At 45.5% G+C, this 70,763-nt stretch overlaps 6 protein-coding genes across 6 annotated transcripts; all 6 read right to left on the bottom strand.

Annotated features, from left to right (window-relative positions):
* Positions 1–6,231: 6,231 nt before the first annotated feature.
* On the bottom strand, positions 6,232–7,949 carry LOC133897953 (homeobox-leucine zipper protein HOX11-like). The gene is made up of 4 exons (XM_062338789.1): positions 7,549–7,949; positions 7,114–7,436; positions 6,942–7,021; positions 6,232–6,815 (listed from the first exon to the last, which is right to left on the bottom strand). Exons 1-4 carry the CDS (start codon positions 7,811–7,813, stop codon positions 6,452–6,454), a joined length of 1,032 nt encoding a protein of 343 aa, XP_062194773.1. The 5' UTR covers positions 7,814–7,949; the 3' UTR covers positions 6,232–6,451.
* Positions 7,950–38,280: 30,331 nt separating this feature from the next.
* LOC133897677 (cytochrome P450 76M5-like) lies at positions 38,281–40,703 on the bottom strand. Its single transcript, XM_062338475.1, has 2 exons — positions 39,619–40,703; positions 38,281–39,261 (listed from the first exon to the last, which is right to left on the bottom strand). Exons 1-2 carry the CDS (start codon positions 40,492–40,494, stop codon positions 38,635–38,637), a joined length of 1,503 nt encoding a protein of 500 aa, XP_062194459.1. The 5' UTR covers positions 40,495–40,703; the 3' UTR covers positions 38,281–38,634.
* Positions 40,704–43,304: 2,601 nt separating this feature from the next.
* LOC133897273 (formate--tetrahydrofolate ligase) lies at positions 43,305–47,743 on the bottom strand. The gene is made up of 5 exons (XM_062337936.1): positions 46,944–47,743; positions 46,699–46,848; positions 44,597–45,772; positions 44,012–44,158; positions 43,305–43,708 (listed from the first exon to the last, which is right to left on the bottom strand). The coding sequence occupies exons 1-5, from the start codon at positions 47,385–47,387 to the stop codon at positions 43,433–43,435; spliced, it is 2,193 nt and encodes a 730-aa protein (XP_062193920.1). The 5' UTR covers positions 47,388–47,743; the 3' UTR covers positions 43,305–43,432.
* Positions 47,744–55,861: 8,118 nt separating this feature from the next.
* LOC133897527 (uncharacterized) lies at positions 55,862–56,414 on the bottom strand. The gene has a single exon (XM_062338289.1). The coding sequence runs from the start codon at positions 56,248–56,250 to the stop codon at positions 55,999–56,001; it is 252 nt and encodes an 83-aa protein (XP_062194273.1). The 5' UTR covers positions 56,251–56,414; the 3' UTR covers positions 55,862–55,998.
* Positions 56,415–57,829: 1,415 nt separating this feature from the next.
* On the bottom strand, positions 57,830–60,929 carry LOC133897337 (gamma-tubulin complex component 3-like). The gene is made up of 2 exons (XM_062338037.1): positions 58,618–60,929; positions 57,830–58,516 (listed from the first exon to the last, which is right to left on the bottom strand). The coding sequence occupies exons 1-2, from the start codon at positions 60,873–60,875 to the stop codon at positions 58,261–58,263; spliced, it is 2,514 nt and encodes an 837-aa protein (XP_062194021.1). The 5' UTR covers positions 60,876–60,929; the 3' UTR covers positions 57,830–58,260.
* Positions 60,930–64,426: 3,497 nt separating this feature from the next.
* Positions 64,427–66,232, bottom strand: LOC133897644 (AAA-ATPase At5g57480-like). The gene has a single exon (XM_062338436.1). It carries the CDS (start codon positions 66,110–66,112, stop codon positions 64,559–64,561), a length of 1,554 nt encoding a protein of 517 aa, XP_062194420.1. The 5' UTR covers positions 66,113–66,232; the 3' UTR covers positions 64,427–64,558.
* Between the last annotated feature and the right edge of the window lie 4,531 nt (positions 66,233–70,763).

The raw sequence follows: 70,763 nt of genomic DNA, 5'->3' as shown, positions 1-70,763 counted from the left end.
AACTCAGGATCCAAACAAGTCAAGTTTCAGTAGAAGAAGGATGGGTAACTCACCTTCTTGGAGCTTGGACGTTTCTCTGTGAGCCACGGTCCTCGATGCTCAGTGCACTCATATGTGCCGCGTGCGCTCTTCATCGGGATCTTGCTACCATCGCTGATTTGGCCTAATCGCCCAAATCTTGCACTCAATGACTCAGGCAATGGAGCGGCGACGGTCCATGCACTCAGGTAATGGAGCGGCAGTACGACAGATGGGCATTGGAGGCGTTATCCGTCAACCACTCAGGTGTGGTCGTCGATCACATGGAGATGTGGAGTACTGGACTGGAGTCATGGACGTGGACCAGGTGCCCAGGTGGAGGTATGGAAGTTGGAGAGCTAGGGTTCCAACTGAATGGGCTGGCCCACTTGTCGCTAGGTTGACTGCTAAGGCTGAGACACTAAGCACTCAAATTTGGGCACCCTGATGGGCACCCGCGAGCGAAATCATGGACCCAACCCCAATCCGCACCCATTTTGGGCACCCAACCCGCTAGACCTGTTGGCGGGAATTTGCACCTAAATCTGCATCCGTCGGGCGAAGTGCTCGCAAGCACAATTACTATCCCTACCTCAAGGTTGACCTAATTTTTCTTCTTTCTCAAACATTTCCTATCCTAAAATTTCATGCAATGCAAACGATTGTACCATGTCCTTTTTTAAAGTACAAGGTCGGACGCATATAGGCACTTACGCACATACATCATACTCACGCCTAGATCCGTCCACATAGGTGTGTCATACATAGCACACGTCTAAATAAGATTGGAGGTATAACCTCACGTAACGTGAGCACGTTTTGACCACTAAACACACACATGTGTGCATGTAATATTCCTTCATAGGAATTAATCTCAAAGAAAATGCGAGCACACATACCGTGTTTAGGGCTTGAACTCAGATGGACAGGTTCCACCACAAGAACCCTAACTATAGGTGGATCAAAGGATAGTCTGAGTAGGCCCAGGTCAACCTATATTTTAGCCTAAAATTTTCTCAGCCCATTACAAACAAACAAAAAGTCCATGAATCACAGCTCATGCTCTGTACAGCATACAGTACTCTAATCGAGTACCTGACTAATACTAAGCGGCGGGGAGGCGGGTGAGCACACGGCAGGGAGGCGGCAACACAGCTGCCTTGGTCAAACGTGCCAAACCATGTTGGAGCTGCAGCCGCGAAGAATCGAGATGTGGCTCAACATGCTGCTTGGATGAGCCAGCGGAGAGGCTCGGAGTCGAGTAGCCAGTCATTCACCAAGCATTTGCAACAAGAGAATTTAGCTCTCGATCTCACCCGTCACCAAGACACCAAGGCCAACGCTGTCGAACACTCGAATGTACTAATTCTCTAAGGCCCTAAGAGCAGGTACCAAATATTTATATTGCACTTTTGATAAATTTATACTTGTATTTTGGATTTGAAAATTTATATTGTGCAATGGGAACCCGCAATAAAATCCTGGCTCCGCCACTCACCCTAACCAATTGTACCATGTCCTTGTCCTAGAGTTCTATGCATGGCAAGTTCCTCTAAAGAAAAGGACTCCAAAAATTAAAGGTCGGAAGAAAGTGCTAAACTTGAGCCTGGCGTCGTCATGACTGCATGAGAATATGATTACTACTATGCTAGTGGCTCGTGTTGTTTATTTGTGGAGACTTGATTGCATGGCTGCACGCCGTCTCTGGTCTTAAACTAGTCCTTGCCTCCCTAATTTTTTTTAGTCGCAGGCAGATGAGCCAAAGATCGGGATTTGCACGGCCGATTATAAAAAAACGGTCTCTGTTTAGTCTAAAAAATGGTCTCTGTTCCACCGCGAAGGCTGGAATCAAGTGGCTTCGAGCTACGTAAGCGATGAAATAAAATCAATTGGTGCACCCTACCCTCCCCATGCATGTTCTTCTTAAGTTCACGGGACGTGAGAGTGAGAGACGACAGAAAGTTAAGATACATTTCAGGAATACACCTGTTGACAAAACACTTAACTACCTAGCTAGAGAATTCTAAGCTACTCGTTGGAAACTTTGGTGCATCTCAGTCAACGTAGCAGCTTAAGATCTTCTAGAACGACAGAGGCCGGGAGATCTACCGTTCCTTCAATGTTCGCTGTTGAAGCATAGTATTATATTACCCACATTTCCTCGCCAGGTTCAGCTTTCCAGTGAACTGGATGGCACATGAAACTTGATACATGCGAACGTGTCGATACGGTGCACCTGGCACTCAAGATCCTACATCCGCCGGCCGCGAGTTTCGTTGCATGTGGCCTATCATGACTATTATATTCTCAGAATTGCTGTCAGTATATATAGGGTAGGGATAAAGAGAATTCATCGCCCAATGCAACAAACGGTCCGCTCGATCATACCACATGCATCAACGTCAGAAAGGGACGTCGCATGAGCCACTCGCACTTCCGTTAACCATGCGAACGAAACAGGCCAGCACCACCAGATGGGAGGCAGCGGCAAGTGGTCGGGTCGGGTCTGGTCTGCGCCCAGGACGGGGCAGAAGGTTGTGGCGAGCAGAGCAGAGCAGGGAACCATCTTCAGAGGGCAAGGAGACACGGCACAACTTCCCAATTAGCCTGCCCGCCTGCCACCCGAGGGAGGAGAAGGCCGGGCCCTCGTCGCCGTGCCCTGCCGCTTTCACTAGCTGCTCGTGGGCGTCCGGTGCGGTGAGTGATGGTTGGTTCCTGATCTGGCCACAGTGCCACTTGATGTCGTTTCTGCTCGGTGGGCTAACGATCTGCATGTTTCGGGGAGGGGGGTGGGGGCTAAATTATTGGCGCAGCTAGCCTTCCTTGGGTGGGAAAAGAAGGGTTTTCAAAGTACAAACTAGTGGGTCTGGAAAACCGAAGCATTGGTGTGTGTTTCAGATACTTGTGGCACACAAAAGCCGCTACATGTTATTGAAACCAAAAACGTATGCGGTAGACAGGTTTATCTGCATCTTGAGTTCTGAAATATGGTGAATACTCAGGTTCTAGTTCAGTTGTGATGAGAACCTGAACTCCGGCTTCAAAATTTATTAGGGCTAGGTACCTTTAACTTTATGTTTTCGTGTAGCTAAAGTTATAGTTACATTGAGAATACTTAGACGAATCATCCTGTTTACATTTTAAATTAAAAATAAATATTTAATCCACTATAATTTAGCCTACAAACTACATATCTAAAGTAAAACTAAGATCTAGAGCTTTGCCAAATTATAGATATGCTGGGTTGTGGTAGGAAAACAACATGGTGCATTTGCTCAAAACATCTTTGAGTTGAAATGTGCAACACTTGACTCAAATTTAATGTCTAATGATCTAGTACTTAGATGATGTAATATAGTAGCACTCTTTATAACTATTTTGACCGATTGTGTTTGGCCTCAAGTACTTAGATGATGTAATATATTGTCTCCGGTCACAAATAAGTGACATTTTGAATATCCTAAAATACAATTTTAACTATTACCTTTTGTTGTAATATCTTTTTAAAACATAACAAAAGTATATAATTATATAATATTTTTCAAGACAAATTCACCCGTATTATTTTTAAATATTTAAAATTATATAGAAAAATTAATTTATAACAAAAATTTAGAACGATTGCCTATCTGCAACCTAAAATAACAATTATTCATGACAAGAGGGAATAGTAGTGCTACTCTATAACTATTTTGACCGATTGTGTTTGACCAAAAATTAATAGCCTGTACTAATTACATGATGACTCATAGTGGTAACTGATTTAGCCGGTGAGTCGTTGGTTGTCTGCAAAGGTCAACTACATGCGAAGTGTGTGATCTTTGATTATTTGTGAATACTAAGGATTTGGAAAAATGTCCCTCATCTGACATCCACCTGCCCCACCAGTTACTCCTTGTAAGGCGGAAACACAATTAGATCATAGTTACTGTACTACCTCTATTCTCAAATAGACATTATCTTAAAATAAGTATAATAAAATTTTAAAAACTTTGACCATTAATATACACAAAACTATAAGAATTTGGCATATAAAAATAATAGTAGTGAATTTTTTATAAAAAATATTTTGATGTCATCTTATTTTTATTAATTTTTATCAAGAATTAGTTGTCAAAAGTAATAGTTAAACATGCTTGTTAGACATTATATCAATTTGCTAAATGATAAGTAAAAAGAATGGAGCTAGTAATACTCTAGCTAGTCCAACAAAAGGTGAGTATTATTCCTTTTGGTCAAGAACCAAAGGCGCGACGCGTAAACCGGTGCCAAGACAAGCCACGTGCCCATCAGGCACAGAACATCCACTGTTGGGCCAAGACCCCTATCTGCAGCATTGCCGAACCCTTGATCTAATGATCTCTTTCAAAGCAAAAGAGATCCATCTCGCCATCAAGAGCCCACGGAAGATTCAAACCTGAGTGTACTCGCCGTGGGGTCCCGATCGCATCGCATCGCTTCCCTCGGCCGTAAGCAACGCAATCAATTGGGTGCTCAACAAAGTCTCTGCCCCCCTCCCTGACCCGGGTCGTCACCTGCCGACGCCTACTCCTGGCTACCGGTGTGGTCAGCCTCAGCCCCCGTGGGGAGCGAGCGCGGCAATTGATGTGGCGCAGCCACGATCCGGCCGGCGAGCAAAAGATTTGCTGGGGAGGGGTCAGAGACTTGGATTCTTGGCACCGTGGACTCGGCATAAATGGCTCGGCTTGCCTGCACCGCATTCATCGCTCAATCGCTGGCTGCCCGGCCTTGCTATCCGTCATGACATGGACTCCAAGAAACGGTGGCGATCCAGCAGTCATCGCCTCCCTCTTAGTTTATGGCTATATTATTAGGCACGCACGACTTGGAAGGTCAATCTCCGGTTCACATCCTGCGACTGTGGACTCATCTGTTCACCAGGATCTTTTAAAAACTTTCGACGATTTTTCGTTTTCGCGTTAGGGAAGGGTCCGAGAAAAAAGAACGCTGCTAAGGCTCAGTGCGAAGCGTCGAGTATTCATGGCGTAATCATGTTACCGGTACGTGATTTGTCCAACATTGCAAGCAGGTGGAGGCTAGGTGAGAGAGAATGGATGGTATACGAGGAATTGAGGACCACCTGTGCTGTACAACGTTAGTAATAGTATCAATTCCCTGGTCGACAGGTCCACCATTTGTGTTCTGGAGTGTAGACAACTAACTGTCGCGGTCGGTGCTCTACTACTGTATTTCTCATTGATGCACATGACAATTAGGAGCATGCATTTTGCATGTTTGCCTATGCTTCTTATTTTGGAGAAACATCATCTGGTTTTCCATTTGCTTTTGTTTTTCTTCTGTTTTTGGGGTTTTCATATCGTATTTAGGTCATGTTTATTTGGACTTCTAGTAGCTTCTACTTCTTAGAAACCCAAAACTGAAATAAACAACATATTTTTACTGGTTTCTAGTTATGAACAGGTTTCAAGAGAAATCACAGCTTGTAAAAGGTCAAATAAATAAGATCTTAGTTCTAGTTAAATATCCATGTGTTACAACGAAAATATAAATATTAAACACGATAACATCAAGTACAAACTCAATGTACAGAGATGTGGATGTGCTATTAGAGTTCCACCGAGCGAATACTTCAGGGGCGATGTTGTAGTTTAATTTCAGATAGAATTCGAAAAAATAAGAGATTATTTAATAATTTTTCTTCTAATTCTTAATTTATTTTTATCAGTAAAATCAGTTATATATTTGTATCCGGTAACGAAACAATTATATATTTGTATCCGGTAACGAGGCTGTGAATAGTGAATGATAGGAAATAGTGAATGATAAAGTGAGTAAATTATTTAAAAAATTATTAGATAAAGTAAGAGTAGGAGAAAAGATTATATGAAAATCAACCCGTATTTTTTTATGCCGTAAATATTACCTGGTCCGCATTTCTACAGCAACTGGCTTTGGGTGCCGAAGTAATCGGCGCAAATACAGGGGTTACTCTGCCAATACTCGATGGGCGTCAAGATTTCGCAAATCTGCGGTGCAAACTCCAAAGAGCAAAGCTGTTCTGCCTCGGTGCCAACGACAGAGTTTTCAGCAGTAAAAAACGAGACAAGCCATTTCTGCATCTCACACAATCACCAAGCTAAAAACCAAGTAAAAACACTTCAGTTCTTTTGTTCTGCGGATAAGTCAGAAATTCAAGGCCTATCTTAACGCCAAATTGTAGTAACAAGATACGTAAAAAACATGACGCTAGTATTAAGATTAATAAACTATATTGCAATGTTTTCTTTCAGCATCCTGGCCGTCCACAGTCCAATCTGACGGCCCGATGCTCTACCCCATCGGATTCTCTCTGAATCCCCTTGGCAAGCGACAAAAAATCCCAACGAACCGAATGGGCGAAAAGGTAGTAAAAAAGTGAGCATATTCACTTCCTTCGCCGGAGGTGAAGGGATCACGAGCTCGCCGGAGCTTGTGGCTGAGGCTGGGTGGCCAACGGCCGGTTGAGGGGTGACGAGAACAGCGCCGCGAACGACGAGGGAGTCGGCTCCGGGGCGGCGGCCGCAATGCCCGGCGCAGGGGTGGGCGAACCGGAGGCCGCGCCGGCAGCGGCGGCCGGGGCGGAGTTGGAGGCGACGCGCTCGCAGGAGGGGCACATGGAGAGGGTGGTGGCCGGGAGGTGCATGTAGAAGGGGAGCACGGTCTTGAGCGCGCGCAGCTCGGCAAGCTCCTTCTGCAGCCGCCGGTTCTCCTCCGTGAGCGTCTCGCAGCAGCGCTTCAGGTACTCGCAGTCCACCTCCGTCTGCTTCAGCTTCGTCCTGCGCTCGTCACGGCCGGCAAAGACAGTGCTCTTTTCTTAGTCAATTCCTCAACCAAGATTCCTGTCGTGCGGGTGATAAGGAAACGAGTTCTTTTTCACTAGTATGTAGGCAGCGTGTGCGCACCTGGCTCTGCGGTTCTGGAACCACACCTCCACCTGGCGCGGCCGGAGGTTGAGCTGCTTCGCCAGCACCTGCTTCTGCTTCTGCTCGCCACGGAACGCACCAACGTCAGGATCTAGAAGAGGCGAGAAAAAAGTTTGTGTTTGATAAGAGTTTGGTTTGCGACGGTGATTACGGGGTTGAGCGTGGCGTGCTCCTTGAAGCTTTCCTCGAGGAACGCGGACTGCTCCTTGGAGAGGCGCAGCTTCTTGCGCGCCGATCCACCGTCGTCCTCGTCGCTGCCGCGGGAGCACGCGCGGTCGGCGCCTCCACGGGCGCCCGGGCCCGCCTGGCCCTGAGCGGAGAAATCCATCGGGAAGGAGCCCGCGCTGTTGTTGGGCGAGGACGACAAGGCCGCCGCGCCCGCGTCGTCCTGCTCCTCCTCCTCCGCAGCCGCGCCGGCTACGGACGACGGCGCCCGGTTCACGTCGAACCCCCGCGTCGACGGCTCCCAATGCCCTGCCGATCACACAACACCACAAACAAATCCCACCATTTCAGCGATCTCACCGCACGCGAAAAAAAAAAGCCAAGAAAACCAAAGCTCTTGATTCTTGAATGCATCACTCACTGTTCTCGGACGACGACGGCCACGGGAGGCCGAGGCTGGGCACCATGGGCAAGAGCGTGAGCCGCATCGTCGGCTCCGGCGACGAGCGACCGCACCTCCCCGGGCCAAACTCCAGCTCCCTCCTCAAGGCAGCGACCTCCTCCCGATCCCGCCTCTTCTTCTCCCCATCTTCCTCCCTCCTCAACCCCACCCCCATCCCAAGCCCGAGCACCAGGTCCCTCCCGGCGTCCGCCATGGTCTCCCCCAAGCTCAAACCCAACTCCATCCTGCCAAGAACCCGTAATGGAACCGTCGGAACGCGCAAGGCCCGCGAGTCTTTATACCAGCAGCTGGAGTCCGAGAAGGAGACGCCCCTAGTCGTCTCGTTTCTCCTTCCGGTGTGTATGTGGCTGTGGTAATGGCGGGTTTGACCAGCTGACGAGCCGCACGTGACCCGGAAAAGAGAGTTGGGAGATGCAAGCAATTCGCAGGCTCGACGGGGGTGTTCGTGACAAAAGTGTAGAATTGGATGGCAGGTGATAATAATGATGTTAATGATTACTGTATCGCTGGGGGCTACGTATCTTATCTTTCCCCTTTTATAAATGGCGCCCGCAATCTTTAGCAGGTAGCTGCTGCAGCGCCTGCTGCACCCCCCCCCCCCCGGCACATCCTCTTGGATATGCAGAGTGATTTCAATTTCCTTTTACAATCTTGTTTGATCACCGTCGATTTCAATTTCATTTTACAATCTTGTTCAATCACTGTCGAAAAGACTGAAAATTGTGAATATTTTTCATCCTCTACTTTGTAAATCTCATATGTCAGTAAAAGAAAAAAATTAAATTAAATATTTTATTTCTTAAAAATCTAGAAATTCGCTAAATTGTCGTGAAATTTAATAACTCGCGATTAGGTTTTTGCGTTTGTTGGTCGTAGGCGTGTGTACTCTATAATTTATGGCTCAGGGTCGTGCGTGTTGGAATTGCATTTTTGTTTGCACCAGTAGTGCTTCATACTGTATTTTGGGAGTGGGGACAAGCGTAAAATTCCAGCGCGTCACTGCAATGCCTTGCTATTAGTAGGTAGCAAAGGACTATGTATATCTGTCCTAAAAAATAGTAGTACTCCAGTTCAATATGCATGGTCTTAATCAACTTCGATGCGTTTCATGAACATTGGCTGCCGAACCAGTAAACTTTTCTGTACAGGTGGAAATGTGGAATCATGATCGGCTGTGCTATACCTGTACATATAGAAACTTTGTGTGTGTGTCATCTATACTACTAGTAGCAGGCTAGCAGCAGCAGCAGCAGCAGTTTTCTCTTGGCCTGCATGGAAGCAAATGATGCTAGCTAGATCCTATGATTGCATGGAATGGGCAAAGGAGAATGTCATGTGTGACAGTGTGAGCGCGGGGCTAGCTCGTCGCCGAGGGAGGGAAGGGAAGGGAATTCGCTCTGCATGCTGGCTCGCATGATTACGGCCATCAATTCCTCATCCACCGCCATCCGTCCGTCGTCATCATGTATGGTGTGCCTACCTGCGTGATATGAAGCAATCCTGTTGATGTGTGCAATGGGGGCAAGCCGGTGGGCCGTTCGCTCGCCGCAATCATGCCGCATCATGGCCGCTGCATGCATACGGCCGGCCGGGGGCGGCTTGTGGCCGAGCGAGCAGGCGGGGGGGGGGCCTGCCTGAGCCTGACTGCCTGCTTGCTTGCTCCTCCTGCTGCATGATGGTGCTGAGGATGGCCTGCGGTCGGGTTAGGTGATGTGTGATGGATGGATGGCTACAGGCGCATAAGGACGCAATCATCCCTGTTTGTACTCGGAGAGTACCCGAGGGCTCCTTTCTCCACAGAAAGTAACCCCTTTGGTCTTCTACAAGTGTGCAAACGAGAAATTAAGGAAAACATTGTTTTCAAGTGTGCAAACGAGGAATTAAGGACAACGAGTAGATCTTAAGAAAAAAATCGGTTTTGTAAGGACTGCATTTTTCGTTGCGACTGTGTACAATGATTAACAAGATATCCAAAACAAACCAAACGAATGATGGTATATAAAAGTGTATTTAGTCATGCTTATCATGAGACGCTAGGAATCCAAGGTGTAGACATGAATGTCAAGCAAGTTACTCCTTGCTCGGCCGAAATCTTCCATGATGTCCTTAGGGATTGAAAATTCTAGTACGTGAACGAACCTAGCAGCTAAATAGGTGGTGATTTAGTATTAGACTATGTGATTTATGATTTATATTGATGTGATCTTTTACAATTTTATTTTTTTAAAAAAATTTATCAATGAGCTGAGTTTAAAGCTGTCTAAATGGGTCGTATCTAATAGGGCAGCACGTGATGGCCCGGCAAGGCACAGTCAATATCGGCACGTGATGACTAGGCAACCGTGCATGTGCCGGCACGTTCCATTTTTTATTTTTTATAAAAAAATTAGTTATTATTTTTTATTTTTTTATTTTTGAATGTATTTTTCACGGACGGGTCGTGCGCCCATGCCCATCGTGCCACAATCGTACCTAGATTGATCTGGCAAAACACGGTCACTCACGGGTTATACCATGGGTCATGCCTCCGGCATGCGGGCTGATACGACACGACTTGTTTACTTAACCGAGCGGTGCCTAGCCTAGCCCATCAGGCCCAATTGGGCAGGTCCGGCTAAGATGATGTAATAATATATAGTGGTTATATGCATCGTACGATGTAAAAACTAGATTTTTTTTCTATTATCTAAAAAACCAAATACATATAGGTAGATCCAGAGCAGGGGCACACTTGACACCCCCTTGCCCCTATAATTTTTGAGCATGGAAAAATGAGAAGAAGAAGAGGAGGAGAAAGAATAAGAGAAAAAAAGAGAGGAAAAAAGAAGAAGAAGAAAACCATTACTTCTTGATTTTGGATCTATTACTGTAAATACGTAGAACAAAACGTAAATGGGATCAGGCTTAAGTTTGGTCGGCCTCCCAATACCAAGAACTTAGAAATTCCCGACGGCTACATATTGTTTAGGGGAAGTAGAAAAACCTCCGGAAGATGATGCAACAGATGATGCTATATTGTTCGTTGCAATATATTTCATTGACAACAACTACGGCATTTGAAATTAGCCTTATTTTTTTCTTCATTTCTGTTTGTTTGTGAGAAACTAAGTCGAGATATGCCTTGGTTTATTGTTTGTAATGAGTGATTGATAATATGTGTTTTTGGTTGAGTATCCATCTAATTACAAATACATAGTTATCTATGCAATGATTGATCTTGTCTAACTAAAGTAGCAAAGAATTGGAGATTATGTCATTGTCTCGGTATAGTAAGTTTATACTCACCGGATAGTCCGGTGTGAGGGTATTTGACCTCACCGGATAGTTCGGTGTGTGGCAGTTGTGTGCACCGGAGTGTTTTCAATGCAGAGGCATAGAAAAATTCATTCATTGGAAGATCCGGTGTGGGTGAGAGTGAGCACCGAACTAATTCTTGCAGAGAAGGATTTTTTGCTCTAAATTTAGAGAGAGCACCGGATGATCTGATATTGGCAATGGGTGTACACCAGACTAATTTTCCAGAAGGAAAATATATGCACCAGGAGCAGTTGTGCTCACCGTACACTAAACAATGTGGTACGCAGACTCTTGCTCACTTCACCCGCACTCTTATTGGGCCGAAGCACTTGCAATAGTGATGTACCTCGTCAATTGGCATCCATCATCCTCCATCCAAAATTCCATCCCCTTCGAGATGCTATATCGCACTCGTCCTACATATAATCATCTTTGGGTTTTCGGATGCCTTTGCGATCCAAGCCCCTCCTCCACCGCAGCACATAAACTAGCCCCTCGTTCGACCACATGTGTCTTCCTCGGTTACCCAACATCTCACAAAGGGTATCATTGTCTTGACCTCGCCACCAAACGCATCATTATTTCCATCATGTTGTTTTCAATGAAACTTCGTTTCCTTTTGTGCAACTTGACTCCCCATCGCATGCCTCGGATTTTATCCTCCCCAACCAAGGCTCACGTGTGACAACTCCATCAACTCTAATGTTGAGCGTTCATGCCCCGCTTCCACAGTCTCTCTGTTAGTCCCTGATGTCGAGCAGCTATGCCCCCTCCCAGTCGTGGTGGCAGTCGCAACGCCCACCACACAGTGCACGCCACATGTGGCTACGCCCACTATGCCCTAGTCGCCTCCGGTCATGCTCACATCACCTCTAGCTGTGCTGTCCGTGCCAACCCCAAGCATGCAAGTTCTGCATCAGGCCATGCCTGAGTCACCTCTGTTCAAGCCTACGTCGCCTTAGGTCGTGCTGCTAGCGCCACCCACAGGTGTGCACATTTTGCACTAGGACGCTCCCATACTACCCTGGGTTGCGCACGAGCTATCTCCGGCCACGTCTCCACTGGTTGTGCATGCCCCTAAACCAGCTTCACATCCTGCACCCGGTCCCCATCACATGCGGACCCGTGCAACCTCCATCATCGTGAAGCTCGTTCATTGTCTCAACTTATCAGCCATGCACTCCTTAGTTTCTCCAATTCCAGCGAACTACCACGGTGCATTGGCCGATCAAAACTAGCAGGTTGCAATGGCGAAAGAGTACCAATCTCTCGTCCACAACAAGACTTGGACACTCATTCCTCGTCCCGCAGGTGCAAACATTATGACAGGCAAATGGATCTTTAAACACACGTTCCATTTTGATGGCACTCTCACCCGCCACAAAGCCCGTTGGGTTGTCCGCGGCTACTCCTAATAGCATGACATCAACTATGATGAGACATTCAGTCCAGTGGTCAAGCCTTCCACCATTTAGACTATTCTCAGCATTGTGGCATCCCGTTCGTGGCCAATCCACCATTTTGACATCAAGAGTACATTCCTCCATGGCCATCTTGATGAGACTGCCTACTGCCAGCAACCATCAGGTTTCGTTGACCCCTTCACACATGTTCATGTTTGTCTCCTACAAAAGTTTTTCTATGGTCTCAAGCATGCGCCACATGCCTGGGATCAGCGTTTTTCCACCTACATTCTTCGCCTTGGCTTCATCCCCTCTACGTCGGACACATCACTCTTTGTCGACAAAGATGGAGAAAACATGGCCTACCTATTGCTCTACGTTGACAACATCATCCTCACCACCTCATCAGGCACCTTGCTTCAATGCCTCACTCACCAACTCTCCATTGAGTTCCCGATGATTGACCTCGACGACCTTCACTTCTTCCTTGGCATCTCCTAAAGTGCTCCACCGTTGGCATCTTCCTCTCATAGCGCAAATATGTTGCGGTCTTCTACAACATGCTGGCATGACTGAGTGTCACTCTACATCAACCCCCATGGACACTCATGCCAATCTCTCGACAACAGATGGTGCCCTTATCGCCGATCCAGCGGGGTACATGAGCTTGGCCAGCGCCCTTCAATACTTGACGCTCACTCAACCTGACCTGGCTTATGCAATATAACAAGTTTGTCTCTTTATGCATGATCCGCAGGAACCTCACCTTGTGTTGATCAAACACATTCTGAGATATGTGAAGGGTACTCTTGACGTCGGCCTTCACATTGGGACTACTCCTATCACCTATATCACAGCGTACTCAGATGCAGACTGATGAGGACATCCCTCCTACGGATGCAAACGAAACTCCTCAAGTTACTGTGCAAGGTCCAATTACTCGCGCTCGCGCTCGACTCTTAAATTTACAGGTGAACTCGTTCCTAAGCAATTCTTTTTGTGAGTTTGAGAATAAATTGCTACCTAATGATTTAATTGTACTTAGGAACACAGGAGAGGACCAGCAAGGGCGTGGAGAAGGCCTTCGAGGTGTGGAGGGCCAGCGCGGACGTCCGGTTCAAGATGGAGGCCCAAACCGATTCGATTTCGTTTCTGTTTCGGACTCCAGAAACAGCCCGCACTAAAACGGACGCCCAGGTTGCATACGGAGTCGGATTTGGGCGTACTATAGATGGATGGAAAGATAATTTCAAGACGCTTCCAATGGCACCAGTATCAGGCTCAAATTCATCTGGAGTTAACGGAAATCGTCCGAACAAGTTGACGTCCAGAATCTGTCTCGGCGATGCGACGTCGTATTTTGGTCTTTGGGCCTTGTATCGTGTTGGAGCCCAATAGGGGCGCGTCCAGAGGGTCTTGCGCGACCCTAGAGTCTCCATAAACAGCCGTCGTGCCGTCGTTTAGGGGGGTTTTGCTTAAGTTAATCTGTCAAGAACAGTTCGCCGCTAGATCGGTTTGTGAGATCCCAACTTGTGAGCTTAATCAATTCATCTGCAATTTTCCAGATTGTGTTCTTCTTGGTTCTTGCTTGTGTCTTCGATTCGCAAGCAAGGATTAGCCTTCGTGGCGAGGTCAATCGCGCAGCGCACGGTTGATAACCCGAGGAGAAGTGGTGCTGCGATTGCGGGGTTCGAATCTTATTGATTGGAAGCCGGATCGTTTGTGTCAAATCTCCACCAAATCGTTAGTTATCCCCACCTGACGGAAGATCGGGACCCCCTGTTCCCATCACAGACTAGGCGGGTTGCCCTAATTCACAGTGTTCCACTTTCGGCTATTATATTTACCTGGGCAACAATCTCGTGTCTTGGTCCTCCAAACACCAGATTACCATGCCCTGATCCAGCCTAGAAGCCGAATATCGCGCCGTTGCACATGCAGTCACGGAGTGTTGTTGGCTACGCCAACTTCTTCAAGAGTTGCACATCAACATTGCGTCTGCGACCATTGTCTATTGTGATAATATCAGAGTGCTGTCTACATGTCCACCAATCCGGTCCAGCATCGACACACAAAACACATTGAGATTGACATTCACTTCGTCCGCGAGAAGGTCTCCCTTGGGCATGTTCGTGCCCTTCATGTTCCCTCGTCTCATCAATTCGCGAACATCATGACTAAAGGTCTTCCTGTCCAGCTGTTCACTAAATTTCAGTCCAGTCTCAGTGTCCAAAATCCCCCCGATACAACACCTACCCCTATATAAACCTATACGCCAGCCATATTGGTTTGTGCGGTGCATCTCTCTCAACACCTAACCCTACCCAGAGAACACAAGCGCGCAAGGTGTGCGCCCCCCACCGCCGGCCCGGCCGCATCCAGCCCATCGACCCCACCATTGAACCATCCTGCGCACGGGTGAAGTGACAACAGAAGGCTAGGTGGGTTGGGTGCGCGCGTGAGTGGGTGGTCGAGCTATAGCAACCCGTGGCTAGCTCTGGCGAATCCTGACACTGTTGTTGCCGTGTGTGATGTGGCATGGTGCACTAGCGCTAGCAGGCAGCAGCCGCTGATACGTGCATACGGGACGGAGGCGCGCGGTGGCACACGGGCGGTCCCGTCACAGTTGCTTTTATTGGCACGATCTTTTGGCCACGATTCGCTCCCCGTTCCACCGGCTGACCTCCTCGGTTCTAGAGGCCAGTTTAGTGGTACTGCATGGGACGTCAATCGCAAAAGCAAAATCGGGTGGCAGTTGGCAACAAGCTTAGGGTCTCGATTCCAATAAGGCAAAAGGTTTTTGTAAATATTTCTGTACTTGTTGTGGTTGGGCATTTAGAAAGGATAGTGTGAATCGAGAAGCACGCTATAACATGCTATACTTTGCCGCACTTTGAGATACACAAGTTTACTAATGTAAGCACATTAGTTCTGGCCGCAGTACGTGTTGCCATTGTGGTAATATGTCATTTTCCGCTATAGGTTGGTACCATAGTCTCGCGCGTCAATGAGTCTATAAGTATGATAGGATTATATTTTTATTAGGTAGAATGTGAGCCAATTTTGATTGTCAAATGATAGACATGTTAGCAGTAAACTATAATAACCTTAACGTCTTTAGTACATGAACCAAACAAAAAGCCTTCGTCCTGGACTCAGGGACATTCTGATCGGCTACGATGCGTTTTGGAAAAGTGAAGATATTATGCCCTGGAGGCAAAGTACAAAGAGATACGCACGTCTAGTTTCCAGGAACAACAGTAACAGTCGTGCAAGTACTGACAACGATAGATGCCAGTATGCCAGCGCGTGATCACAGTAGGGAGGAGTCGATCGTGGACTTGTCCCGACGCCGAATACCATTTGATCGAGACAAGGCAATAATAGAAGCGGTTTCGGTCTCTTTTCTTTGTGAACAAGGAACAAATCGTCGTTCAAAAGGGTAGAATCTTAGAGTATTTCTGCTCCCTTTTCGAGGGTGTACAAATTTGTGATCCTTTTTTGTTGGCGAGGAATCGAGGATATGCTTTTGTTGCGCTGACAAACAGTGTCTCCCACTCACGTCATGCAATGCAAATTGCAAGACCATCCGCCTGGGAGTATCTACAGTGCAAACCCCACGAGACGTGGTGATGGACGGCACGATGCCAGCCTAGCTGTTCAAATTGGACGTACTGCTCGGTGACACAAACTGCAAGATATCCGGACGTCACAAATGGATCATCCTGTTGCGACCTTTTCTCCTTGGCTCAGCTCGCTATACCAGTAAAGCCAGACCAGCGTCCACAGAGCCTGCCGTTGCACTCAGCCTTTGCATGATTGATGTGCAACAGAAGAGAAGAGAGGCCGGGCATGGACATACAGTCTTTACATAGCAGGCCGGTGATCATGCAGGGAAGCCCCAGTTAGCATGGTGGACAATAGGAGTCGCCCTGGACCAGGAGGCAGCCTGCGTCGATACGAGCAGCGAGCTGCGATGCATTTAGGAGTTCGAGGTATGGCATCTCCAATGACAAAGAGTAGCTGCTATATCTTATTATTTTTAAAAGGATTTTATTTTTAATTATTCATATCTCATAATATTTAGAATTATTTCTTATTTCCTATTCTTCAAAAGTTATCTATATAAGATTATCTTCGTACAGCAAGATTTCTCTTTATCTTCACTTACCTACTTCTCTCTACTTTGCATACTATAATAATAATAGTTAGATGATATCTATAACTATTGAAGCTACTGGTAGTGGTACTATGCTGCCACAGATCTTGCATGCCTGATCTTATGGCCAAGTACAGGTCGTCGATAGCTAGCTCTATTCAGTACGTAGGGGAGTAGTAGTGGCAATTGGCGAATGGAGTGTGCAATGTGCGCTGCTATAACTGTCCATTGCTGGCGGCTTGATCCTGGCTCAGACGCTCAGTGGCGTTTGGTGAGGGGAAGTTATGGCGAAGGTCAAGGTCGCCGCGCGCACGGTGAAGATCTTCTGAATCCGTGGGGAACTTAAGAAGCTAGAGAGGTACCTACATCACTGTGGCTGGATCAGTGTAACATGCGTGTGCTTTGCTTAATCCAGTTAGCATGTATCAAAATCCTCCTGCGAAAGTACTTGCGAAACCACAACGCACCTGTCACAGTTCAATTTTTACGTTGAGGATTCATTCAAAATTAATAAATCAAATGAGAAATGATTCACTGTGAAGCAACTAAAAACTCACCATACGACTCAGGCCTGGAGAAAATTTTGGAAATTATTCCATTAGTTAAGATGAATATTAGCTAATTTTTCAGATTTTAGAGAATTAAATTGAGCTCCAAATAATTCAAACAAGATTCTAAAGCTATCAACTTTGAAGAATTTTAATTTAAATTTGGCTCTAGATTTTTTAGACAAATAAATTAAAATAGTTTCATTATGAATTATAGTATCACCAGAAAATCAGCACAATTTTGAGAGAGAAAGAAGAAGAAATACTCCGTCCGTTTCGTAATACTTGACATTTTTTACTAAAAGGATCTTTCAAAATATTTGACACTTCACATATCTTAATTTATTTTTTACCACTCTTTCTCATTTTACCGTTATCAATCATACTTCACCTAACCCTACAAGGACATTTTATTATAAAGTATTACCAAACTGAGGGAGTAATTTAACTTCGGCACTGTCCACGTGGGTCCCACCCGTCGGTCTCTCTTTTCCTTCTCTTTTTCTCCTCCCGACAACGTGGCCGCCGAGCCCTGCCGTGCCCTGACGGCCGTCTAATTCCGTCTCCCGAGTCCTGCCCCTGTCTGCACCCGAGCCACGGGCCCGCCTGAGGCCGGACGGGATAGGAGAGGGGAATCCGAACCCAAGCAGAACAATCTCCTCTCCTCTCTGGCCCCATGTGACCCGCCACGAACGCCGGGCCCCGATTGGCCATCACGGCCGGGCAAGGGGCAAGCAAAGCAAGCCGGGCGCTCACCCCTCAATCATCCCTGCGCGGGCCCGCATGTCGGCGTCGGGCCGACAGCGTCCCAGGCGCAATCATTAGTACGGTCGCGGCCCCCGCCCCCGCGTAGCCCGCAATTATTTCCCCGTGATTGCCCCCCTCCCCCCGGGGCCCTGGCTCCACCGCTCGGCCGCGTGCTTCGGCTTTCCTCCCGCGACGGACCCGATCGTGTGGGGAGTGCTTCTGCTTCCCTTCGCGACGGACTCGGGGCGCGCGCCGTGCTCTGCTGCGGGGAAGACGGTGAGTGCGGGTATCCGATGCCGCGCATGGCCCCCGCTGTGCTCATGCTGCGTTTGGCCAACACTTGGCACTGCTGTGCTGAATTATGATCACCAGTTCACCATCGTGAACAAAGAGGTTCTGATGCAGCAAGTTGATCGCGACAGGGGCATGCATGGCTTCGACTTGGCCCGATCACCGCAGCGCTCGGGGCCCCCGCCGGGCCGGTCACCGCAGTGCATGGGCGTGCGTGGCCCCCACCCACGGAGCGCGCCACCTCGTCCTCCCCGCGTGACGCGCCGGCCCGTCAGGGCCAGGCCAGCCATGGTGGCCCTCGTCATTCACTCTCGTCGGCTCGTCGCTTGCGTGGAGGCGGCATGGCCTGGTCGGGGCGAATTATTGGGCCCCGGGGTGGGGGGGGGGGGGGGGAGGACGTGCTGCATACGCCCCGGCGTCAGATCCGATCCATTCCTCGTCGCCTCCCTGTTGCTTCTCTGAGTCCCTGCCTCGCTGCTGCAACCTCGTGTGGGGTTTGAGAGCTGCGAGACACAACATACTGTGCGCCAGCTGCACGACTCGGACGAACGGTTTGCGCTGCGGTGACGCTCCCGCGATCGTTGTTTCTGTTCGTTTTGGCGGCAAGGTGACATTGGATGCATGCTTGGTGCCCCAATTAAAATCAACCGCACCACTGTTGGTTCGGCACGTACGGCTGTTTGACTGCACAGACCACACATACCCGCTGAAATTGACTTTGCTACCTCGATCGCTCCATCATCATGCAAGTAGCATCAAGCATGCACGCACGCATAGCATGTCTGGTGATTGCGCCAGGAACAGTTCCTGTGCAGCTAATTGGCAGGAGCAAGCGAGATGCAAGCAATGATCGAAGAACAGTGACGGCGCCGAGGTACGGGTGGTACGGGTGGTCGTTGCAGGGGAGGCGTCGCATTCCATAGAAAATCATGAGGAGGATACGTTTATTGGAGTATGTTTTATTGGAGTAAATGTGAAAGTGGTTCATATCGATTTTACTGTTGAAGGGGATTTTTATATAAAATTCTTTTTAAAGAATAAGCAGGATGGCTATACTTGGGCTTTATATGTGGTGTACGGGCGGTTCAAGATGAGTACAAATCTGAATTTCTGACGGAGCTTTAGCATTGAAATTAACCTAATATTGATCGGGGGAATTTCAATATAATGAGATGACCGGAGGACAAAAACAATGATAACTTCGATCCTCGATGGCCTCGTCTTTTCAATGTAGTTATAGATGTATTGGATCTACGGAAGATTGAGCCTCAAGGTTACCAATATACATGGGCAAACGACCTAGACCCTCTGACATACGAGAAACTTGATAGAGTCCTTATGAGTACAGAATAGGAAGCTAAATACCTGAGAGTCACGGTGGAAGCCTTAAATAGGGGGAGATCATATTATACCTTTTGTTACTCAATACATGAGCGGCTTTTCATTATGGTAAACAACCTTTGTTCAAATTTGAGCTTGGCTGGTTGATCCATGATGGATACTACGAAATGGTCACTGACATATGGCAAAAAGAACAGCGGGGCTTTAATGCTATTAAAAGATGGCAAAATAAAATTAAAACATTGTGACAATACCTGAGAGGATGGGCCAAACATACATCTAGAGTCCTTAAAAAGGAAAAGAAACAACTCAATATGAAAGTGGATGAGTTAGATAAAAAAAGCTAAATCATCTCCTTTGACGCCTCATGAGTGGCTCTTAAATAGTACCTCAATGAGAGGATTGCGCACTTGTTACGAGAAGAAGAGCTCAAATGGTACCAACAAGCTAAAGTTAAAAATCTTCTCAAGGGAGATATCAATACTAAATATTTCTAACTAGTGGCTAGTGGAAAACATTAAAAACAAAAGATATACAAATTAGAGCAGGAGGAAGAAACCTTTATTGGGGAGGCCGACCTTAAGTTGTATATCACAAAATATTACAAAGGTTTATTCGGCAAGCCTGATAATAATAATATTTCAATGGATGAAATCATCCCGGTGGATATTCCACAAGTTAGCGAAAGTGAAAATGAGATTTTAATCACACCTTTTGATGAAAAGAAGGTGAGGTATGCCATTTTTCAGATGGAGCATAATGAAGCTCCCGGTCAAGATGGCTTTCCAACTAAATTTTATCAAGTCTTTTGAGAAGTTATTAAATAGGACCTTGTCGGTGTATCAGGAACCGGGGGTCCCTGAGTCCCGAGGCCAGGCCGGTCATCCGCCACGTATCGCCATCCCACGAGGTCCCTCCGGCGGGATGAGGAAAGTTCAAGTCCCGGGAGAAGGTGCTCGGGGCCACAATCACTGGTTCCCGAGCATCCCAGTTCCCCGATGATTCGTAAAGTCTAAGTTCCGGGAAGAAAGTGCTCGGGGAGGTGCCCGGTCACCCCCGAGCACCCTAGTCCCCCGACGATCATAAGAGCTAAGTTCCGGGAGGGAGTGCTCGGGGACTGCGCGCGGCAGCCCCTGAGCGCTCAGTTCCCCGAGGGTCAGTGTGAAAGTGCTCAGGAGGGAGTGCTCGGGGCTGCACGTGGCAGCCCCCGGGCTCTCGGTTCCCCGAAAGATCTATGCAAAAGTGCTCGGGAGAGAGTGCTCGGGGTTGCACGTGGCAGCCCCCGAGCACTCGGTTCCCCGAAGGTTCGTGCAAGAGTGCTCGGGGAGGTGAACAGTACCCCCGAGCGCCCGGTACCCCGAGGGCGAAGATAGGCATTCTCGGGAGAGAGCGCTCGGGGAGGTGAACAGTACCCCCGAGCACTCGGTGCCCCGACGACTCAGAAAGACCCCTGAGACACCTGCCGATGGGGTGTCAATCCGTCAGAGGTCCGAGGCCGCATTCAATGAGCGTGCGTGGCCTGACATCCCCAACTGCTCCCACCGCAGTGTCAGTTCCTGCCATGTTTTGGCAGAGAGGCGTGGGGCTATTAATTGCACGGGTCCCGTCCCGTATCATCCGGTGTGTCTCGGGATAACATCGCCAGGATCAAGGCATTCCGTCCGCTGCCCTGCTGTGGCAGTGGAACAAGACAGGGCGGGCACGCCGGGTTGCTCTGCGGCTGCCCGATGGGCCCTCTCTACGGCGCCCGTTGCCAGGGCGTTTACGGTGACAGGTGACCGGGCGTGCGCCGCGTTTCCCACCCCCCGGTCACTTCGCTCAGAAGAAATGATGACGCCTTTCCCAGTCGTGACATCTTGGAACTTGTGCCCCCTCCTTCCTGTTCGGGGCATGTCACAGCCGGCGAGTGCATAAAAGAGTCGGCACACACAAGAAGGAGGAGACAGAGAAAAAACAACCCAACAAGCGAACAAGCAATCGAAAAAGAGACCGCAAGAATCGATCCATAGACCAACTCAAGGCATAATCCCTGCCCAAGAACAAGGAGCCTCAAGCTCTTAGTCAGACACAATATTCTTGTAACCGGCAACATCCTTGAGGGACTTCCTCAGGAAAGTTATTACATCCATATAGGAGTAGGGTATTACGCCCCCGTGCGGCCTGAACCTGTCTAAATTCTGTTGCATTTACTTCTCTTTGCGCTAGATCATCAATCCCACCACCGGCCGTTGCATTTACTCTCATACATTTCTCCGACGAACTTATTCAGGATCATCCTCCCGGCCGAATCTCTAAAAAGGGGTCTCTCGGGATCCCTGCGACAGGAGTTAATCCTCCGACAGACCTCATGGAACTCTTCAGTGATTTTCACCAGGGGAGGCTATCCATCTACAGTCTCAACTTTGGTGTCATTAAACTCATTCCTAAAAAGTGCAATGCACTTAAAATTTAGGAGTACCGCCCAATTTATTTACTTAATATCAGCTTTAAAATATTTACTAAGGTAGCAACAAACAGAATTGGATCTGTCGTTGATAAGGTAGTACGCGCGACTCAAACGACTTTCATGTCTGGTTGAAATATAATGGAAGGAGTCATTATTCTCCGCGAGACCATACATGAGTTACATAGGAAAAATCTAAATGGTATGATGAAAATTGATTTTGAGAAAGCATATGACAAAGTGAAATGGTCTTTCTTGCAACAAGCTTTAAGAATAAAAGGATTCTCGGCACGGTGGTGTCAGTGGATTCAAATTTTGTATCTGAGGGCCATGTTTGCATAAAAGTCAATGATGAGATCGGCCGTTATTTCCAGATACAAAAAGGCCTCAAACAAGGGGACCCTATCTCGTCCATATTATTCAATATCGTTGCGGATATGTTAGCGGTATTGATATCAAGGGCTAAGAACGATGGACAAACTTCAGGAGTTGTTGCATATCTGGTGAAGGATGGACTATCAATTCTACAATATGTAGATGATACCATAATCTTTTTAGATCATAATTTAGAGCAAGCAAATAATATGAAGCTCCTTTTATGTGTCTTTGAACAACTATCCAGATTGAAAATTAACTTTTATAAAAGTGAACTTTTCTGCTATGGTGATGCTAAACATGATGAAGACCAATATGCACGGTTATTTAGGTGTGATATTGGTTCTGAATCATTCAAATATCTAGGCATACCAATGATCCATCGTAAACTTCGTAATAGTGATTGAAGAAGGGTGGAAGAGCGTTTTGAGAAAAAACTACGTAGCTAGAAGGGTAAGCTTATGTCTGCAGTAGGCAGATTAGTGCTCATTAATTCTGTATTAAGTAGCCTTCTAGTTTTTATGATATCTTTCTTTGAATTACCCAGAAGTGTCTTAAAGAGACTCGAATATATAAGGTCGAGGTTCTTCTGGTAAGGGGATAATTATAAAAAGAAATGCAGACGTGCTAGATGGGATATCCTCTGCTAGCCCTGTGATCAAGGTGGATTAGGCATTACTAACCTAAAGATCAAAAACATTTGCCTCATTAGTAAGTGGTTTTTTAAACTACTAAATGAGGATGGGGTTTGGCAACGTTTACTTAAGGAATAAATACCTTGATACCAAAACTCTCACCTAAATAGAAGAAAAGCCACGAGATTCTCATTTCTGGTTTGGGTTGATGAAAGTTAAGGGTGAATTTTTTAATTTGGGTTCTTTCCAAATACAGGACGGAAAACAAGCAAGATTCTAGAAAGATATGTGGTTGGGCACAAAACCACTTAGTGAGCAATTCCCTTCTCTATATAATATAGTAAGGAGGAAGTAAGACACTGTTACAAATGTAATGAGATCAATACATCTAAATATTTCCTTTCAAAGACCTATTATTGGCGACAGATTAATCGTTTGGAATAGGTTAGTGTCTAAAATAATACAACAAATGAAGTTGATAGTTTCGATGGGGCCTGCATGTCAATGACCATTTTTCAGTATAGTCCATGAATAACAGGATGATCCATATACCCTTCTCCTCTCCGTCATGTTGGCTTTGGAAGCTTAAGCTACCACTCAAAATTAAGATTTTCTTGTGGTATTTATCAATAGGAGTCATTTTGACCAAAGATAATCTGCCTAAAAGAAAATAGAATGGGAACCTTAAATGCTGCTTTTGTAACCACGATAAGAGTATTTAAAACTTATTTTTCAAGTGTCACTTTGCTAAGTCGATTTGGTGAATTATTCATATTGTTCTTGGTATTACCACGCCAAGGAACATGAATCATATTATGGGTGGTTGGTTACTTGACATGGTTCCTATTAAAAAGAAATTGATCTTGGTTGGGATAACCGCTCTATTTTGAGCAATTTGGTTATGCCGAAATGATATAGTTTTTAACAAATTATCAATAACCTCTTTTTTTAGGTACTCTTAAGGGGCACATATTGGTTCAAATTTTGGAGTCTATTACAAAATGAGGAACAAAAGGAAGAGATCTGATTGGTCTGCCAGAATTTGAAGGTGGTGGCTATGAAGCTTTTTGCCAAGAATACAATCTATCTAAATTATCTATCTCTTTTCATTTTAATATCGGTAATAGACTATGATGATGTAATAAAGCAATAAGGATTGCATGTCTTAGGATAAAAAGGCTGGAACGTTATCTTTTTCTAAAAATTAGGAGGATACGCATGCAGTCTCACTCCACCCCTGCTGTGTCGTGACAAGGAGTAGTACTCGAGCAGCCTAGCGTAGATGTAGAGGACTACGGCATCTGAGCCGGCAACCGGAAGGAAAGCTTGCCGCGCGCGTTGCGTGCCAAAAACACGATCGAGTTCTGCTCTTCCATGCACAATTGTGGCTGCAATATAATGATGCCGGGAAGGACCGGAGGCAACGAATAAGGCTAGCTGGCGATGTCGATCGATGGCAGGGCGTACGGGCAACACGACGACCACGTCTGTCCAACGTGCCGTGATCATGCAATGATGACCAATATCGTTTGATGATAGAATATACTAGTGACGTACGTAGAGGGAGACGTACACCCGGCTGATCGATACATACATGTATAGGAAAATAATCTTTACTCCAGAAGTAGCATACTCCCGGCTGGATCATAGTTAATCACGCTCTACTCACGACTTCACCAGTTACTACTCACTAGGTTAAACATTTCACATGAAACGAACTGTGAGTTTATCTCTGTAGGCCTCATGGGTTACGTTAACAGATAGTAGCATGGAGCACGCACAGGTGGTTTGTGCCAAGTGGTGGGTGTATAGAATTTCATGTGTGGTGCGTTGCATGACAGCCAACTACTAGCACCTGCAGTATGCAACTATACATTATCTGGTGCCGTGGGGACGGAAATGAATTGTGTGCATGAATTCCACTGTAGGGACATCGTTTACGTACATGTGATCATTGGCTTACACTTGGAACAATACGAGTAAATTATGGCGTCATGAGAGCAGCCTTAGAAAAAATAGGTTAAACAATGAGGAACGGATGATTACAAAAGTCAATCCCAAGGATTAGGTGCAGGTGGCGTGGCAGGCGTGCAGCTGAACCATCATCTCGATCGATTCTCAAGAAATCAAAGAAGAAAAAAGGGAGCAGTGAAAAGGAAAGGAAAGGAGAAGCAAAAAACATCAAAGCTCCACGGGGCCTTTCCCTTCTGACTCGCACTTAACTTTGACCAAAGAGGCAAAGCTCGCGTGTTAAGTGGAGCACCGCAAAGGGCAATAGGGCCCCTTTTCGTTTCGGTGAAAAGATTTGGCTGGGCGGTCGACAGTGCAATGGTTCACTTGTGGTTCTTGCTACGGAAAATGCATGATTGTGAAGAGGCTCCGCCGAAAAAGTTCTGCACTTTTCTTCTCTTCACCCAGGCCCCGGCTTTCCATCTTTCTGGAAAAGCATACGATTTTTGCCTGTGTTGAAATTAATGATGGAAGTAGCAGTGACGGATCTAAGCCGACGAATAAGGAGCTCTCTCTTTTCATGTTCCTCCTTCCTCATCTTTTTTTTTTTTTTAATCTTTCTCTTTCTCCTCTCCTTCTTCATCTTCCGTGCCTAAAAATTGCAGAGAGGTTTGAGGACTCGAGTGTACCTATAAAGTAGGAGGGCTCAACATCCCACACCATCCACATCCGCCCATGGAAGTAGATACGAATACAATTCAGAATTGGGTTCAGTAAAATTATCAAGTTTATTTCACAATCTTGATGAGCTTTTTTTCTAACGACTTTGCTGCTTTTGGTTCGAACTTCGAAGACAACGCACTCAGAACGTCGTCAAGCCTGTAGGCAAAAGCAGAGAAAGAGAAACAAGCCACACTGCTACTGCATCATTTCATCTGCGAGAAAATGTTTCAGCCGGGTGAAAAGCTCGGCAAGGGCGCAAGGCAACATTCTCTGTGCGCATGTACTTGTGTTTCACCGAGCTTGCTGGCTTCCATGCACTTCTTGGTGTTTCTTCCGTGCCTCAGCAACTTTTTTCCATGGGAGAAAAAAGAGGAGAAGTCTTTATCTGGGCAGGCAAAAGGCTCAGCGCCTTCCTGTACACCTAACATAGATGATTACTTTGTTATGAAAAAGCGACCGCGAATCCGGAGTAAATCCACATGGTTAGCAATTAATCATGGGAAAAATCATGGTAATTATACTTTTTTCCTGAAAGGTTCATGGTGATTACGATGGAAGTAATGTGCACTTATACACATTTTCCAGAAAATTCCAATGCTGTTGGAGGCTCACATGAAGGCATGCATGTACGTGTAAGTAGCCTCTATCTCTCTCGTTTATATATCCTCAAAAATATCACCGTAGCTTCTGTTGAAATATGCGCATGCTGTTCGGTGGCGGCGTCATTCTTAGCGGATACGATCAGTGAATCGAGCAACAGAGAGCCGGATCATTGGGGCATCGTGAGACTGCACGTTCAGTTCAGATCGAGGCCCATACATGAGAGGGAGACGTCCCTAACGAGAACACAAACAAAACAATCATCTTCTTCTTCCTCTGTTACTTCCACCATTGCCATAGAGCTGCACCACTGTCCAGTTCCAAGCCGTCTGTGCTGCTCGTCATGCAACGGCAGCCCGGCGAGCGGTGTATCTCCGAATCCTCGCTGCACGAGTCCCTGCACGGGGGTGGTGTAGAGGTTTCTGGGCAGCGTACGGAGTGCGCAGCTGCTCGACACTCTCGACAACTTGTCTGACCATCTGCTCGACATCGACGACATCATCCGGTGTACGCGACTACCTCGACTACGTCCTGTTCGACTTGTCACTGCTGATCGCATTGTTGTACTAGTCTTTTGTCGTATACTAGTGATACTAGTTCATGCCTGCAACATGTTTTTTACAAATGACAAGGAAGGAAACTAAATTAGTGACAATCTGTGCTTCGATTTTGACAATCCAAAAACCTCTGCACCAATTTGTCACAGCTGCTCATGTTGCTGACCTCATGAAGCCCGAGAAGTTTGCTGGAGAGAACTTCAAGACATGGTAGTCCAAGATCCGTGACTATTTGTTGTCCCAGAACCTATGGTGGGTTACACCACAGGTGAGGCCGCTGACCTATCAGCAACATGTGGATATGGAAGTGGCGAATGACATGGCCTTGGGCGTCATCCTGTTGCTCTTGTCCGACCAGCTCTACGATGTCTATGCCGCGTATGCAAGCGCCACAAAGCTATGGGAGGCGCTGGATCGCAAGTATGTGGTTTCGGACACATGACGATGGATTTACGTGGTTGAACAGTACCACAACTTCAAGATGGTGGACAACCACTCAGTTGTCAAGCAGGCTCATGATTTGACTATGATCGTGGGTGAGATGGCCTAGTTCAGTGCCAACGTCAGTGCCAAATTCGTTGTGGGGGGGCATTATTGCCAAGCTTCCTCCATCTTGGAGGGGCTTTGCCACTTCGCTGAAGCACAAACGGGGGGACGACATGACGATTGATGACCTGATTGCCCACCTGGATGTTGAGGAGAAGGCGTGCGCTACAAATGCGCCTCGTCCGGCACATGAAGAAGCATCTAGCACCAACCTGGTATAGAAGTCCGGCGCAAAGGGCAGAGGCAAGCAAGTTTTCCTGAATCCAAAGCCAAAGAACACAACCAGTTTTAAGAAGAAGAAGAAATTGGATGAGATCATCTGCTTTGTGTTCGGCGAAGGTGGCTACAAGACCAATAGATGTCGTAACAGGAAGTGCAGGAAGAACGTTCAGCAGGGGCAAAGCTCTGCCAACATGGTTGTCAGTGAGCCTAGTCTACAAGGTATGTATTTACACCTATTGTACTTACGACGTGTCAATCCACTAATTGGTGGGTTGACACGAGAGCTAACATCTACGTATGTGCTGATTATAATCTATTTTCTTCTTATGAGGCTAACATTGATTCCTCCATCTTGATGGGGAATGGTTCAGGTGCTGCTGTACTTGGAGTAGGGAAGGTCAACCTGAAATTCAATTCGGGAAAGATCATCACCTTGAAGAATGTACATCACGCATGTATAATAATGCGGAACCTGATCAGTGGCTCCCTACTTTGTCGGGATGATTTTTGAGTCAAATAAACTAGTTATCTCTAAGTTTGGTTTATTCATTGGAAAGGGCTATTAGTGTGGAGGCTTGTTCCGCACATCTTTATTGAATTTTACAAATAATTTTGTTAGTAATACTCTTGGTGTATTCAATTTCAATAAGGAGGCTGCTATTTGGCATGCAAGATTATGTCACATTAATTTTGGTAGCATTTCATGCATGAGTAGCCCGAATTTAATTTTAAACTTTTCCATAGTTAAAAGTTCAAAGTGCCAAATTTGTGTGCAAACTAAACAATCTCGCAAGCCATTCAAGGCTATTGAGGAAAGAAGTTTGGCACCAGTAGAACTAGTTCATTTAGATCTCTGTGAGATAAATGGAGTGTTGCAAAGGCAGAGAAAAGATACTTTTTAATTTTTATTGATGATGCAACTAGATTTTGTTATTTGTATCTACTCAAAACTAAGGATGAAGTGCTGAACTACTTTAAAATCTATAAGGCCGGGGTTGAAAATCAACTAGAAAGAAAAATTAAACGTGTAAGGTCCGATCGAGGTGGAAAGTACACATCTAATGAGTTCTCTGAGTATTGCACGGAACATGGAATAATCCATGAAGTGACGCCTCCCTATTCACCCCAATCTAGCGGGTTGCCAAAAGAAAGAACCGTACCTTGACTGACTTGGTGAATTCCATGTTACACAATTCTGATATGTCTAAGACATGGTGGGGGGAGGCAGTCTTGACCGCATGCTATGTCCTCAATCGGGTTCCCACTAAAAATAGTGCGGTGACTCCGTATGAAGGATGGCAAGGGAGAAAACCTACTCTTACATATTTGCGTGCATGGGGGTGCTTGGCTAAGGTTAATATACCAATAACAAAACAGCGCAAACTTGGATCGAAGACCGTTGATTGTGTCTTTCTAGGATAGTAGCACAACCTATAGGTTTTTGGTAGTGAGATCCGATATGCCGGATGTACCAATAAATATGGTGATGGAATCTCGTGACACTACATTTTTTGAGGATATATTTCCTATGAAGGATACAGAGCCATCATCTAGTCGAGCAAATATTAATCCAACTCTTGAACCCACAATTGAGCCTCCAGTTTCTATCGAGCATAGTGAACCGACACATGAGGAGGATGACAGTGTTGTAGCTCCACACAGGAGTAAGAGACCAAGGATTGAAAAATTCTTTGGTGATGATTTTACTATGTACCTTGTGGATGATGAGTCAACATCCATTTTAGAGGTATATGCATCTCCAGATGCAGAGTACTGGAAGGATGCAATCCGTAGCGAGATGGATTCTATTATCGCTAACGGAACATGGGAGATCACTGAGCGTACATTTGGTTGTAAACCAGTTGGATGCAAGTGGGTATTCAAGAAAAAGCTTAGGCATGATGGTACGATTGAAAGTACAAAGCAAGGATTGTGGCTAAGGGTTATACCCCCTCAAAAAAGGTGAGGATTTCTTTAACACTTATTCACCAGTTGCTAGATTGACCACTATCCGTGTCCTTTTATCATTGGCTGCCTCATATGGTTTCCTTGTCCATCAAATGGATGCGAAGACAACTTTCCTAAATGAAGAGTGAGATGAGGAAATTTATATGGAGCAACCTGATGGTTTTGTGGCACTAAGACAAGAGAACAAGGTGTGTAAGTTATTGAAATCTTTGTATGACCTTAAGCAAGCACCTAAGCAATGGTACAAAAAGTTTGATAGAACTCTGACATCTGCTGGCTTTGTTGTCAATGAAGCCGACAAGTGTGTATATTATAGATTTGGTGGGGTGAGGGAGTGATTTTGTGCTTGTATGTTGATGACATACTCATCTTTGGAACCAATATTTCTGTGGTAAATGACTTAAAGTCATTTTTGTCCTGATGTTTTGACATGAAGGATATGGGAAAGGCTGATGTTATTTTAAACATCAAACTGATTAATGGTGAGAATGGGATTACACTTTCACAGTCTCATTATATGGAGAAGGTCCTAACCTGATTTGGGTTCATGGATTGCAAAATTGCTCCCACACCTTATAACCCTAGTCTTAAGCTTAGAAAGCATCAAGGATAAGGGAAGGATCAATTGAAATACTCTCAGATTATTGGTTCTCTCATGTATTTAGCAAGTGCTACAAGGTCTGACATCTCATATGCTATTAGCAAATTGAACCACCTCTAACCCGGGAGATGATCACTGGCAAGTGCTTGAGCGTGTACTGAGATACTTGAGGGGCACTATGTTATTTGGGATTCACTATACTGGGTACCCTGCTATACTTGAAGGGTATAGTGATTCTAACTAGATCTCAGATGCTGACGAGATCAAGGCCACGAGTGGTTATTTGTTCACTCTTGGTGGTGCTACAGTTTCATAGAGGTATTTTAAGCAAACTATATTGACAAGGTCAACCATGGAGGCTAAACTTGTAGCACTTGACATGACCACTGTTGAGGCGGATTGGTTACGTGAGCTCTCGATGGACTTACCCATAGGTGAAAAACCTATTCCTGCGATCCTTATGTATTGTGATAACCAAGTAGTTCTCATGAAGGTCAATAGTACAAAGGATAATATGAAATCCTCAAGGCATGTGAAAAGACGCCTAAAGTCCATCAGAAATTTGAGAAACTCCAGAGTTATCGCTGTGGACTATGTCCAAATAGCGAAAAATCTGGCGAATCCCTTTACTAAGGGTTTATCACGTAATGTGATTGAGAATGCATCAAGAGAAATGGGTGTGAGTTACACCATAGTGGTAACCCATCATATGTGATCGAAGATCCTGTGAAGTAGGTAATGGGTAGAAACAAGCTGGTGGGTGTTACGGGGGAGTACAAATTTTCTTAACAATTCCCATTGAAGATGCAGTACTCTCATAGTGTATGGTAGGATGACCAATGTCTTAATGTGCTCTGAGGTCCTTTTACAAGGCGAGGTAACATCCTACAGGGTACACTCGAAAGAGCACACCTATATGAGCTTAGTTGTGAGGTCGCGGTCTATGAGATTTGGGTACTCTCTAGTAAGTTCATAAATAGATACATCAGCATGACCGTTAAAGCTTCAACCAGAGGCTTGGTTCCTGGTGGCCTCGTATTAGCAAAGACTTTGAGTGAAGCTTCCTCGCAAAAAGCTATCAATTCAAGGTTTGTCCATTGCGTAGCTGCAGGTGAGTGGAAGCTGAAGTCGTAGATGGTATAGTTCAACCCGAAAGGGACTTCCATCAAAAAGCTTGGCATTGTCTTGACTATATTGGGATTGAGTGAAACGGTTTTGTAATTGGTGGGGATTGATGGAAATAATGTGCACGTATACACATTTTCTAGAAAATTCCAATGCCGTTGGAGGCTCACATGAAGGCATGCATGTACGTGTAAGTAGCCTCTCTCTCCCTCTCTCATTTGTATATCCTGAAAAATATCTCCAGCTAACCGTAGCTTCTGTTGAAACGTGTATTTGCCGTTCGGCGGCACCGTCGTTCTTAGTGGATACGACCCGTGAATCGAGCAACGGATAGTCGGGTCATTGGGGCGTCGTGAGACTACACGTTCAGTTAAGATCGAGGCCCATATATGGGAGGGAGACGTCCTTGACGAGAACACAAACAAACAAGTCATCTTCTTCCTCTGTTACTTCCACCATTGCCATAGAGCTGCGGCACTGTCCAGTTCCAAACCGTCTATGCTGCTCGTCGTGCAACGGCAGCCCAGGGAGCGGTGTATCTCCGAACCCTCGCCACGTGAGTCCCTATATGGGGGCGGTGTAGAGGTTTCTAGGCATCGTACGGAGTGCGCGGCCGCTCGACACTCCTGGCAACTCGTCTGCGACCATCTGCTCGACGTCGATGTCATCATCCGGTGTACGTGATTGCCTCGACTAAGTCCTGTTCAACTTGTCACTGCTGATCACATTGCTGCACTGCTTCCTTCTCGACACCGCATCACGCCTGTGATATTCCCTGAGACAAGCAGTGAGTTCATCGTGTTTCCTTGATTTCACTAGAATTGATGATTGACTAGCATACTGCTTGATCCTAATCACGTACTGATATCATGCAAAGTATCTTGTAGTCCTTTGCATGCTAGTATTCTAGATTGAGATCGTGGCTTGTTTCGTCGTATACAATATGATCATCTTGTTAGCCTGGATGATTGCTTGCATAATTAGCAGTACTAGTATTATGAATAATATAAGGCTAGGTGATATAATTCTACTAGCGTATGATCTTGGAGTCTTGACTTCTGTTGTACTAGTCTTTTTTCATATACTAGTGATACTAGTTCATGTTTGCGATATATTTTTACAAATGATAAGGAAAGTAACTAAATTAGTGATAATATGTACTTCGATTTTAACAGATTATACCGCACTTGGTGAATTTCGGCGAGAAAGAAGTTACCGTACGAGAAGTAACGTGAAGCCGTGAGTTGGTCGCGTTGAACCTGGTAAAATACTAGTGTTCTCGTGAAAACAAAAGGTTGAAGATTGTTCACTAATCTTGATTTCACCGTAAACCAAATTACCGTGCTTAATGGTTGCCGATATTTTTAGCTTAGCACAGCCTACGATACAATTGTAGAGATAGGCTGCAGAGCACATAGATTGGACTTTGAGATGTCGCATTGCAAGTGAGTGTATGGTTGTACGCACAAGAAAAACGTGTCATGCTAAATCTATTACTCTCTCTGGTCATGAAAATATAAAGTTTTGTAGTTTTTCTCGAATTCGTAGTTCATGAAAAAATTCGGCCAAAGTATGTAGAAAAGCATAAGAAAAGAGAAAATTTGGCTTGCTTAACTCTCGTTCGTCGGCCGAAATGGCTGTTCACTCTGGTCCGTATGGGGCGGGCCGTTGGGCTTAAAGTCTTAATCGGCAATAGTTCATCTCAGAACAAGCCCATAGTAGTTTCAAGCAAACGTGCATTTGGCATTGAGGGCAACATGTCTTTTCTCAAAGGCCGGGCTTGATCCAAACCAAATGAAGTAGGCTTTCCAGTCCAACATCGTAGCTCATCACAATTTGGAAACCCAACTGGGTCATAGCAAATGCCAGCAGCCCAGCAAGGATAAGATGAGGATTAAGAGTTATTAGAAAATGGCCGCGGCGTCGGAAGACAAAACCCCACTAGTGCTTACGGATGTACAGGCATCAGGATCGCTCTTTTTTTTTTTACAAGAGAAAGATCTATGTTTCTATTGAAAGCAAAATAACAAAGTATAAATATCATATAACAGATCATCTGGAAGAGAAATAAAAGGCACAAAAACCAGAGTAAAAAAGTAGAAACAAAGATCTATGTTAAAGGAGTAGTTGAAAAATATTCATATGGTATATGAGAAAATCAATGGATAAATGAATATCATATAAAAAAGATAGACATATAAGATAATTATGTGTCCGCATCCCCGTACGGAGTTGCCTTTCCCGCACAGCATCTCTCTTTGGGCTAGTGGCCCATGAGAACGTAGCTAATTTAAGGTGGAGAGAATAAGCTCTATATAGAATTCTGAAATGTGGTGTTTTGTCGTACAATCAGTTGAATGATCTTCGTTGGTTGCAGCCGTACTTCCTGCCGTGCGAGCAGAAGGCAAGCAAGTCGCACTAAGAAGACTGGCTGTGATATCCCAACCTAACAGAGTGGTCCAATGGATTGGTGCACGTGTGTGAGTACTGTAGCATCATGGCACTGTAGTGTTAAGACTTTAAAGTACTGTATCGTGAGTTGAATTAACTTAAATAGTCGGTCACTAGAAGTATAATAACTTTGATTTGGACCCTTTACAGAAAGTGAGGACTGTAAGCGGATTATTATGTAGATATAGTTCACTTAACGTGTGAGTGATCCTAAACCTTTTTTTTTCTAGGACGTTACAAATAGTATCAGAGTTGACCTTTATGGTTTCACGTGCGCGTGTGAGTCAGGGGTGCGGACATGTGGCCTATGGGCATGTGGGCCCTAAGCAATCATACGACATGGCATATGGAAGTGGCCAAGAGAGGCGATCCTGTATATTTGTCCGAAAAGAGTAGGTTGGTTCAATGCTCGACGAGGACGTCGAGTTTTGAAGGAGGGGAGTGTGTGATACTCCAGCTCAACAGAGAGTGGTCCAGCATGCTAGTGCGCACACGAGTACTATAGCATCATGGCACTGTAGCGTTGGGACTCATGTGAGTAATGTAGCATCATGGCGCTGTAGCGTTCGAACTTTAGTCTCGTATCGTGAGTTGAAGGCTACAAGAAATTTGACTATCAATCATGACATGTTATCGTCACAGTATAACAATATTTTGTCACAAAATAATAATAGTGACGTATTTTTCGCATCACTCCCTTCGTCATAGAACCTGCATCATAGAATGTCCTTAGTGATGAAGTCCACAAAATTGTTATGAATTATCTTACATTTTATGACAATTATACTATCATCATGGAAGAGAGACTATTTGGTGAGATTAAACGTCATACACAACACGATAGTTATATAGTTCTTTCTATATTGTCACACATCCCATGAGAACATTAGTAATATAGAAATAAATTACAGAACAATCTGAACATTTGAACCATCTCATCACATCAAGTTATAGAATCTTTCACAAAAATATACACATCATAGGTCAATTTGTCTCTAGCACAGGTGTAAAATATAAGCATGTTTACATCTTGTGATGCATGTAGTCATTATAGACTTAAAAAAGTACTACGTACCATGTTCTTATAAAAACATAATTAACATAAACCATGCATTCATCAAAGAGCTCAAAAGCTACCTTGTACCATATACTACTAGCAAGAAGATTAACATGAACATATGTTTGATGACTGGTTCATGAGGCGTAGAAGAATCTTATCAATTCTTTGTTGCTTTCCTATGAGAAGTGTCATTTGGTCTTCATGCTTTTTTGTTTGACTTTCTTTGATCATGACAACTTGATCTAAATTGGTGAAATAGTTTGGACAAGATGTTTTGTGCAAATTGATTATCAATGGTTAGTAAGTACCATACAAGAATTATGTTGCTAACTGAAAATGATGGTACATCCCTAAAACACAACTATATTACACAAACAATTTCTGTATCTGAAGCTACAATGGTTTCTTCTCTAATCTTAAATTTACATGTGACAATTAATGCATACAAGTTTTTAATAGTGTAATTCTGAAACCAGTTGGATTGAATGCTAGATTGCAGGGCCAAGAGCAGAAATTGCCCATCAAAGCAAAAGAGGAAAGGCACTACCCCCTCCACACTATCACAACCATCAAGAACAACGGTTATCTCCATAGTCTTGTCTACGAGATAACACATATTAACATCCTGAAAGTAGGACTCAATAATGACCGTAGTATATGATCAAGTACTAATGTAAAGTAGAGTGGTCTAGCCAAACATTCTAAACTATGACAAGCATATCATTTATGGCTTTTTTCCCAGTGATGTTAATATTAGTTGTTTGCTATCAATGGAAGCAAAGATTATTAGTACATATTGGTCTAAATACTTAACATTTGGGATGGAGTTATTGAACTTACTATTTCTTCGGTTAGTATGACATATCCCCCAAAGAAATCAAGACCCATCATAGATTAAGACTCCAATAGATATATGAAGAAGCTACTCATAGTTTGTACTGTTGTCTGTACAGTAGCATTAACAAACATAGGCATGTGAAAACCTGTAGCAAGAAAAAAAAGGTTAACATAAGAAAAAACTGGTCATATTAATTGGTTCTCGAGGAAAATAAGCTAACCAAATTGAAGAAACACTTCGTTCACATCAAAATGTATAAAATTCAGTAACTTTCCAATCATGTAACACATGCATTGCAATTTTTTAGCTTTACAAAACATATAAAAAATTGATTTCATATATCATAAACAGAGTATTGACAAAAAGCAAGGGAGGCAGAGGCAAAAATTTCACCACATAGTAAGTTCTTGCATATAGGTGAAGATGTCCCTTTCTAGTCCGGGGAAAAAAATACACTTATCCTGAAATATGAAGATGTTAGTTGTAAGCAAAAATGCAAATTGACACACTTGATGTTTTGTAAACCTATACTCCCTCTGGTTGTAAATGTAGGTCATTTTAGCCTCCTCAACTATTCTCTAAATATAAGTTATTCTCGAACTTCTATGCATTTTTTCTCTTTTATTCCCGTCTTGCCCTTGTTTAATAAATGCTACCACTCTCACAAATGAATGAGTTATCTTTTCCAATGCAGAATAAATAAAGGGTAACAAGATCATTTGATCTACTTTCTTAATCCTTATGCACAAGTCTAAAACGACCTACATTTGCAATCGGAGGGAGTATTTGCCAACACTACAACAGATGCTGATATCAAGGGGGAGAATGTTGGATATGATCTCGGCTCTAACTCTAATGTATCCTAACTAAACACCGAGTGAAAAGGGGGAGCCCGTCTCCATGTATGCGCCCTGACAGGGGCACAACCAACTCAATGGTTGCGGTCCCATCTTGGTCAACACCATATAAACACAGAAGGGGGTGGGTTGGTGCGTACTCGACCAATTCACATTAGACCTAACTCACCCCCACATCTCCTAAAACCTATCGATCCTCATGGGCACTATGAGGTGAAGGCTGCCGCCACTACAACACATACGGTGACCATGGGCGCTATGAGGTGAAGGCTGCCGCCACTACAACACATACGGTGACCATGTCGACTAGGTACACCAAGTCGACGACCCACTCCACTGTGTTGGCGAATTTGTCCTCAACACTGCATTGACAGTCTTCATCAACACGTACGCCTACACTAACCCGCACACCTTCTTGACACTATGCCCCGATCTATCATCAAGATCCAATGGCTTCATCAGGCTCAGGTTAGCCTTCACACTTTTGCTATGTGTAGGAGTTCAATTACAAGGGCTATCTATCATGATCTTGGATGAATCTTACACAAACATCTGATTCCCTAGTCCTCAACTTTTAGTGTTGTTTAATTTCTATTTTCCATTTCTCTTCTGCAAAACCAGTTAAAATCCATCCTCCAACATCTCAAAGTCGTTTAGAGCACTCCCTCTCACTAGCAAAAGATGTTTTTCAGCGAGTTTGACCGTAGCACGCCGCGTTAGATATCCGAGCCGACCAAAACGAGTTGAAGGTTGAATGGCCATAATGGACCAGGTCCACATACAGTTTTGCATTGTAGGTTGGACCCACTTTGAGTTTTTTTTTGTTAAATATAAGAATGTTGGTGAGTCTCATGTGTTAGTGTCTCGAGCCTAGATCGAATACCGATCAAAGCAGTATTTTAAAGATGGTTCCAAACAGTTCTGAGAGCTGGATGACGCGTTCGTTTTACCCTAGTTTTTCAGCTAAAGGACAAGAATTAACGCACGTGATGAGTGAGGAATCACAAGTATGCTTTTAAAAAAAGAAAAACATTTTTCAATACCTTATTTCTTAGGTGATGTCTAAAAAGAGATATAAAAAAAATTAATATTAAGAAACAACCTTCTAATACATACATGTGTTTCTAGTTTCTTAAGGTTTTCCGAGACAATTTATTATTTTATAATTGCTCAAAAAATTAGTTTCTTCCATAAGAAACAAGTTACTTCTCTCTACTTTTTAAAATGTTTGCTACATCAGCCTTTTGTTTTAGTAGACATATAATTAATATCTAAGAAGCTAACACTGAGAGAGGCTTTATGAAGTACTTCGCTAGGGAAATGAGCTAAATGGTTAATTAGACCAGTCTGTGTTTGTTTGATTTTCGTTCCGTCAGTTGGAGATGGTTAATTCAACGATAGCTTTGGGTCGGCGACTCGGCAAGCCGTCTCCTGCCGACTGCCGTCCTCACAGCCTGCGTGTCGTGTCAAAGGCCAGGACCCAGGAGCCGAGATGAGGCGGCTTGCACGCAGCGAGAACGAAGGCTCTGCCGCATCCGGCGCGCCGAGGGTTGGGGAAAGGATCGCAGAGAAACAGCGGGGTTTTATCAGGTATCTGACAAACGCACAGACTTGTCCACCACCATAGCTATATTTAGTGGCGGATGCAGTGAAATTATAGAGAAGGACTGATTTCTTTCCTCTTCTTCACTCATCTCTCTCTTCTTGTCCTTCTCTTACAAAAAAATGGAGATGGACTTAAGGGGCTATAGAGGAGTGGTAGCTGGTAGGGACGACTTGAGCCTCTCCCGTCCCCTAAAAATCCACTGCTGGCTATATTTATCTCATATTTTGCCATGTACGCATTGGTCATGTGCCTCACATGTATCTATCCATACGGAATTCCACTTGCATGTCTGTCCCTATTCGTTTATCATCTTTTTTTTAAAGCCACCATGAGAGCGATTATATTAGAGAGAGTAGCAAAGTGGCGTCAAAGATGTTTATAATTTAGGTTACAGGCTTTCTGGCCAAGCTCAAGGCCAAAAATTATGTAAAATGTTGGGTGAACATACAATCCAAGATGCAGATGATCAAATTAAGATGAACTTTTCCGTTTATCTCTAAGAGTTATTAACTCATGGGCACCCGCACGCCATACCCCAAACCATAGCCTCCTCTTGAATCCTGTTCAACTGCGCGCCTTCAGTGAGGACGGCATGCGTGCGTTTCATCACCTCGTCGTGTCGCCCCCACTGATTGCAAACACATGTAGAAATCACAGAGCTAGCCACAGTGCATACATGCATAAGCCAGGACGTCGGCGCTTTACGGGCGCGTTGTCACCGGCACTGGCACGGCCTTGAGTGGCGTGACCATGTTCAGAGACGTGCCGAACCGGTCCCTCACATCCACGTCGCCGGGCTGCATCCCCTCGGGCAGCCTCCACTCGAACGCGTGCAGCATGGAGGCAAGGATCAGCGTCACCACCCTCGTGGCCATCGGCGTGCCGGGGCACGCCCTCCGCCCGGCCCCGAACGGCATGAACTCGAGCCGGTCCTTGGCCACGAAGTCCACCTGATCCGCGCCCCCGAACCGCTCCGGCACGAACGCCCCGGGCTCCGACCACGACGCCGGGTCGCGCATGATCGCCCACAGGTTCACGATCACCTTGGTGCCGCCGGGCACCGCGAAGCCGCCGACCTCCGCGCCGTCGGCCATTGCCTCGTGCGGCATGAGCATCGGGCTCGGCGGGTGCAGCCGCATGCTCTCCATCACCACGGCGCGGAGGTACGGCAGCCTGCCGATGTCCGACTCGTCTGGGTGCGGCTTCGAGCCCAGCGCGTCCCACAGCTCGGCGCGGACCTTGGACATCACGGCCGGGTGCCGGAGCAGCTCGGCCATCGTCCACTCGACCGTGATCGCGTTCGTGTCCGTTCCAGCGGCAAAGAGATCCTGCATGCGTGGACACACAAAAACATGTTACTGATTGGTTGAGATTTTTGCTGATATTTTTTCTTGGGCCAGTCGTCTTGAATGAAAATGTGGACGTGTTTTGTTCATGATCTTTGAGGAATCTGCAAGACCGTGAAAATGTGATCTAGTGCGAAATTTGCGGGCCACATTTTGCTCAGTTCGAAAACGACGAATACGTCAACACGATGAAATGGTCCATGGCGGAATTCAAAGGGAATATGTTAACAATTGGAAAACTGGACAGAAACCCATCAATTTTCTGACCTTAAATAGTTAATAGGTGCAATAATTTGACAATATAGAATTTGAAAACGATTTGAGTTGGCAATAACGTACCAAAAGAAAAGACTTGATTGTTTGCAGGCTGAGCTGATCCACCGAGTGAAGCTGTAGTAACACATCAAGGAAATCTTCCTTCTTTTCACCGCCGCCGCTGCCGGGGTTGAGACGGCGGGCGATGATTGGGTCGAAGAAGTCGTAGAACCTCCCGATAAGCCCAGCGGTGCGCCGGCGTCGGCCCTGTAGATCGAACTTGGAGAGCACTGGGAAGAGGTCCGACAGGTTGGGCTTGGTGACCTCCTCGACCGTGTCCCTGACCAGCATCTCCAGCTCCTGCGCGCGGTCGGAGCTCAGGTCCGCCACGTCCTCGGAGAAGAGCGCGTTGGAGACGAGGTTGAGCACGCACGAGAACACGACGCGGCCGACGTCCACGGGGCCCCCGCCGGCGGCGTGCCCGCGGAGGCAGTGCACCAGCTCCCTCACCTTCTCCTCCCTCACGGCGCGTGTCGCGTCCAGCCCGCGCGCCGAGAAGAGGTGGTTCGTGCACACGGCGCGAAGCCGCTTCCACAGCGGGCTGCTGCCAGGGAGCCAGATGACGGAGTGCTCGTGGTTGCCCAGCGCGCGTCCGGCGTCCGTGACCGACCGCGCCGCCAGGATGTGGTCGTACCTCTGCAGCACGTCGCGGGCCGCCGCGGCGGAGGAGGCCACGATGGCGGAGGTCGTGCCGAGCCTCAGCGACATGATGGGGCCGTGCGTCTCCGCGAGCCTGGCTAGGGCGTGGTGCGGCTCCCCCTGGAGCTCAAGGATGTTGCCGAGAAGCGGCAGTGGCACCGGGCCCGGCGGCCGGCGCGCCTTGCCGTAAAAGAAGAGCTTGTAGAGGAGGCAAGAGGCGAGCGCGGTGTAGAGGAGCCATAGCAGGGTTGAAGCTTCCATTCTTCTTAGCACGATTGTTCGCAGATGGTGGAGTTGATTATTATTGATTGATCGGTATGCATGACCCTAGCTATATAGTCGCGCAATAACCAATCAGTGGGCAAGTCTACTTTGTGTTTTCTTTTCGAGAAAACTAACGTGAACTAATAGTGCCTGCAGTCTAAGAAAAGTAGTCTGAATTTCAGAAGGAAATAGTCCTATAGAGCCATGCATATGCTAATCCAGACTTTAACAATAGGAGTACTAGTATGCAGACGCATGCATACCACAGCCTGTGTTTGATCATTCTCATGCATGCTTCTGACGCTTGGACGTAAGTGCATGTTCTCCAGCCGTCCATCATGGGCGTCTCCAGTGGTTCCCATGTGAGCACGCGCGCGGTCCTAGGCAAACTCTGCCTCCCAATGCCTTATCAAACGCAAGCTCGTTTCTTCTCCAGCTCGGAATCCATGGGCCATGGCCACAGCCGGCCTTGCGCACGGCCACCGTCCGGAAGGTGGATTAGTTGCCTCCTCCCAGATCTGAGCGAGCTGCTCGAGGTTATTGCACTCCGTTTCTGACTCTTTAGCGGATCAGGTTTCGTGACGCTGCCCGGAGGCGACACCACCCCGTGTCGCTTAAACAAAGGACCCGGCGGCCTCCAGCTGCTGTGCTTAAACAAAAGACCCGGCGGCTCCAGCTGCTGTGCTCTGTTTCCGAGAAAATTGATTATTTGACATTTAAAACATGTGGCAATTACTCATTGAATATGACATATGAACCATCATGAGTCTATACAAGTGTATCTAGTGTCAATTTAACTTACTCTAATATTTTGGATGTCAAATGATCAAATCTCTCTCTGTTTCTTCAGTCGGTGAGGATAAGGTATTCAGGCTGTGTTTAGACGTGGGGATAAAGGTGAACCACTTGAGTGCATTATTTACTTTTCCAGAAGAACACGATAACGTATTTTGATCAGGATGATTAGTGAGTATGAGGCATGTGTCGTTAAGCTAGCTATTGCCAGGAAATGTCTGCCGATTGACACGGTTTGAGTGTGACAATACGGCCCGTTTATTGAAGGAATTCCGAAGGAAAAGTACAGAAATCAGGAATCCTCCATTTTGAGCACTGTTCGTGGTGTTTGGAACTGAGGATTGAGCAAATCCTTTCCTCCAGAAAGTTTTCACCACCTGTACTTTTTGGAGGAAACATAAACATCCAATCCGAGCTAAAGAAAATTTTCCAGTGGTTGGAGAGAAGCAAGCTGTTTCCTAAGCAAATCAAAGCTCGATGGGTTCAACAATGTTTCTCTCTCTAGCATATAGCTAAAAGCCTTGCTCTTAATTAGTCTAATATTGTTTGAGAGGACTCAATTAGTCTAAGTTTCCTGTAGTCTTTCTTTTCCCGAGCTCCAAACACTCAACCCTCTAGAATTCCTGTATTTTTTATTCCTCTATTTTGTAACCACATGTCTTTCCTATTCCTATTTTTGTGTTTTCTCCATTTCTCTGTTTTGCATTCCTTCATTTCAAACGAGGCCTACATGTTAGCTATGGATCCTAGTATCCTGTGGACTAAGTGGTGTAGAGTAGACGGTCCGACCCATCTCGTCCGGGACCGAAGCTAAGCCGAGGGCTGTTGAGGTCAATGCCAGAGGGAAGCTGGGTACTGTCTCCTAAGTGGGCCGACCCATAAGCACTACTGGAGCGGCCACCCCGGTGCGGGATTTTTTTTATTTTTTGTTTTTAAAATTAGTAGAAATATGTTTCTCTCTCTAGCATATAGCTAAAAAATAGGTGTTTATCGCCTATTGCACAGGTAATCTATATTTATCGCCTATTCAACGGGCAATCTATACTTATTAATTGAACACTGGGTGATATGTTTAAAAATCACAAAAATGTCGCATTCCATCATCTCAAACTTTCAAAACCCCTAGCCGATCATTTCTATGTGGGCCGCGCCGCGTTGCACGTAGTGGCCCATGCTTCCCAGCCCAGAGCAACACTTCGCCTTGGCCGAGATTACTCTCGTTTCAGCGTCAGGATTTTATCCTTCTCGCTTTCAGAAAGGCTATTTGCACCCATCAGACGATCTGAATCAAACAACCGCAAAAGAATCAGCGAAACAAGGGAAGAATCAGAATCAGAATCGGGAAACTGAGATATGGAGCACCGGTAGAAATAAAGTCTAAACAGTATGGTTCTCCACATTTACGGTCATCGGGTTTAAGGGTGAAAACGGATTTGATACGGGGGATATAACTTATCTGGTATCTTATCTCTTTTTTTTAAAAAAAGTCAAAGTCAGATACGGATAGTGCTGAATAATTATTTATTCATTATGTATCATATCTTTTTTTTTCTTGGAGTGAGCGAATAGATGTTGGTTAGTCGGGTAGATGAAATTTTTTCACTTCATTTGTATCCTTACACAGCACATTAAACAGTATAAGAGTGTAATTAAAGTGAGAACAGAAAAAATGATCGGTGAGATATGAAAATAAGAGTATTCGATATTATCTGTATACGTGTATGTAACAATATATCTATATATTATCATATTTTTAAGTGAAATTATAATAGATTTTCTCGTAACAACTAACATTTTAATATTTTGGATGAATATCAGTCATCTTATATCATATCCTATATTTTTTCTCAAATTTAGAGTCGAATACGGATAGTATCGAACAGTGTTTGACACGGATACCGAACATTCTATATTTGCTTTGCAAGCCTTTAGGTAGTCGAGTGGATAAGAAATATCTGTCCCGTTTTCACCCCTAATCGGGTTACTGAAGAAAGTAACAAGTAACACTGCACTTGCAGGAAGCCAGGAAAGGCTATTTATTATTATTCAGCTCCAGGAATGCCCCAGATTTTGTAACTACACAATTACGCTCTAACGCATATGAAATCCTGTCCAGAAATGGCGCCAACAGAGCTTCACTTCATGACAGGCCCATGACTTTCCCGGTGGCTGTGTCAACATCGATCTCATAGAAGCAGGGTCTTGTAGGAAGACCAGGCATTGTGCTCATCGTGCCGACGAGCGGGTAAATGAAACCAGCTCCGATGCTGGCCCTCACATCTCTTATCGGCAGAACAAAGTCGGTCGGTGTGCCCTTCATAGATGGAACGTGTGAGAATGAGTACTGAGTTTTGGCCATGCAGATGGGGAGGTTGGAGAAGCCTTGTTTGGTGTACATCTCAATCTGCTTCTCAGCCTGCAGGGAAGTCAGAAAGAAGTCAGCATCGTAAAGCAAAAAAATTATGACTGTGCATGTAAAAGCATGGGGGTTGGGGGGGGGGGGGATTATAGTAGAAAAAAATTAGCTACTTGTTCGGTGATGCCTTTCTGGAATATATGTTAGCCGCTCAGGTGATCATCCACATAATTAGAATCGAATCTCAAAGACGAAGGTGTCATTGGTAATCTTAGGTGTGTTTGCTTTATCCTCTTCAACTAATGAAACGAGGTAAAAAAGAAACAAAGGAATCAAACACACAGCAGGGTTACAAAGAAGTACCTGTTCAGAGTATTCCACGCCACTAGCACCATAGAATTTAGCTATTGACTCAATCTTCTCCTTTATGCTAGATTCCAAAGGATACAAAAATTTCAGAGGCTCAGTCTGGCTTTCACATGCTCGTTGAACTGCCAGTCCAAGGTCAACCTGAAAAGAAGTTAAATGGCATGACAGAATTACACAATTAGGTTCATTCTGACATTCATACTGCTCTTCAATTGAAAAAATAGATAATTCCCAAGAGTATAATTTTCTAGGCAACAATGCAGCATTGAACTAGAAGGACTAATTGCATAACCACAAACTACATATCACGTAGCTCTTTGGTACCAGTTTGGCAAGTTGAAAGACCAAGATTTTTGTTTTGACATTACAGAATTGTAACAAATACAATAACATATTCGACAAACAACAGCACTAAAAATAATTCCATGTTTTAGGAGACAATCATATCGAATAAGTGTGTTGCTACAAAGGCACAATATCAACCCTATAAAAGATTTACAGTGAAGTATTTCCAACTAAACAAGCCCGGCTGTCTATATTTCGCTGAATTAATAATCTAGACAGGGAAAGAGAACTAACCGCTCCTTTACCACCATGCGCATGGTGTGTGCAGACGACAGCGTCAAAAGCACCAGCAGCCATAGCAGCATTTCGCACTGCATTCATTTCTGCTTCAGTATCTGATGCAAATTTGTTGATTGCGACCACAACATTAACTCCATAACTCCTTGTGTTTGATATATGTTTAGCAAGATTGACACATCCAGCTTCAACAAGGGCCACGTTTTCACTCACATATGCATGATCTAGAGGCTTTCCAGCCACAACATCTGGGCCCCCTCCATGCATTTTAAGAGCTCTAATTGTTGCCACAATAATAGCACACTGCGGCACCAATCCACTATACCTACACTTTATGTCCATGAACTTCTCAGTTCCAATATCAGCACCAAAACCTGCCTCAGTAACAACAAAGCCACCCTTCCCGACCAACTTTAAAGAAATCTTATCAGCCACTATTGAAGAGTTTCCATGAGCAATGTTAGCAAACGGTCCAGCATGTACTAAAACCGGTGTGCCCTCAAGAGTTTGCATGAGGGTGGGATGAATAGCATCTTTCATTAGGACAGTCAAGGCACCTCCAACACCAAGGTCATCAGCAGTAATCGGCTCACCTGACTTGCTGTTCCCTATCACCATTCTTCCAAGCCTTTCTCTCATGTCGGCAAGGGAAGTTGTAAGAGCTAATACAGCCATTATCTCACTAGCCACTGATATGTCAAAGCCTGTTTCTCTCACCATACCCTTTTCTTCAGGGCCCTGTCCGATAGTGATTTTCCTCAAGAAACGATCATTGACATCCATTACCCGTCTCCATGTAATGGACTCAGGGTCGATATCAAGCCTTGCAAAACGCCTAACTTCATCTGGTGTAAGCTCATTAGGGTCTGTCTTTGAAATGCCAAGCTTCATCAGACGGCTGAGCATTACATCAGCAAAGCGCCTCTTGCCTTCTTTGTTTGGCGGACACAATCTGTTGAACAGTGCTTTGTCTGACTGAGAATTTTCATGGAAGATCCTTGTATCAATAGCAGCAGCCAGAAGATTGTTTGCAGCTGTAATCGCATGGATATCGCCTGTCAGATGAAGGTTGAACTCATCCATGGGTATAACTTGGCTGTAGCCACCTCCAGCTGCACCTCCCTTGATTCCAAATGTAGGCCCTTGTGATGGTTGACGGAGGCAAGTCATAACCTATAATAACAACAATACATCAAACGATTTCTGCATGCTCTGGAGTCTGGAACAAATAATTACTTCATAGTCTGAAGTTGTGACAATATATGCTTATCTTTGATACTCGAAATAATATAGCAACATAAAGAAAGGTGCAGCCTATCAGCGGCATGAAAAGTAAATAAAGGACCCAAAGGTTTACACAGGACAGATAAGCAAGCCAACAGTACTGTATTATACACTTATAAAAATGATAGACAGTACAATAGAAAATGATTTTTAAAGGCATGGATATTGGATAGCTGGAGCCTGGAAGGAACTTAGCGCATAGAATAGGTTCCGAAAGAGAATTTGTGAATATGACTTATGTGAGCAAATGCATGTACATAAAGGTGTGGTTCAACTATAAGCTCTGAAAAATTGTACAGACCTACAGAGAACTTAGAACGACATAGTTCACAGATCTTTTCTCCTGAAGTACTTGTATCAATCTGCGTGCAACTTAATAAATTCCCCTAGATATATTGCACAGAACAACTAAATCCATTCGGATCAAAAGCAACTGATTTTTCCATGAATTTCAACAAAACTTTCTCAAGAAAAACGCACCATTTGCAAACATGCCAATGTAACTGAATGATGACCAATATAAACGCGATACTATTCACCACCCAAGTGGCAGCAACAAGATTGCATCAAACAGTTGCAATTGCAGACAAGACCCATGGTTCCAAACAGGTCACAAGTTTGTACCATCACACCTTAAGGCGGAATTCATCAGCTCAGAGGAGCACTCCGACAGCAAATCAGCAGTCACAAATTTGGGCCGACCAAGAAACACCAATCCACTCAAACGCTCTCATCGGTGATCGAACTATCGGATAGTATACACGCGAATTGAGGGCTACAATGTTAAATACTGAAATCTCCCGTAGAAATCTCACCTTTTTGTCAAGGAACGCCCCCAGAGCCTGGCACAACCCGACGGTGGTGGTCGACTTGCCCTCCCCGAGCGGTGTCGGCGTTATGCCGCCCACCACGACGTAGTACCCGTCCTGCTGCCCCTTGAGCTCATCAAGAACCGACAGCAACACCTGCAGCAGCACACCAAGGCCGCTCAAGATCCGATCAAACCGCGCCAGGTTAGGCAGCACCCGCCACCCGGGACCGGGACCAATCAAGAATGCACCTTGGCCTTGTACTTGCCGTAGAGGTCGTAGTGCTCGGGCCGGAGGCCGAGCTCGGCGGCGATGTCGGCGATCGGGAGCGGCTCGACGGAGTTGGCGATGTCGATGTCCGCTGGCACCGGCGAGGCCACGTCCAGCCTCCGGATCGTCGGGCTCGGCATCTCCGGCAGCAACAGCGGCGGCGGCAGCGGCGGCGCGACGACGGCGCTGGACCTCGCAACGACTCGGTCGCGGTCGCGGCCGGGTGGCTGCAGCAGCGAGTGGTGGTGGTGGTGGTCGTGTGCCGAGGCTCGTGGAGACGACACGATTGGTTGGGCACGCCTCTGGCTCGCGCACTTGTTTATTGCCTCCGGCCTCCTCGCCGCTCTCGCGTCAGGACGTCGGCGGCACAAGATAATGGAGGATAATTTTTTCGGGTAATTGGTTGGTGGGGCAGGCAGATCCATGTCACAGCTCCCCAATAATGGAGCTACACAAACCCCAGATTCCACTATCGTTTTCGGCAAAGCAATCGTGGTTAAGAAAAAAAATCACAATTTTGTGATCACAACCCCTGAACTACTATAACCTGGTACTCTGATGCGTAGCAATGTGTGGCATCACACAAGCATTGGGGTTTTCAGATTGGGAGGGGAGAGGCAGCCGGGGTTTTGGACTCCGGGTGCTCTTTATCTTGAGATGGATGGATGGAAGACGGATTGCAATCCGGATAAGGGTTCTTGTGGAGCTGTGGATGCGATGATCCTATCCAATGACGATGTTGCAAATTGGGATATGAAACTGGAGTTTTGGAGGAGCCAGAGCCAAATGTGTGCGGTTTTATAGGTGAGTTTCGAGTTCGTGAGTTTCGTGGGTTGAGGAACTTATCTTTTCTGCGTGTAAAGCATTCCTTTTTAATCTGGTCTTTTTGCTGAACAGCGTTGGAATTGAGCGTTTTGTTCATGTGATCTTGAGCTGTAGCCACGTCTCGTGGCTTTTGCTCTAACAGAACAGCACTCCGGCCACGGCAAGAGGCAACAATTTGGCGGAACACGCTTTGCAAGGGCGCTTCCCTTGATTTTGAGGCTTTGGGAGGATGATTCCTCTGGGTTTTGAAGCGTAGATAAGAAATGGTGAGATGTGGAAACGTTTCCTTCTCTTCTTTTTCTAGACTGGGATGATTGGTCAAGCGTCAACGTTGCCGTCCAATTCGGGCGATTCGGATCTGGCTAAGGGGATTGTGTAAGATCATGGTCAAGGTTTCCCTTCGGAGTTCAGATTCTCATCGTAAAGAGATTTTTATTTTCTTTAATATTCTAATGGGTTTTTTTTCACGGTTTACGTTACGAAAGGATTCTCAAAGTCATTCCTTTTAGGATTGGATTCTGAATACTTTTCCTTCGCGATTCTCCTCGAAGGAAAGCTATCGAAGATGAGAGAAAATAAAAGAAATGGGAACGGAGAAGTGAATCGGGAAGAGAACGAAATGAAGGGAATATAGTTAGAGATGGTATAAGGTTTGATGGGTTATGATAATTTTATTTTTATAGATAAGATAATCTAAATTATCTGTTTGGTTGGAAGAATAGGATATGTTAATTTTGTGTTTGGTTAGAGGGTTGGAAGCAGTTGTGATGAGAATAATTAACTAAATCATATCTCCTAATATCAAATAATAATAATTTATCATACACAAATCAATATGCACTAACATTTATCAATGTTAATCTTGTCTTACTAATTACTAATTAACAATAAAGCATGTTAATTATCACTAATTGTAATTTAATTGACAATTGTATATTAATTGACACACCGTAACACTTATCGACTATAATCTCACAGTATTAAATACTAATTAGTAATATAAAATGCTAATTAACATTGATTATTTTACTAATGATTAAGATTAGACAAAAAAGATTTCCTCATCCGTCCAAAAAAAAGGCGACTCACACTATCCAGCATATATGAAGAACATTCCTCAAAGTGGATGACAATATTCCATCTATCCTTCAACCAAATACATTTATAGCGAAAATGATCCTATTAGATCATAATTGTAATTTTGATAATTAATAGAAACATAGTCATTACGACTAACATGTTTGTCAACAGTATATGTTAGTAGGTCTCATGGGTGCAATATATCAAAAAAGTCATTGTAGTCGAAACAAAGTTTTATTGAATTGAAAAAGTTCTAGGAAGATTTGTCCTACTGGAAGGTCCGGTGCAGCGGGGTTCAAGTCACTGGAGCATTGTGTCCAGAGGCAAAGTGAAGGCTGATGACTTCATCGGAAAATCAGGTACTCTGTGTGTTGAACTCAGCAGAGTATTTCTAACAAATGAGAGAAGAGTGAGGACCCCACCGGATAGTCCGGTGACCTGCACTTGGTAACATCGGAGTATTTCTTGCGAAGAATAATGCAAGTACAAAAGACTTAAGATCAATCCATCGGATGGTCTGGTGCTCGGTTTATGCACACTGGAGTATAGCACTAGAGCATTTCTTGCAGAGGCGACTGTAAGTGCTAAAGAATAAATATCAATTCACCGAATAGTCCGGTGATTACGGAGATAGTTGCACCAAAGCATTTCCAAGGAAAAGAAGAGAAGTTTTAACTCAATGGATGGTCCAGTGTGAATAGAATGAACACCGGATAAATACATCGGAGCATTTTATACAGAGAGGCTGTAAAGGCTCGTATGACTCAAGATAACTCATCGGAAAGTTCGGTGATGGATTTGAAGGCACATCCGAGTATCATGTGTTCACAGAGGTATTGAGTGAAGTTCCAACGATTAGTTTCTGAGTTTGTATTCATCGGATGATCCGGTATTAGTACTACTGTTCTCACCGAATCATCCGGTATTAATAACTTTTTTGAGCCATTAGGAAAATGGCTATTTGGCGGGTTTAAGGCTATAAATACCCATCTACTCAGTCATTTGAAGGTGTGACATGCTGCTGGAGTCTAAAGGAAGCTCATATACACTTAGAAGACATCCAAGCTATCAAAGTGCTTAAAGTGATCATCCAAGACGATTAAGCACAAGATTATAGAGTGTTTAGTGCTTATAAGACTAGAGTGAGTTGTAGCTAAGTGTTGCAGCTTGAAGAATGGATCAAGGAGTGATCCTAGTTTGTACCGAGTGATACGTCAGCACCTTGGTGTCTTGGTGAGTCACCGGCATCTTGGATCTTGGTGGCTCAAGCTTATTGACTCTATGACTTGGTGTGAACCAGTGGCAAGACATGTGTACAAGGACGTAGAGACTCTTTTCTTGGTGGCTCAAGCTCTAAAGTGATCACGGCGGAAAGTGACCGGAAGAGAGACTAGTGGTGAGACCTTGTATTGGTGGCTTGTCGTGTTTGAGACCTTATCTTGGTGACTTAGTAGCTCAAAAGTCATGACCGGAAGAAACTTGGCGACCGAGAGCATATCCTTTGTGAAGCTATAATGTAGATTAGGGGTGGTATTTATGTCATCGATACCACGGCATAAGAATCCCTTATATTGAGTTTGTCTCTCTACTTTATTTACGTTTTCGTATTTACATACTTACAATTTACCTTACTAGAGTAAGTTACAATCCTCTTGAGCGATAGAGTAGATACACTAGATAAATCTAAAGTATATTTAGATAGAAATTGATATAGGTTTATCGTGTGAAGTTTTTTTTAGCTAATTTGATTTAGGTTTCTAAGTATCCTAATTCACACCCCTCTCTTAGGACGTCACTGTTCTTCACAACCTTAAAAAGATGGATCGTTATATCCTATCCACCCTCATACTTCCAACCACATACACCCTAAACTCACTTGTTGGATCGTATTCCACTGCTGCTTAGATAATTGATTGTTGGATCGTAAAGAGAGAATGGGAACACCAAACCTACGTCAGTTTATTAGCCTTGTCGAGCTAGAGGAGCTAAGGCCATGTTTGTTTTTATTTTGATTATGTATTCTAACCCCAAAAGCAAAAGCAAAAGCAAACGGTCACAATTTAAAAGCTAATTCTCACAATCCATAAGTGAAGTTGTACTACGAAATCCTACAATACACAATATAATAGAAAAGAGTTTCCCCGCATAATACAGATTGTGATAATCCACATCAAAAATGCCTTGTTGAGCTAGAGGAGCTAAGGTTAGGTTTGTTTTTATTTTGATTATGAATTCTAGCGTCAAAAGCAAAAGCAAAAGCAAAAGCAAAGCAAACAATCACAATTTAAAAGTTAATTCTCACAATCCACAAATCAAGTTGTACTACGAAATCCTATAATACACAATATAATAAAAAAGAGTTTCTCTACATAATACAGATTGTGATAATCCACATCAAAAACAAACATGACCTAAGTTGAATTAATTGGTATCCCTGAAACCAGGGGCGGACGCAGGATAAAAAATGAGTGGGGGTGTCTATGAAAATTATAGAGATATACTCATTAACGTAAAATGACTTAATATGTCATATATATATATACACACACTACTTTTATCATAACTCATAAGATAACTTCATCACATAATATTAAAACAAGTTTATGACTCAAATGAACTAACATTTGCGCACAAAATGACTGGGGTATCACAACATCATATAATGTAATCCATAGATTGCAAAAGAGAATATTTATCTTCCAAATAGTGTTACTACCTGCAAAGCGAAGACATAAGTTAGTACCAGCCATATAAATATTAATGAATAATTAAAGATAGTAATTAGTAAGCATAAAAAGGGAATAAAGTTTTAGTACATTACACTTCATTCTTCCCACGACGATATTTCATCTTATGGAAACGATCAATGATCACTTCATTAGTGATTATGTCCAACAAATTCTTTTCTACAAAGCAAATGAGGCTATGGCTCAAAAACTCATCACCAATTTTATTACGCAAAGCATTCTTCACAATCTTCATAGCTGAAAAACATCTCTCGACGGTTGCAGTGGCAACATGAAGAGTAAGCGCTAGTTTCAAAAGCCGATACACCAAAGGATAGGAGAGATGCTTCCTTGTATCCACCATGAGTTTAGCTAGATTACCTATACTTTCCAAGCTAGCAAACTGAGTATCATGGACGACATTATCTATGTAGAGACCAAGTTCACGCTCAAGAGTCACCATATCCCTGTGATTGAAGTCATCGAGATAAAATTTAGCTAACTTCATCAACTTCTCCTTGTCAAAACAGCAAAACAAATCATTAGGGCTCAAAGCAGACATGCATACAAGCAACTCGGTGTTCACTTCATTAAATCTATCATTGAACTCTTCTCCTAACAGATTCAAAACAGCAAAAAAATAATCAATCTGATAATGATGCTCATTGTTAATGTTGGTCCTTTGTCTTGGTTTCTTTGGATTTACATAATCTTTTTCCATGTCCATCACTAAAATATCATGCTCATTGCAGAAGCAATATATCTTGTTCAAAAGAGAATCCCACCCTTCATCAGTTCTAAGCTTTTCTAATTCTCGCTTAGTGGATTCCACATCTGAAGTTGCATTTAAAATATCTTTATCCTTTCTCTGTAAGGTTTTTGAGAGCCCATTTGTTAAAGCTAAAATCATCATCATCATATGTAAAAAGAATGCAGAATCAAAGGACTGAAAATATTTTAGAAGACCATTCGCTTGACGCCTCTTGTAGGCATCGGTGCCATCTTCCTCAACATATTCTAGTACTTTAACAACTGAAGGAAAAATCTTTGACAAGCCCACCAATGTTTTATAATGAGAGTTCCATCGAGTGTCACCTGGCCTTTGAAGAGAAAGTTCTTGATTTAGTCCAATTCCTGTAGCAATGTCTTCATATCCAATTGCTTTCCTCACTTCTTCTTGGTGATGCTTTCAAAGTTTGTCCTTTCTCTTGCAAGATGAACCAACCACATTCAACAAAACTAAAATCATATCAAAGAAGTCTCCAATATTGAATATCTTCTTTGCAATGGCCACAACAACCAAGTTAAGTTTATGAGTAAAACAATATATATAATATGTTGAACTGTTCTCTCTCATTATTTTTGCTTGCAATCCATTAAATTCACCCGACATATTACTTGCTCCATCATAACCTTGGCCTCTAACTTGTTTTAGACTCAGACCAAGTTCTGCAAGTAAGAAATCAATGCAAGACTTGAGATAAAAAGCTGTTGACTCTTCCACATGAACAACACCAACAAAGTTTTCTTTCAACACCCCACATTTATTAACATATCAAAAAACCACTGCCATTTGTTCTTTGTCGGAAACATCTCGGCACTCATCAACCAATAAGCTGAACACATCATTGCCAATTTCTTCCATCACACTACCCAATGTTTCTCTTGCAAAGCACTCAGTAATATATTTTTGAATTGTTGGAGACATCATTTGATTATTAAGTGGAGCATTTTTGAATGCCTTGCCAATAATATCATTTTGTTTAATAGTATATTCCATCAACTGCTGATAATTACCTTTATTTTTAGACTCTTTTGATTCATCATGACCACGAAAAGGTTGTCCCTGATACAGCAAGTATCGACACACATCAATTGCAGCATTTAACCGGATAAGATGCTCATTTTTCTCAATTTGGCTTTTTTTATGCATGGCTGCAGGGATTGACTGATCTTCTTTCAGTAGATCCTCACAGTTCTTGAGTGCCTTGTTGTGAAAACTATTACGGTCACCAACGTGAGTCACCAATCTCTCTGTCTTGTTCCAAGAGTTGAAGCCTTCTATTACAAATGCATCATGGCCATGGTGATTATCTTTAATGCTGTCCCTAAATAAATAGCAACACAAACAATAGGCTTTGTCATCCTTGTCGCTGTACTCTAGCCAATTACCATATTTATCAAACCAATCTGGATTGAACCGCCTCTTGTTGTTCTTATTCCCAATCGGCCTATACGGAAACTCAAAATCACGAGGCTGATAAGGTCCCCATAGTAAGTACTTTCTCCTTATCTCTTCACGCTGATTTGGATGATAATCTACCATTCTCTTCCTTTTACCTGGATCCCGAGGAAGCTTGCTCAAATCAATTAGTTGAGGCACTGCAGTATTTTCTCTTGGTGTAGGTTTTGATGTAGTTGCACCTAAACTCCCAACATTGGTGTTGCTAGCTATTGATTTTCTTATCAAAAATTTGTCCATTATCTTCCCCTGCTAGAAAGCAAAACAATCACTAACAGAAAGCAACATGCTCAAGTTTAGATATATGCTAACTTCATGTTTTCCTCAATTGAGAATATGCTCAAGTTCACTAACAGATAGCAGAACAATAGATATGTTCATATGTACGAAATTTTTGTCTTTCTCAATTCAGAATAGAAGACAGAACCAAGCCTGGACAGAACAATATATATGCACTAACAGATATGTACTAACTTTATGTCTTTCTCAATTCAAAACAGAACAATCGCTATTCTAACTTTCTTTCTTCCTCAATTCTGACAAAATTAACAGATATGTCCAAATGTACCTGAGTATCTCGAGCCTTGGAGTTGCAGCTCTTGCTGTCTTGGGCTCAGGGTTGTTTGTCGGAGATGAGTGCGCCAAGGAGACGAGAGCGCCGCACCGTGCCGCTGTGCTGCTGTGCCGTGCCAGGCGAGAGGAGGAGCCGAGGAGTGCAAGCCTGCAACGCGCCACCGCCCGCCGAGCTGGACGGTCCTCACGGTCACCGCCTTGCCAGGTTAGGATCTGAGTCGCAACTTGCAAGATTACGCTTGGTTGTTGGCTCATTGGTTGCTTGGGCCTTGGGCGGCAGGGGCCATCATTCACGCGTGGGCCTGCGAGCTGAAGGAGACGAGCGGTATTCCTTGCAGTCTGGCGTATTCCTTGCAGTCTGCAGTCACGTTTTCACTCACATGTGGTCGTGTGGGGCTGGCTAGCAGAGGAGACGAGCGGGGGCGGTGTATTAGGTGAGTGGGGGCCCAGCTGTAGAGATTAAGGGGTACTAGTTAGGGGAAAAAATTGACCGGGGGCCAAGGCCCCCACTACCTGCAAGGTGCGTCCTATACAACCTAACTCATCTTTCTCTTGCTATTCTTAGCTTCCCACAAAAATTTCCAAATAAATGCATTTAGAGGGTTGCATAGGCCCTTGGGTAACCGGAAACAACCCATTGAATATGTAGGGATTGCTGGACTACTAATTTAATCGGTACTCTCTTTGCTCCAAAAGAAAGAGTTTTCACCTATAGATAGGATATTTCTTGCCGATCCAAACCCCTTCTTTGGATAGTATTTTAGAGTAAAAAAATTGTAAATTCGAGAATATTTTCAGCTATTGGAGTTGAATAATTGTTTTAGATATCGAATTCAAATATAAGGAAATAGTTATATATCGGATACCAAATATTCGAGAATAAAATCGAATCTACACAATGACTATCCAATAACTATTCTAGCTTGTTTTTCAAAACTGGTAATTTTTTCATATAAAATTGATAAAGATAACTCTTATATCCATTCATATCCGATCCGACTACACCATATCTATAGAGAAGTAGCTAGGCAAAATAAATGTAAGGTGTTAATGGGCCTAGTGAGTTCTCTTTGTATATAAAGCCCAACGTAAGTATGGTCTTACGATTTGATCTTTAACGGACCTTTTTTAAGATAAGTCGTGCGAGGATTTAAATATGGATAAAATGGGTTTAGCCCACTTAACGGTAAGCAATGGCCCACTGACGAGGACAAAGAAACGCGTACTGAAATGAAACGAGGCCCTTCACAAATCTTTTTTTTGGAACAAATTATCGCAAATCTCTTTTTTTTTGAACAAATGATCCCTTCACAGATCTCTTTTTTTTCGAACAAATGATCCCTTCGCAAATCTCTTTTTCTTTTTCCAGAACAAATGATCCCTTCACAAATCTCTCCACGAAATATGAGCACGATTGAATGAACTGTAACGATGCAGAACAACCACGTAGTCATATGCACAAATCAAAAGTCCATTAAATTTGGATATCCAAGCCACTTACAAACGATCAAAACCAACACACCAATCGATCAAAGAATGAAAGAATCGTAAGTAGCCACCCCCGAAGACCGTATCACAGATGGATCGGCCTCAGTCCTCCTTCCGGTCGGCGAGCACGGGCGACCCCTTCCCGGCGACGAGCGAGGGCTCCCCGCCGGGCGGGAGGTCGGAGAGCAGCGCGAGCATGCGGCGCGCGCTGAGGGACCGCGCGGGGCGGAGGCCGAGGCTCTTGGTGCGCGAGAACACGGTGGAGGACTGCGACAGGATGAGGTACACCAGCGCCTGCACCAGCACGAACACGCCCACCTTGAGCAGCGCCGCCTGCATCTCTGAGTACTCCATGGCCACACCACGGACGTGCGTGCACCGGCTCTCTTGCCTTGAGCTCTCGATCCGAACCGACGACTCTCCCTCGCGCCTTCGACCGAAACCAGCGAGCAAATTCTTCCGTGAGCTCGACCGAGAAATCAACCGCTTGTGAGTTGCGACGCCAAGCGGCGGGAGCAGGCGCGCTCTTATATAGGGGCAGGGGCCGCCGGTTTGACCGTGTCCGGTGTAGGGCGTGCAGGAATGCTTCGTCGCGAACTTCGCTGTGGTTTTTCGTTGACCGTCGGATAGTCCTCTGCAGTTTTTCTTCTTCATTAAAAACACTTTGTCATGGCTGGGTGCCGCCAAGAATTGTTAGTAAATTGCGAATCCCACGAGTTGAAACTCGGAAAGCCGGGTGTGTCTCGATCTGCTTACGTCGCCGCGTGCGCGAGGACATGGTCGACTCGCGCGGCTGCCGAGAACGTGAGCTGCTGGATGTGTTCGTGACGCGTCGCGGCCAGTGGAACGGTTACAACTTAGAACCGGCCCTGGTTCTCGGATTCGTTAGACCGGAACGCTGGTAAAAAGGCGACGCCTTCTTTTATGTCCGGAACAGATCGGTGTTCTAGATGAACGGACCTGATCGTTTTCCGTTCGTGCTGCCTGTTTACCGAAGACTTAAATGTGGTTACGTGGAGGATGAGGTAGCTAGTCGAAGCAGCGGCAGATGAGGGGAATCAAGCCCTCAGGAGCTAGTATACCCTTTTATTTTTTTCAGTTACACGTACCAGTCATTAAATCAGTGAAAGACGGTATAGATCAAGATCTTGTTAGAATTTTTCGATGAAGAATCTTATAAAATTTCCTTCTCTCGGAAGCGCTTGTAAACCACTTCAAATTTTTGGTATGTAAGAGAAGAATAGAAGGAGGAATTAGAAGAGAAAAGGTGGAGGAAAAAGATAGAGAGCCCTTACTGCATAGAATACAACTTTTCGAGTCAGGGCTGAGTCTCAGCTCGGTCTTATCCAGCAAAGCATGGTCTATAGATCAAACTGTACGGAAGAACAAACCTTTCAAACTCCAAACAGGAGGCCTCGAATCTAAGCGGAACTTGTGTGTGCTCATTCTGTTGGTACCCTCGCTTTCAACGCAAGTCCAACCCAACATCTACGCACAGGTTTACCCGGGCAGGTAGTGTTTCTTTGTTCTACTGATTTTTCTTCTCCCGAAGCAGGATGCCTGCAGATTTATTGTACTCTTTCTAGATGGTTATTGATGCCAATTGTGAAGTGCACTCTGCTATCTGTGAACCTGTGATACATTTGAGACTAGACTTGAATATCACCACATACATTTTCACAGATATTTATGAGTCTCTTGCTTTGCCCTCTTCATTTTATTGAATCTGCCAATACACAGGTTTGGACACCTGCCATTCGTTTCATATAATGGTAGCAATGCCGGATTCTTTCAACTGTGCTGAAACCAGTTGAAAACTGAACTGAAGATGTTGTCCTCTCAATTAGCATGCTATCTGACAGTTTATAATCAGAGAAAGAACAGCAACCAGCGAAATGAGATTCACTCTAGTAAAGTGAATAATACAAACTGGTAAGGAGAAATCTCCATGTAATTTAATTTCTCAAAAAAGCAATCTGATCAAAACAAATACATGAAATTTACATCAAGACATCCAAAAGGAAAGTCAAACCGAATTAAACTTACATCAATTTTGTACACTAGAGTTTCATGGAATGCATGGCTCCAACTTCATGGCACCGGCGGATAAGCATCAGCTGGAGAACAGCAACAGATTCAACATAGATTCTGGCATTGGCAACAATCAATAACAAGAGGATATTCAGATTGACTCTAGAATTCATCTTCACCAGGAGGTCCAAGGCAAATGAAAGTGGTCACTCATGCCATTCGAGTGACCGAGTATCAATGTGGGGATAAGGTGTAAGAACAAAAAGAATACCTCCCAAGTCCCAATCAAAAGGTTAATCTAACTATTAATTCTTCCACATTAAGAACATGTTTTCATTTGTTGGATGAAACACAACTGTAATATTCAGTGAAGTCTAAACGGAACAGAAGGAACTTCAAATCAACATGCTGCTGCATGGGCAGCTGAGTAATAAAGGCATCAAGGGAAGCAGTATAATCTTTTGCGATGCTTTCCAGATCTTCACCCATTTTCCAGAAAAGTTCCCCAGCTAGTTGGATCATGGCTTTTCTGCCACCATCAACCCATAAACCTGTTTCCTTAGATTTTGATTTTGATTTACCCTTTCCCCTGCAGTAAAAAAAGAAGAAAAGTTGGAGAAAATCAAACATTAGATACAAAATAAGATCTCAAGGGAAAGATGACACTATCTAATCCTGCAATAGTCTAACCTTAGCTGCAGTTCATATATCCGTTCAAACCATCGATCGGCATGGCTCCGGAACTGTAAGATTATGTCAAACAATGCAAAAAGATTTCGCAGAATTCCTTGGGACCGTTCACCGAGAAGGGACTTCTCCAGAATTGAGGTAAGATACTTATCGTGCGCCATGAGAAGGTCATCTAAATCCTTTGCTGCATCCATTTCATCAGAGAAACGGGCCCAGGAAACCTCCAGGACCTCAAACATAATGTAGTACTGGAAGTTGGTCACAAAGTGGTTCATTTCGTTGAATAGAACTTGGCATTTACGGAGAACTGAAACAAACTGAGCTCTGATGCTTGTTCCTTCCTTGTAGAATGGTGAAGAAACAATGCAGTTAGGTTTCATTGTCTTCCACACTCCAGTCAGTGAGTGATCGACACGCTTGAGCTTCCACAAGAAATTAAAAACCTTGAGGTACATCTTCATCACTGAAGCTGTGAACACGGTATCTAGGGGGACCCTAGCATCATACTCCAAAGAGAAGACATCCCAGCCACGATCACCATCTCCGTGATCCATCATCTTTACCCTTATCCGGTCTAGGATGTCATGGTCATCATACTGCGCATTAGATGCTCTAATCGCAGTCTCAAGCAAGCCAGCCAAATGGAATGAGCTAATCCTATTTGCCGGCTCCGACAACTCAGGGCCCACAACGTCCATCAGATACTGTACAAAATCACCCTGACCTAGAAGCAAGTACCTCTTGATAGCAAGGCAATGGTCTTTAAATCTGTACCGCTTATGTATCACATCCATCAAATGCCGGTCAATCCTCTTGGCTGCCTCGACTACCAATGCCTCCAAAGCATCTATCTTCCCATAGCCAAGCCCACCCCGAGAAGTTGTGGTACCAACATGTGCCGCAGCCTCAGCAGCATCATCGGCCCAACCATTATCGTCGCAGCAAACTCTAAGAAAGTTGATAGACTTCCCTGTTCTCAGAATTCTTTGCGCCAGCACTGGTGAAATGAAAGCTGGGAGCATATCAGACTGGATAAGGTAGCCCTCTCGCCACAAAGATTCCACCTTCACCGGCTGCCCAACGATGAAGAACTCCGCAAAAACATCCTCCAACTCCCCTTCTAACACCCAACTCCGGACCATTTCGAATAGCGGTGAGCATACCCGACGCAGCAAATGGCCCATAAACTCCTGAAACATCGGATCCCCATGCTGGGCATGCCCATGGATCGCACCAGCCATAGCGCCACCTCTCAACCCCCGGCATCCATCCACCAGAACAGCCATTAGGCGCATTCTCACTGCAGGCTCAGCAAGCCAGACAGCAAGACGCCGCAGTGAAAGGTAATTACCTGAAACACCCGAATCAGATCCAGGTGTTGGGATCGGATTCAACGAGTACGACTCAAGAACGGCCAGCAGCTTATAGTAATCAGAGAGCTCGTCCTGGAGAGCAGAGCAGAACGCCTGAGCAACAGTGCCGACCTCAGTGGCAGCATCGGATGGCGAGCGGCTTATATTATCGGAAATGAAGCCCCGCACCTTGCGGAATAGCCACCCGAGTTCGCACAGCTTGCGGACGAGGGTGCGCGTGGATCGCGGCACGCGGACCCCGTCGGGGAGGTCGTACGCGTCGCCGGCCTTGTCGTACCGCACGTAGCGGCCGTCGATGCCCTGGCACGCGTACAGCACGTCGCGCACGAGCGCGGCCTCCGAAACCTCCGTCTCGTCGAGCACCAGCTCGGTGTACTCCCGCAGCGCGATCTCGCGGATGCTGTCTGGATCCTTGGAGACCAGCACCACGCCGCCAGGCGGCGCCCCGTGCGCCCGCGAGACTGGCCTCCCCCCGGCACCCGACGCCGCCGAGGCGGCCCACGGCGGCGCGGCGGTGGGGAGGTTGGGGAGGCATGATGCGGCGGCGGCGGCGCGGCGGTGGGAGGAGAGCGAGTCGAGAAGGTAGAGTAGGGGCCAGAGGGAGGCCGGGCGGGTGCGGGCGGAGAGCTTGGAGTGGAGGTCGGCGAAGGCGAGCGCGTGGTCGGGGCGGCCGGAGGCGGCGAGGCGCCGCTTGATGGACTCCGCGAGCGCGTGCTCGTCGGGGAGGACAGCGGGGGCGAGGCGGCTGGAGAGGAGCCGATGCGCGAACCGCAGCGCGCCGCCCGCGTCGCGGCCGCCTCCGCCTCCGCCACCGCCAGATTCGGCGGCGGAGAGGAGGCGTTGGACGAGCTCCCTGACGAGATCCTGGGTTTGGTGGTCGTCCATTGGTGCGCGGCGGGTCGGAGCGAATCGCTAGGGTTCCAGCAACTGTGCATGGGGTTTGGGGATTTTTGCGGGTGCTGAGCGGAAAAAAAAAAAGAGGAAAAGTTACGAAGCCGGCTGGGCTCGGCGCGAGTTCGGCTCAGTTCGCGCTCGTGGTGAGACCCGCTTTGCCTTTCAAGCTTTCGCAAGCCGAGTCGAGCCGAGCCGAGCTTGACTCGTTTTCCAGCTCAAGCTGCTATAATTTCAGTTTTTGGGCGCGGCGAAGGAATCTTTTTGGAAAGAAGGATCCTAGGTGTGTGGGTGCATGTGGGCCCACAGTGTAGAGTGGTGTGATGAGCGGTGGCCCACTGGAGGTGGCGTGCAGTGCAAAAAAGCGACAACAGGTGGGTCCCACAACCCCACCTACTGAAGAGTTCCGCTGATCCATTAGTGGCCCATGCGCCTAGCAAAGCCCAGCTCGGGGGTAGTAAGGCCCAACCCGTTCAGCTCAAATACCCAAAGGGGCACTAGCATTCTGTTAAAACCCTAGCTAAAAAAGAGAAAATTGTATGTATACCACTGTTTTCGAAGGGGTTTGCAAACATACCGCTCTTTTTTTTGGATTACCACATTAGCACTCCCAATAGCGGGCATTTCACCCGTTATAATCCCAGCTATACAAGCTGGTTCATGACTGTCCCGATAACCTTTATTTGACTTATTTCTGATGATATTATTTAGGAGGAGCTACCTTTGAAGCTGTTTTGTATAATAGCCTAACAAGCAACAGAAAGGCTGCCACGCCTTGACAAAATTAGTTATGGTTTATCAACCAACACTCCAAAAAAATTTAGTACGTAGTAATTAGTACCCCTTGGTTCATTATTGGGTCCGCCACTAGTTGCACTGGTAGTCAATACTTATGATTTTGCAAATTATGCACTGATCTATATTCATATTTGCATGTGGTTATTGATTGATTTGAATGAAAGTTTAGTTGCTTGGATCATTGTTGTTGGTAAGTTGTTTGTATTTGATGCTTAATTGCTCTATGGTGGATAATTTATTACTCACGATTTGTTTATTTGAGCTTCTATTTTTATCTTTTCTGAAAAACAGTTTTTAGATTTTAGCTGTTAGCTTTTATAACAAATATTTAACTTCTCAGCACACTACTTCTCAGAAAAGCTACTATTAACTAGTTTCTCAGCTTCTAGTTCATTTCCTCAAAAACAGACTTCTGGCTTCTCCAGAAATCACTTTTCAATAATCCCGTTTGTTTGAGCTTCTAGTTTCTGACATCAGAAAAGCCAGAAATAGAAATCCAAACAAACAGACCATCAGATTGTTATCATACAGTCAGTTGGTCATCAGTCACAGTGTTATTTTGTTAGATCTGGCTCGATTGCTAGTTCTCAGACCCTGATTTCCTTTGGTCAATCAAAAACATATCACCTTTAATCAATCTTTTCTGTTCCAAATTTCAAGTCGCTTACTTTTGCTCGTGACAAGATTTACCACTTAAAAGGCAATAATTTAGAGTCTCTGATGCGCTTCTTTTCAGCGTTGTAAGTTGCCGAGATTGATCCCCGCGCTGTGATTATGGCACACACCACCTTCCATGTGACCTGTGCATACAGATGCCCGCACAAAATTTCCAAACTTTTGATTGCAAATACTTCTACAACAACAATAAGAACAACAACAGCATTTGTCCCAAACAAATTGAGGTAGGCTGAAGCTCTTGATTGCAAATCCACTGATAATATTACTACTCGATTATAGGTGTATAAAACTCACCTATTATTGTCGAATTTGTGTTATGCAGCTAGGTTTATGGATCCCAAAGAGAAGCTGGAGACGACCGGTGGCCCACCACCACCGCGGCTGGACCGCATAAAGTTCTTTGACGCGCTATGATTCTACTACTCACCGTTCCACCAATGCAGAGCTAATACCGGTATGGGGAGTTCGACAACTGCTTTGGCAAGTGGGGCGTGCTCGTGGACTGCCTCACTCTCAAGACGAAGCGAGCGGCAGGGGTGGAGGAGATCCTCGTCGCACGGGAGAAGGCCAAGCCGCACATCTGGACCTATCGGACAGTGAACGAGGCATCGGATCACTGGTGGCGAATGTACTAGCATGTTGTTATGATGTCACCGCTGCTATCAGGTGCTGCACCACCTCCTCTCAAATCTGGTGGTTCCTGAGAGTTGAGGGAACTCATGCAAGCTCTTTGAGATCTGCATGTTGCAAGAAATGGAATCATGGAAATAAAAGCTATTGCTGAAGAATGGGAATTTGGATGTTTTTTTAATTTAGAGCAGACAACAGAAAGTTTGTGTTTTTGTTTCTTGTTTTCAAATTATAATAAGGAGAGGCCACAACATCTAGAGGTGAACCTAATGAGTAATAGCATAGCATCCAGTTAACACTCCTAAAGGTTCTACCGATCAAGAGAAGCTCGACATCGGCTTGAAGACCAACACCATCGCCAACCACTGCTGATGTACAACAATAGTTACATCAGCATCGACATCAACAGCATGCTTGCATCACGCAGGCGGGGATCTTCATGGTCTCATAGACATTCTACAATCGGGTATGTGATTTTTAGTGCAAATCTAGTTGTTCATATCCCAAGGTTAGTTGATTCAGTGATATAATTGAGAATTATGTCTAACATTTGGTATCAGAGCCAATCAAGACTAATCGTGAACCCTAAGCCTCGGTTAATGATGATCATGCCTCAATTCAACCCTAATTGTTATGTTTTATGTCTCGAATTAACAATGTTTAATGTTAATTGCTCATGTTTTGCCCCTAATCATTATCAGATCATTATGTTTACCCCTATTTACACCTAATTGTTATCGAATAATGCTAATTACTCAAGCTTTAACGTCAATTGCCTCGGATTAGAACCTTTTGATCATGCATTAGTTCTTTCTTATGCATGTATGTGTGTTTGGATGCTTATTGTTTTGTTTTGAGGAAGAAACAAGCTCAGGTCGGGTAAATCCCGTCTCGGTTTTGGAGTAATCAGTCACAAATTGGGATTGGAACAACATAGAGAAGGGGGGGATTAAGCGATTTTACAAGAACCCTAAGAATCCCTCTTTACCCATAACCCTTATCCTCAAGTCAGTGCCCAAATTTTCAAATCCAAACCACATTCCCAAATTGGATAACCCTAAGATCGATCGGGGAATGTTACTTACCTTCATGTCGATCGGTAGCTCTGTTAGCCATGCACTTAGCCTCCGTGTGCGCCCGCCGCTGGGAGTTCCACTCGTCGGCTGATCCGGCGAGGTAGTCGTGGCCGCCGCAACTTGCACTCCTCACACCGTCAAGTGCTACTGAATAGGGCACTGTCAAGGATCCCCTCGACGGATCCACATCTAGCCTTGGCTGCTCGTGTGCTCCGGTGAGAGGAATCATGACAATATCTCCCCTCCTTAGCACCACCGCTCACCACGCCACCTCCGTCGTCGCCCTCTCTCTCATGTGTGTGAAAATTGGAGGCCGAGAGAAGAAATGATGTTAGGGTTAGGTTTCCATGCTTCCGCTGTGCATTGAAAATAGGTGGAAACCAAAAGACTTCAAATTACAGAGCTTACAAGATATATATTAAAACTAAACAGGAACTTCAAATTACCGACCAAGAGCTGACCTAAAACACTATGTCAAACACGGTCAAACTACAATCATCGCCTGCCGGACTCCGACTTGGTGAGGCTCCTCAGCCTTCCGAAGATCCTGACCTTGCCTTCCCACCCCAACCCCTTCCTCCCTTTCTTCGTCGGTGAGCCATCGGAGAGCTCAGCCACCGAGTCCTCCCACTGGTGGAGATCGTCAGCCGCGCGTCTCCTCGCCTTGAGCTCGGCGGCGAGTTCCGTTACCGCTGCCTCCGGCTCGTCTCTGTTCCTCAGCAGCACTTCTCCTATCTCTGCCGGCGTCATCTCCGCGCCGCCCCTTATGCAGTCCTCCGCGGCGCCGAGCATTTCGTGGTCGCTGACGCCGACGTACCGCTCCACCAGCTCCCGCATGGCGTGCGAGCCGCACGCGTCAAGGCGGACGTGCACGTCCATCCTCCCCGGGCGAAGCAGGGCAGGGTCGATGCCGTTCACGTGATTTGTCGTGAACACGATGATGCGTTCCTCACCGCAGCTCGACCACAGGCCGTCGGTGAAGTTGAGCAGGCCGGACAGCGTCACCTTCCCCCGATGGTTGTTGCTGCCAGCGTCATCGTCTGAGTCAGATGAGTCGTCGTAGACGGTGGCGTGGAGCTTGCGTCTTTTGTGCAGCCTCTCGGAGGCTAGGCCGCGGTCGCCGGTGAGGTGGAGGGAGCAGTCGATGTCCTCGATGACAATGAGGGAACGGTTGGTGGTCTGGATAAGGAGCGCGCGGAGGTCGGCGTTGCTGGCGACGCGGGTGAGCTCCAGGTCGAACACGTCGTACCGGAGGTGGTTCGCCATGGCGGCGATGAGCGAAGACTTGCCGGAACCAGGCGGGCCGTGCAGGAGGTACCCGCGCTTCCACGGTCTCCCCGTCCGGCGGTAGAACTCCCTCCCATCTGCGAACGCCGTGAGATCGGTGAGGAGGCGCTCCTTGAGGCCCGGGTCGAGCGCGAGCGTGTCGAAGGTGGCCGGGTGGCAGAACGGCACCGACGCCCACGCCGCGGCCCCCCGGGGCGACGCCGCGTTCGTGTGCAGCCTCCGCGCCCGTGACGAGCGCTCCAGGTGGTCCGCCGCGGCAGCGAGGTGCGCGAGGTACGCCGGAAGCACCGCCGCAGCGTGCCGCTTCGGGAGGCGCAGGGAGAAGGACCGGCGCTCCTCCAGCGAGTCCTGGAGCGTGTCGGCGTGGTGCGTCCACACGGCGCGGTGGCCGTTGAAGGTGTCGGCGACCGAGTGGTTCGGGGAGAGCGACACAGACAGCGGCGCGGGAGCGGCCGACGCGGCGCCGTGCCCGCCGGAGACGGCTGCGGCGGAGCGCGGCAGCGACAGCGTGAGGCGGGGAGGCGGAGGGGAGGAGAGGAGGAGGGAGCAGTGGAGGTAGAGCTGGACGTGGCGGTAGAGCGCGTTGGTCTCGACGGCGGCGGAGCCGATGAACTCCGGCACGTCGAAGTAGGAGTAGGGCGTAAGCGAGTCCTGGAGCGACTGCCACAGCGAGTGGAGCAGGGAGAGGAGCTGCGAAGGGAGGACGTTCTGCAGGATGGTGAGGAGGCCCAAGAGCGACCACATCTGCGACAGGAACTCCATTGATGAGGGAATGGAGCTTTGAGCTCAGCTTCTTGGAGTCTTGCTCTTGCTCTTGCCCTACTTGGTTTTTGGGATGGCACTTGACGTACGAGCACTCCAGCAGCGAGTAGCTCGAACTAGTGACAGAATGTAGTGTAGCTTGGAGGGTTTGCATCGCTTCTTGTACTATATGGAGGGAAAGAGAGGAGGAAAGACAAAAAGGTGCAACATTTACACTGTTATTCCGTTACCACCAAAAGGTGGATAAGATGGATAAGAATACTATTTGACGATCATAACAGTGCAAATCATAACCCATATCTCTAAAATTGTGTTGATAAATTATCACCTTAGTCAATAATGAACTATGGGACTTTGTGGGCATCTTTCAATTGAAAAACTCAAATTTTATCCCATCCTATACTTCCATGGGTCTATGCCTCTTGTGGAACGAAACTCAAAACAAATCCGTTGGAGACAAATCTGATAGATAAGCCAAAAAATAACACTCAGAGATAAATAGCAAAACCAGATTATGGCACAAGAACTATTAATACAAGTAAGGGCATGGTGTCAGAGCAAGAAATTGTGTAACAGGGACTTTATTGATGCGAGAATGGAGCTTTGGACCTCCAACATAAGATTTGGAAAAGTTCCTGCCTCAGGACGAAGTTCAAATAGATATTAGCTTGTAATGTTAGGCTGAAGTACTATTATTAATATTATTTTCATCTGACTCCCATGTATCGATCACTATAACTTCATTCTGCAATTCGTCTCCTGAGTCCCCTCAGGAGGAATGCTTAGCATACGTTTTCCCTTTCCAAGCTTCGAACAACATCTGCAGTTTGTTGCATGTAAACGGACACCTTGCTGCAACTTTCTGTTACACAGATATTTCCCTTTTATTGTGCGCGTAATTCACACCCTCTCTTGTGTCTATCCCTCGAGCATATTCTATAAACTATGATAAGTCTTAGCCTATATATGTCACGTGTACTCTACCATTCAATTCATTGCGCAATTATTTCCGTTATCATGGTATCATTGTGGTTTGCTCCAGCGACCCCCCTTCTGTCCCTCTAACCCTAGCCGCCAGTCCCTCTCTGTGGCGCCACCGATATCCCTTGGTTTGGCCGCAACCCTTGCCGTCACCGGCCACTCTGTGGTGTGCCCCCACCCTCTCCCGCCACACATCGCACCTGCGAACATCGTCACTTCCCTACTTGTTGTGACGCCCCTCTACGCGCTAGCAAACCCTAGCTGCCATCGAGTCTTCGCGGCATGGCACCACCTTACCTCGCCAATCCCTTCAGCAACGCTCTCTCTCCTATGGCCAACGACGACGACGCTCACCGCGAGGCTGAACGCCTAGCGGCTTAGCAAGAGGAGACCGCACGTCAAGAGGAGGCATGCCAACTTGCCCTCATCCATGCTCAAGTTGTGGCTGCCACCGCCGTGTTACACGCACAGGCCATCCTTATCCTTAACATCAAGACACTCGTCCTGATCGTCCTCGACCTCGTGTCTCCAAACTACACCAAGTGGCGGGGGCTCTTCCTCAACACACTCGGCAAGTATGATCTCACTGATCATGTCTTTTCCTTCGACGACCCTGCTGAAGATGACGTACACTGGAAGCAGATGGATTGCATTGTACTCTCGTGGCTCTATGGGACAATCTCTCCTGAGCTCCTCCAGGTGGTCATGACCATCACGCCCATTGCTCGCACAAATTGGCTGGGATTGGAGTAGCACTTCATCAGGAACAAGGAGACCCGTGCCCTCTATCTTGATTTTGAATTTTACACTTTTGTACAAGGTGATCTATCGATCTCTGACTATTGCTGCAAGATTAAGGGCATGGCTGACGCACTTGGCGATTTGGGTGAACTGGTTCCCAACCGCACCCTCAAGTTGTCGGTCCTCCGCGGCCTCAACAAGAAATTCTCTTACATGGCTGCTCTCCTCAAACATTTAAAGTCGTTCCGTCCATCATTGAGGTGCGCTCTAATGTCCTGTTTGAGGAGCTCACCATGACTCCAAGCCAGGCTCCTCGTCGACCGCTCTCGTCGCCACCACGTCACCAACCCTCGTGCTCCTGACAGTGATGGGCAAGTGGCGCACAGGGTGTTGGTACACCCTCCGGTGGCACCCAGCCGCAGCAACGGTCGTAACCATCGCAGCCGCCACCGCAAAGACGGCGGTTCTTGGGTGGTGGGTCTGGTGCCCCGTTCGGCTGTACCAGAGCTGGCCTCCCATGTACAATCCTTGGATCGACACCTTTCGGGTTTGGTCGGGCATGAAAAACAACTATACAGAAGATAACAGTGGCCATGACCATTTTTATGAGTTGTTTTTGTCATTGCAACAGAGCATTCAACATCTGTCTTTCAAATGCCATTATACTAGTTCTATTTGGCGATTAGTCCAAATAACAACGGGTCCAAGTCCACATGACATTATTTCTCATATATAGGTGACTGGCTTGGTCACATGGAAATAAAACAAAAAGAAACCACTTGGTTGGGGTTCAAGTGTTATGCTTGTCTTTATGGCTTTGTTAAAAAGATATTATTTTTAATAAAGCAAAACATCCTACTTTTTTACATGCTTTTTTCAAGGCACATACTGGCTACACTTCTAGGCGTTGCTGCAGCATGAAGAGGAAAATGTGAAAGTCCGTGCGGCATGTCACTCGTTGGTAGTGTGATTGCAATGGAGCTATTCGCTGCGCACGGATGGAAATTTAAATAGGCCGTTGAAACTATTGTCAACCATTTCATAGTTTGTTTCTCCTTTTCCTTTATTATGTCAGCGACAGCTGAAGCATTGTAATAAGAACCAGGCTGTATACATCGCTATGATGTAGACGCTGGAAATAAGTTTCCATTATCTAAAAAACGGCATTTTAAGACCAGAGTGTCACAACATTCATGTATATATCTTGTGAAAATAACAGCATTTTGTTCTTCTCGAGTATCAGTCTCCGACCGCCAGTAGAATATCAATTATAGCACTTTGTATGCAGTAATCTTTAGTTAAAGAAGAAAGGGTGAAAGAATATTGTGGCTCAGCTGCAGCATGCATGCCGACGGAAAAAAGGAGCCGGAAAAGAGCTGAAAGCGCCGGGAAGGAGGAGAGGGTAAGGTGCAGCTTCTCTTTTGCACACGCTCCTTTGTAATCTTTAGGAGGCGGAGGACGGTGGCGTCTCGGCAGCTGGGAAAGGGAGTGGTGGCGCGGCCGGCTGGCCGAGCGGCCGTGCTGCCCAGAAAAGCAGGGCTATGTGCACGGAGAAGGGCAGAGCTACCGCGCGCATAGAATGTTCTCCTGCATTGCTGAATATGCTGACACTCCACAAGTGTTCACTTCAGTCTGTCTGTAAGTATCAGTGATAGTGAAGTACTACTCTCTCTGGCGCCTGACTGCCGAAAGTCCCTATGATTTTAGCTATGCATTTGAAAACCATCTAGCTTTCACACCAAATGAACAGCACAGATAATGCACTTGCTTTCTAATAGTGGGATACTAACCAACTTCAGCAATGGTACTCACCACTCTTTCGGATTTCACCATTCAGAACTCAGTACACTCGAGAGCTGGATAATGTCGAGATAACCAGTGGTTACTTTCTTCCACATGTGGATGTCACTTGGGAATCAAACTCGCATGCACGAAGCATTGGATTCTTACGTCGAAACAAAAGTTCAATTTGGTAGCATTATTCATCTTTGTTGCCAAAGCAGGGTAGATTAGTTTTTACCGAAGGGTGGGATTAAAGGCCCTAATTGTCCTTTGTAGCCGACTGACGGAGTGCTGGAGGCGCCTTTTGTCGGGAAGGAATATATGCCAAAATGAAGACTCATCATTGCGGGACGGGCCTTTCCGTTGCATGCAAATGCGTGCATCCATCGGTTTCCCTTTTGCGACATGGGCCGAAAATTTCAGCACCAGGAGCAGCAGCTCAGTTCAGTTGAGAGTTTTTTTTTTTTTTTTTTTGAAACGCAAACAGGCGGGAGAGCTGCCGTTATGTATTAATAAGGGAGAGTATGCCCAACAGGCGAAAGACAAGAAAAGAGCAAGAAAGATTAAAAAAAAAGCAAGGAAAGACTAAAAAAAGGCTAATATGAAGCACCCTAGATGGTGTGCCCTCGCAAATGCCTGTGTCTGCCTCATCAAAGATCTGTCCTACAACAAAAGATATTGTTTTTTTTTAATCTTTGAATATGCGTATATTCCTCTCTTTCCAAATTTTCCCGATGACAAGAATTACAAGAGATTTAAGAGCTTTCCTTGAAGAGGGGAGGGAGAGAGTGAGCGATGTCACAACCATGATGCGAGTTGACAACTTGACATCATGCATGCGAAAGAATAGGAGCTTTGTGTTTGTTATCTTGTAATTATCCGGTGTGTTCTCCTTTTACTTTTCCCTCTCAATTTCAGCGATACTTTAAATCTCCTTACAAACTAAGCGTATATGCATATTCAATTTGTTGTGAAGCAAAATTGCTCATGAACAATTTGAATTCTGAAGCGCATCTCAAAGTATCATAATCTAGCGAGTCATCAGAAATAATATAGTCATATCAGTAATCCGTGGCTGTTTTGCTCCATGGATGTTAGGAGCAGTGTTACCTGGACAACTGTGTCCAACTTTTTTGCTAAATTAGAC

This window comes from Phragmites australis, chromosome 17, assembly GCF_958298935.1.
Source record: "Phragmites australis chromosome 17, lpPhrAust1.1, whole genome shotgun sequence".
In the NCBI taxonomy this organism is placed as follows: Eukaryota; Viridiplantae; Streptophyta; class Magnoliopsida; order Poales; family Poaceae; genus Phragmites; species Phragmites australis.
The sequence above is the reverse complement of the archived record's forward strand: the minus strand, read 5'-3'. Positions and strand labels throughout refer to the sequence as shown.

Bases quoted from the DNA above. Each gene is read 5' to 3' on its own strand.
- LOC133897527 (XM_062338289.1), bottom strand. From the start codon at position 56,250: ATGGAGTACTCAGAGATGCAGGCGGCGCTGCTCAAGGTGGGCGTGTTC.
- LOC133897677 (XM_062338475.1), bottom strand. From the start codon at position 40,494: ATGGAAGCTTCAACCCTGCTATGGCTCCTCTACACCGCGCTCGCCTCT. The intron at 39,262-39,618 runs GTACGTTATTGC...CCACGCATGCAG, and splicing joins CAATCAAGTCTTTTCTTTTG to GATCTCTTTGCCGCTGGAAC.
- LOC133897953 (XM_062338789.1), bottom strand. From the start codon at position 7,813: ATGGAGTTGGGTTTGAGCTTGGGGGAGACCATGGCGGACGCCGGGAGG. The intron at 7,437-7,548 runs GTGAGTGATGCA...TGTGATCGGCAG, and splicing joins GCCGTCGTCGTCCGAGAACA to GGCATTGGGAGCCGTCGACG. The intron at 7,022-7,113 runs GTAATCACCGTC...CGTGGCGAGCAG, and splicing joins AGCACGCCACGCTCAACCCC to AAGCAGAAGCAGGTGCTGGC.
- LOC133897644 (XM_062338436.1), bottom strand. From the start codon at position 66,112: ATGGAGTTCCTGTCGCAGATGTGGTCGCTCTTGGGCCTCCTCACCATC.
- LOC133897337 (XM_062338037.1), bottom strand. From the start codon at position 60,875: ATGGACGACCACCAAACCCAGGATCTCGTCAGGGAGCTCGTCCAACGC. The intron at 58,517-58,617 runs GTTAGACTATTG...TTTTTACTGCAG, and splicing joins ATATATGAACTGCAGCTAAG to GGGAAAGGGTAAATCAAAAT.
- LOC133897273 (XM_062337936.1), bottom strand. From the start codon at position 47,387: ATGGATCTGCCTGCCCCACCAACCAATTACCCGAAAAAATTATCCTCC. The intron at 44,159-44,596 runs GTTAGTTCTCTT...ACTTCTTTTCAG, and splicing joins CGCATGGTGGTAAAGGAGCG to GTTGACCTTGGACTGGCAGT. The intron at 43,709-44,011 runs GTACTTCTTTGT...ACTTCCCTGCAG, and splicing joins GCGTGGAATACTCTGAACAG to GCTGAGAAGCAGATTGAGAT.